Below are 72,089 nucleotides of genomic sequence, written 5' to 3' on the forward strand. Positions count from 1 at the left end.
GAGCCCTTAGCAAATATTAGGGATATCGACTCCAAGAAGTTTATATGGAAGAATATTATCACTAGATTTGGGGTACCTCACACACTTATTTCTGACAATGGCGTTCAATTTGATAGGAGAGCTTTCAGGAAGTATTGTAGTGACATGGGCATCACAAACAGATACTCCACCCCAGCTTATCCTCAGGGAAATCGGCAGGCCGAGGCCGTTAAAAAAGTCATAGTAAGTGGACTCAAGAAGAGGCTAGATGACGTGAAGGGTAAATGGGTAGAGAAGCTACCACATGTTTTATGGACATATCGGACTACGCCGCGCAGATCCACTAGAAAAACACCATTCTCTATGACCTATGGAGCCGAGGTGATGATACCTTTAGAATCTGGTTTCCCCACGCTAAGGACGAGTTCTTTTAGCCTAGAAAATAACGATGGTCTCCTAGAGAAAAGCCTGGATCTATTTGAGGAGCAGTGAGAGGCCGCTATGATCCAAAAGGCTTATTATTAGTAGAAGCTTAAACGAGGGTATAATGCCCATGTGAAGCTAAGGCCACTAGCACCTAGGGAGCTGGTGTTGAGAAGAGTTGTGGGTACTGCCAAAAACCCAGCATGGGGAAAGCTATGACCAAATTGGGGAGGACCCTATCGGATCATCTCTGTAGCAGGTATAGGATCATACCGATTAGCTGATCTAGATGAAAAAGTTGTACAGCGCCCCTGGAATGTAAACAACCTACGAAGGTATTATTATTAATAAAAAACACTTTTATCGTTCGTTGTTCAAATTATCAATATGTACTTGGGTTTATCTCTTACAATTTCTAAGTATCAAACAGAAACTTAGTCATGGATGGTCCTCGGACCACATACCTTGTGGAAATTGATATCTTATCAAGTGTCAAATAGAAACTTGGTCATGCATGATCCTCGGACCACATACCTTGTGGAAATTGATATCTTATTATATGTTAAACAGAACCTTAGTTATGTCGGGTCCACAGACCTTCTACTTTGGGAAAATTAACATTTCAAGTTACAATTTCTAAGTATCAAACAGAAACTTGGTCATGGGTGGTCCATGGACCACATACCTTGTGGAAATTGATATCTTATCAAGTGTCAAACAGAAACTTGGTCGTGGATGGTCCTCGGACCACATACCTTGTGAAAATTGATATCTTTTCAAGTGTCAAACAGAAACTTGGTCATGCATGGTCTTCGGACCACATACCTTGTGAAAATTGATATCTTATCATGTGTTAAACAGAACTTTAGTTATGTCGGGTCCATAGACCTTCTACTTTGGAAAAATTAACATTTCAAGTTACAATTTCTAAGTATCAAATAGAACCTTGGTCATGGGTGGTCCTCGGACCACATACCTTGTGGAAATTGATATCTTATCAAGTGTCAAACAGAAACTTGGTTATGGATGGTCCTCGGACCACATACCTTGTGGAAATTGATATCTTATCAAGTGTCAAACAGAAACTTGGTCATGCATGGTCCTCGGACCACATACCTTGTGGAAATTGATATCTTATCATGTGTTAAACAGAACCTTAGTTATGTCGGGTCCGCAGACCTTCTACTTCGGGAAAATTAACATTTCAAGTTACAATTTCTAAGTACCAAGTAGAAACTTGGTCATGGGTGGTCCTCGGATCACATACCTTGTGAAAATTGATATCTTATCAAGTGTCAAACAGAAACTTGGTCATGGATGGTCCTCGACATACCTTATGGAAATTGATATCTTATTAAGTGTCAAACAGAAACTTGGTCATGCATGGTCCTCGGACCACATACCTTGTGGAAATTGATATCTTATCATGTGTTAAACAGAACCTTAGTTATGTCGGGTCCACAGACCTTCTACTTCGGGAAAATTAACATTTCAAGTTACAATTTCTAAGTACCAAATAGAAACTTGGTCATGGGTGGTCCTCGGACCACATACCTTGTGAAAATTGATATCTTATCAAGTGTCAAACAGAAACTTGGTCATGGATGGTCCTCGGACCACATACCTTGTGAAAATTGATATCTTATCAAGTGTCAAACAGAAACTTGGTCATGCATGGTCCTCGGACCACATATCTTGTAGAAATTGATATCTTATCATGTGTTAAACAAAACCTTAGTTATATCGGGTCCACAGACCTTCTACTTTGAAAAAAATTAACATTTCAAGTTACAATTTCTAAGTATCAAACAGAAACTTGGTCATGGGTGGTCCTCGGACCACATACCTTGTGGAAATTGATATCTTATCAAGTGTCAAACAGAAACTTGGTCATGGGTGGTCCTCGGACCACATACGTTGTGAAAATTGATATCTTATCAAGTGTCAAATAGAAACTTGGTCATGGATGGTCCTCGGACTACATACCTTGTGAAAATTGATATCTTATCAAGTGTCAAACAGAAACTTGGTCATGCATGGTCCTCGAACCACATACCTTGTAGAAATTGATATCTTATCATGTGTTAAACAGAACCTTAGTTATGTCAGGTTCACAGACCTTCTACTTTGGGGAAATTAACATTTCAAGTTACAATTTCTAAGTATCAAATAGAAACTTGGTCATGGATGGTCCTCGGACCACATACCTTGTGAAAATTAATATCTTATCAAGTGTCAAACAAAAACTTGGTCATGCATGGTCCTCAGACCACATACCTTGGGAAAATTGATATCTTATCACGTGTTAAACAGAACCTTAGTTATGTCGGGTCCACAGACCTTCTACTTTGGGAAAATTAACACTTCAAGTTACAATTTCTAAGTATTAGATAAAAACTTGGACATGCATGGTCCTCGGACCACATGCCTTGTAAAAATTGACATCCTACTTGTTCTAGGAAGGAAGTTTGGTTATGTCGGGTCTTTGAACCCTTTACTTTGAGAACATTAGCAAAAAAATCATATCACATTAGTGTTGAGGAGTTGATGAAACACTTGGATTGCTTTATGCCCCAAGTTAAATTCTAAGTTAAGTTTTTTATTGTATATTGCTATGTCACATATGTTATGTTCTTGAGGCATGATTTGCAAAGTATAAGCTAAGTATATGTGCTTCTATTTAAAGTCATGACAAGTTAAAATATTGCAAGTGGTGTTAATTATTCCATTCATTCATCTTTGTGCTGATGAGCATTGTTATACTAAGAAATTGGAAGGCAAATGAAAATTAAACCGAACAGTTTGTCATTAATTTCTGTCAATGTACATTCACAGCAAAAATTCAAAAATTTGTTACATGACAAAAAGAGAAGTCCTAACTAGCCTAAACCCTAAGCCTTAGAAGGGAGGTTCTGCTTGGAAGTGCTTGCAGCTTCTGTGCTCTTTAGCTCCATTTCGAATGAGGACTGGACTTGTTTTCCCTTGTCTGTTGCCACTGGTGAAGGGACATTAGGCTCGGCGCTTTGGCTCGTAGTCTTCTCGGCACCTTCACCCTATTCCTTCTCTTTATTGGAACTCGTAAGCTCTGTAAGAGTAGGAATGGGCTCTGGTATCATAGGAGGGAGCATGGAAGATGTTGTCTTAAAGGCAGGAGCGACAGGAGGAAGTTCTTCTATCACCTGGATGTCTAGGGGAAGCCAAATGTTTTCGGGCTTCCTCAGCTCGGAAGTTGAGGGAATCCCTGCCACATTTAAGGCTTCCTCCCACACCTGTTGGCAATACTCTCGGCACGGCCCGGCGAACTCCTTAGTTAGCTGGTTTTCTGTCGCCATCACCCCTTCCTCGTAAGTAGTCTTCTTCGCGGCCTCCATGGAGTCCTTGAAGGTACGAGCCTTGTCCTTCATCCTAGCAAGCTCCTTCTTCAAGTCGGAGTTTTCCTGTTGAGCTTTGGATAACTCTTCATCCTTTTGACGAAGAAGCTTGCGTTGCCCCTCCACCTGGGTCCTCATTGTCTTCAGGCTGGCCTCGGCACCATCCTTTTCCCTTTTTAGCTCCACCAGCTGTGTGGTTAGCTTCTCGTTTTGCGCGAGAGCTTGGCCTAAGGACTTCTCGGTCTCCTGCCTAAGCTCCAGTTCAAGTCCAGCCTTCTTCCGAGAATCCTCCACCCACTTCTCGGCAGCAAAGACTTCCTGGATGGCTTGTGGCGAAATATCAAAATATCAAGTACATAAGAATGCTTCTTACAATAAGGTGTAATGAAAAAATAAGGTGAGGATAAGACTCAAATATTCACCAGGGCCAAGTCCTTTTTTAGCGAAAGGAACAGATGGGGCTGGTTCATCTTGTCTAGGGCTTCCATGTCCTTGGGCAAAAGAAGGGGACGTTCCAAGGCGTCGGCCAGGTGGAGAGCATGGCCTTGTTGGAACGCCCTAATGCTAGACTGGCAAGAGATTGGTGCCCCGTCCAGCTTAAGCTTAGGAGACTAGTTAGCCGGTGCACGGCGCACCTTGGCAAGGTCCCTGTTCTCTCCGCTTTCTACTGAAGAGGCACGTCCCTTGCCCTTACTAGGTTTTTGTTGTTGAGGTTGTTGTTGTTCTTGTTGCTGCTGCTTCAGCTTCTTCTGCCTCTCCCCATTTGCCTCCTTGACCTCACCCTTCCTCTTCTTCTTAGGCTTAGAAGCGGGAGGCTTAGTATCGGAGGGAGGAGGAGGTGGTGGCAAGGATGGAGGGACCTGTGACCCACCCGTTCCCTTTTTAGAGACTCTAGCACCCCTCTTGTGCATCAGCTCTTGTAAAGCGTCCATGTTTTCTTCTTCGGAGTTGGAGTCAAGCTGGGCAATCACCAGACCTTGTATCCCCGAAGTCTCGGCGGGCGCATGTTCCTCGTCCGAGAGAATGACAAGTGGATCTCCTCGAGGCCTTTCAACGTCCTCGAGTCGAAATTGGTATATCTCCTCGTCCAACGATCGTTGCGAGGACGCTTGCTCTTTTCGGACGGATGTTGTCTGGGAGTGTGCTGAGAGAGGAATTACGGCGATAGGGCGTGTGTACAGAATGATGGAGGGATCTTCAGGGAGTTCACGGTTGGAAAGGAAGTTGGGCCGTGCCACGTCTATCCTTCTACGTCGTTTATCTCCCGCGATGATCGCGTTGTCGATTTCTTGGAAGTTTACTGATATAGGGTCGTATCCTTGTATCAGGTGGGCAGCTCTCACTTGTAGGTCTTCACTCACGAAGACTTCGGAGCGAAGGACACGGTTCAAGTCAGCAACATTGTAGAGGCTGAGACGTGGGCGTACGTCTTGTTTATCTGTGAGAAGAAACATCCGAGAAGAAGAACATGGTCAGACTAGTGATAAACATCAAGACAAAAAGCAATAATGTGCAATGAAGGTTAAAAATGGTAAAGGCAACGGGATTGAATCATGGGTTAGGAAATCTAATTCCTAAGGAGTCACACCTGGCTCTCCCCATTCGACTGGGCAGTGAGGACCGTCAGACCAGTTGCCTAAGGCGATGAGGTAGTCGTCTTTCATGCCTTTGTTGGACTTGGGAAGACAGGAAATCAGCCTAACAATGCTAGACCTGGACTTAATGTAATGTCCTACATTCTTAAATTTATGGCACTCGTACATATAGACAATGTCGTGCCAAGTGAGGTTTCGACCCATTTGCTCGTTCAGAGCATCGACACAACCTAAGACCCTAAACATGTTTGGTGTACATTGGTCTGGACATAACCTATGGTTACGAAGATATTCACTGGTCATGTTTTTCATGGGGAGGGTCATCCCACCTTTTATGAAGGCGATCATGAGAATGAGGACTTCTCCCTCTCTTCATGCCTTTGTTGGACTTGGGAAGACAGGAAATCAGCCTAACGATGCTAGACCTGGACTTAATGTAATATCCTACGTTCTTAAATTTATGGCACTCGTACATATAGACAACGTTGTACCAAGTGAGGTTCCGACCCATTTGCTCGTTCAGAGCATCGACACAACCTAAGACCCTAAAGATGTTTGGTGTACATTGGTCTGGACATAACCTATGGTTACGAAGATATTCACTGGTCATGTTTTTCATGGGGAGGGTCATCCCACCTTTTATGAAGGCGATCATGGGAATGAGGACTTCTCCCTCTCTTCTAGCGTTGCCTACGGCTTCTACTGGGCAGTATCTTAAGCCTACGTCATCAGGAATTTGGTATTTGACCCTAAAACCTTCCATACCAGCGTCAGTATCAACTAGACACTTAAATCTACCCATTTGGTGAGAGTGAAAGTGAAAGTTAAAAGATGGAAATGAGTTTAAATGGTGGCCGAGGACAGAAGCCGAGAAGGAATGAATAAAGAAAAGTGAAAACTTATAGGAGTTGGTTATGTGATTCTTCACGAGCTTCTAGAGAGAAAAGGTGATGATTGACACTTAGATGCGATAGATTTCTGAAAGAATGAATGAAGGTACGGGTTCCCAGGCATTTTGACGTGCGGGAGGCGGCCTCGAAATTAAAATTCTCCCGCTCAAATTTTCAAAGCCAACCTGGACCATTGGATGTGCATCTCACCGTTGAACGTGGAGAACAGGATGTAACTTACGGTCATAAATTCGTGCGTTCCGGGTTTCGAAGCGTCAGAGGCGTTTTCAGGGAACGAAAGGACCCATACACGCGTGGCAGTTTACAAAGCGTGTGGGAGGTATGCTGGTCGGATCAAAACTCTATTTCTCTCCTCGGATGGGAGGGGCAAAATAAAGTTTTGAGGGGCTATTGTGGGGGGTAAAGCTATTGAATAAACGTTTAGGTTTTGAGCCTGATCGGTTGGTACCAGTTTATTTTTATCAGGGCCTCTAAGCCCACAAGTCGGTCTACACTGCAAAGGTCCAAGGAGTTGTCCGAGGAGGAATGTCTCCTCGGACAGGCTCGGCAATGACCCTGAGACTTGCTAAAGGGGTTAGAGGCAAGATTCTAGAAAAACTGATGGGTAAGAGGGTGATCCAAGCACCCTTTAGAAGCGGAGACATGTGAGAAATATCTAAAGAAAAAGCTGCTACCACCATATTAAAGACCCTGCATCTACCTCCTTGGCCGCATTAATGGTGAAATGACCTCTAAACAGTAGAATTCAGCCTTTCTGCTATTGTTTGAAGACTTCAAGAAGGTGGCGGATGGGATAAGTATCTAAGGGGAAGATTTGTATGACACGTGGATGAACCAGTGAAGAAGAAGAAGTATATAAGGAGACGAGAGAGGAAAGAGAGAGGGATCTGCACTTTCTGTCAAGAAAAAATAGGAACTAAGAATTGTAAACTTTGGCATAGAAAGAAAATATATATACAAATCGTCATCGGCTTACGTCCGAGGAGGTCTCTCTGTCATATTCGTTTATCATTTGCACAGATTGTGGCACTCTAGCCTGTTAATCAAACTTCCAACATCTCGAACCTAGATTTCCAAATCCATACTCTACAAATTTTATTGTATAAGGCTCATTGGGCCTGAGCCCAACACTTGTTTTTGGGTCCGGGTACAATTGTGCACTTACAATATCAATTCATTGTTTCATTATAATAATAATAATAATAATAATAATAATAATAATAATAATAATAATAATAATTACAACAACAACAATGTAATATCTCTATTTGAGGAGACATCATATACAATGCATTTTTTTCCTTTGATAAAAGTGGATGGTAGCACTGCAGAAGATGTTTATCACTGCATTAGAGTAAGGAATCTTTAAAAAAAAAAAAAAAAGGATTTCCAATTTAGTTAGTGATTCTAATGAGATTAGAGTCCTTAACAATTGACCTTGTGTTCCATTAAAGGACGCATGAAGATAAGCTATTCATTATAAATAATTTTTTCCCAAAAAAAAAATGCAGAGGTTCACAATATGGAAAACTAGCATAATGACCCAAAAAAATTGTCATTTTAAAATAACAAAGTCATTATCATATATTTTACATCTCCAAATTAGCTTATAGTTTTTTGCACTTTTTATCCACGTTCATTCTTGAGAAAAGAATGAAGAAACTCAATTTGCTTTGGTTTTTGGTTCCGTGCATGCCTGAATCAAAGAACTGTGGTTTAAAATGGGATTTTGAGTTGCTTTATATAAGATATTGTTTTAGCTACATTCTTATGACTTATTTATCTCATATATAGGACCCATGTGGCATATTTAAATTTGATCTTTGTTTATATAGTTTCTTACCAAAATATATTTAACTATTTACCAGCCCAAAATAAGTTGAAAGATAAGTTTAAAGCCGAACACAGAGTTTGGATTAATATATCTCTCTCGTCTCTTATTCAACTACTAACTGTTAAACTATATATATATATATATATATGTGTGTGTGTGTGTGTATTTATATATATGTATATATATATGTATATATATGTATGTGTGTGTATTTATATATAGAATAACATTATCTATATATAATAATAGGTAAAGCTGAGAAACAATTCAATTAGATTTTAAATTGAAATTCAATTAGAGTCTAATTTTGCGCAACGTGTCCCATCTAATTTAAGTTTTTAAATTTTTGTGCTAAGTGAATTAATTCAATGTAAAAATTAGATTTCAATTAAAATTTAACTTTGCGACATGTATCCCATCTAATCTAAGTTTTTTTAATTTTTGTACCAAATGAGTTAATTTTGTGTAAAAAACGAGGAGTCTAATATAAGTGAACCATTAAAAAAAACATAATTTTTGAATGATTTTATATTTATGAGTCTTTTTTTTTGTAGAACTCAAAATAATTCAAGTTTATAAGTTTTATATATATATATATATATATATAAGGTAAAGTTGAGAGAAAATCCAATTAGATTTTATATTAGAATTCAATTAGAGTCTAATTTTGAGCCACGTGTCCCATCGAATCAAAAATTTTAAACTTTTGAACCAAGTTAGTTAGTTTGGTGTAAAAATTATATTTCAATTAGAGTTTAATTTTATGGTATGTGTTCCATCTAATCAAAAATTTTAAATTTTTGTGCCATATGAGTTAATTTAGAGTAGAAAACGACAAGTCCAATATAAATAAATCCTACATAATTATATATCTAACACTATATATAAAATTAGAGGAAGAAAGAGTTTGAATAATTTTATATTTATGAGCCTTTTTTTATAACTAAAAAAATTCATTTGGCACAAAAATTATCTATATATTAATAGGTAAAATTTAGAGAAAATCCAATTAGATTCTACAATTGAAGTCTAATTTTGCACCATGTGTCCTAAATTATTTATTTTTAGAAAGAGTCTTATTTCTTAATCTTGAAATCAAATGTGGGACCATATCATAAATATCCATTTAAGTGAGTTATTGTGTACAAAAACAAAAGAGTCTAGAATTAATAAACATAAAAATATTTTAAAAAATTGGCAATTTACATTTTCTACCTAACAACATTCTTACAAGACTTTTTAAAGAGTTAAAAAAATATATATAAGAATGACTATCAATAATATTTAAATTATATATGTAAGATTATTATACTATACATCTTAATGTATATCTTTTAAGTATATCCATGCATATGCATGAGGTTACAAGCTAGTTAAAAATAATGCATTTAAAGTCACTTAAAACACAAGTTGCTTGAAGCTAAAGTGCTACTTTGTGACCAAACTTGCTACGGAGCAACTGCTACTTTTTAAAAGATAAAGCACAAATGAAGAAGCCACAAGAAACTTTTCTTCCGCCTAACTAATAAAACTTTGTTCTATTTCTTTCAATATTAATTTGTTCTTCAATTTCATACATTTTTGCTTACTACTCCAATTAAAAAACAATGTTTTTTTTTTATGAAACTCATCCAGTAGCTATTTTCATGCATCGCACAGGTTAGTGACTAGTGTGTGTGTCTCTATATATATATATATATATGGGTTCAAGTTATACATGTTGTAACTTAACAAGAGTTACACATTTTTTTAACCATTGATTTCAATTAATAACACACAAGCTACCATGTCATCAACATTCTAAAAATACCACCACTTCCCCTTAGTGCAGTGGTCACTCTACAAGTATAAATGCTTGTAGGGTGTGAGAGGGCAAGAGTCGGGGTTTAAGTCTCCAGAAGGGAGCTTCACACACATATACACTTAAATTCGGCTAGAGTAAAAATTCTATTAAAAAAAAACATTCTAAAAATCAATAATGTGAATGCATTTAAAGTCATTAAATTCTCTCATTCAAGAATAATATGTCATGAATAATGCTATAGATACAAATTGTTTTACAAAAATTTTACAAACTGCTAATGTAGTAATATTTACAAACTGCTAATGTAGTAATATTAATGATGGGCCTAGATGAAAACCAATAAGAGGTTGATCACATCAACATTTTGTAAAAATGTTGTAAAATAGTTTGTGCTTATAACATTACTCATAAGTCATTCTCTCTCCACCCAACCCGTCTTCTTCTTCTTCTTCTTTAAAGTTATTAAATGCATCATTAAATATTATTACTTTTGAATGAGAGAATTTAACTACTTTAAATCCATTCACATTATTGACTTTTAGAATATTGATGACATGGTAGCTTGTGCGTTATTAACCACTACCTTGTAATTCCATCCATATGCATGGATATACTTAAATATATATAATAAGATGTATAATATAATTCCTATATATAATTTAAATATTATTGATAATCATTTTTATATTTTGTTAACTCCTTAGAAAATTTTGTAAGGATATTATTAGATATAAAATGTAAATTGTCCATTTTTTTTATTAAAAAAAATTATTGTGAATCACTTTATTATTTTTACAAGTCATTTATTCTAAACTCTTTGGTTTTTGTACTTAATAACTCACTTAGATGAATATTTATGATATGACCCCACATTTTATTCTAAAATTAAGAAATAAAACTCTTTCAAAATAAATAATTTAGGACACATAGCGCAAAATTGGAACTCTAATTTAGAATTCTAATATGAGTTTCTTTCAGTTTCACCTATTATTATATACTAGTATGTAACCCATGCTACCGCACAGAAATAGATATAATTTAATAAAATAATGGAAATAAATATATTACATTTTATTATTTAAGTGATTCTATTGGTTTTTTTTTTAATTTATTAATCACGAGTTTAGTCATGTTTAAAAGACTTAGTTTATTCATGTTTAATAAAACTTAGCATTATGTAATTTTTTAACAAATATTTTTATCATACAAAATTCTAATGAAAGAATGCTACATAGACATATATATTCAAGGTTGATTCATACACGGTACATATAACTATGATTTAGTAACTTTATCACAAACCATTTTCAACAAAATATTTTAATAAATTAAATATGAATCTCATAATGTGCATCTCATAACAATATATAACAATAGAATAACGTGAATCTCATAAATTTTTTTTAATCAATTAAAAATCTCTAAAATTATAAGCATACAACGTAAAGACAAACAAATAGGATAAGTACTAATTCTTTAAAAGAAAACTTACAGTGAGTTGAGAAAACTACACAAATAATCTTTGATGTTTGAAGAAGAATGGGATTACAACTTCATTTCGAAATTGGGTAGAGACTCGTGCTGATAACGTGTTAAGAAAAAGAAAAAAAAAACATGCAACATTAATGATAGGAAAACAAAACAATTTTATAATTAAACAATAAAAATTATTGACAAAAAGGAAAGAAAGTATAGGCAAATGAAAGAAAATAAACATGCAACATCAATCATAGGAAAACCACAAAATTATATAATTAAACAATAAAAAATTTACACAAAACGGAACGACAGTATAGGCAGATTAAAGAAAGCAGTAATCAAACCTTAGGAATGGTATTCGTTTTGCAGAACATAAACTAGGACCATGAAAAGTGTAAAGACAAATACAATTGGAATATCTAGAGAACTTCTTCTTATATAAGATAAAAAAATACCTAAATACATGCATCACTGATACCGTGAGATTCTTTTGAAATTCCATAGCATTGATTGAAGAAGAGGGGAGTTGTATATTAAGGTGCTTGAATTAATGTGGAAAAGGGAGGTGAACTTGAAAATACCTGAGTGTGGAAAATGGAGGTGAACTTGAAAATACACGGGTGTGGGAAAAAAAAGAAAAAAAAAAGAAGCACATCAAAATTACAACAAATGGAGGAAAATTATACTCCAATTTCATATTTACAATGACACGTGACACGATATAGATTAGAATTCTAATTTGGAATTGCAATTGGAGTTTCTCTCTGCTTCACCTATTATATATAGACTAGTCGCTAACCCATGCAATGCATGGGAATAGCTACTGGATGAGTTTTAGGAAAAAAAAATCATTTTTTTTTAGTTGGAGTAGTAAGAAAAAATGCATGATATTAAAAATATATATATATTGAAAAAAATAACACAAATTTTTATTAGTAAGACAAAAGAAAGCAATATTGTTTTATTTATTAATTTTTTGTGAGAAGGAATTAAAAACAAATTGTTGCATCTTTAGTTTAGTTTGTGTTGTATATATAGGTATAATGTACAAAATATGTTGTAATATATATACCAAAAGGTGCCTATTGAAATTTCATAACCTTTCAAATTGGATATACCAAAAGGTGCCTATTGAAACCTTTATATTTGATATATATTAAAAGCACATATTAAATGAAAATGTGCTACTTAAAATGGGTCTATTGACTAAAAAAGGTGCATATTAAATGAAAAGATATATATTGACCGAAAATGTGCCTATTGAATGAAAATGTATCTATTGACCGAAAATATATATATTAAATGGAAAGGTGTCTATTGAAGGGTCATGATCCTTTGGGTATAAATAGTGGTTCATATTCATATGGTAACTTCTCAACTTATTTCTTTCATTTTTCTTGGAAATACAAGAAACCTATGGATCTTCTTCAAAATTACTATTTGTAAAACTCAATAAACTTAGTTGTATCGTAGGAACAAATTTGTAGTAACCCTTTAACAACTCTTGTGTAGAGACAAATATTGTTTAAGAATAACATTCAGTTCTGTCTCAAAGTCAATCAAATTTTCTATTTGTCTACTAAATCATTTTGTTATTTTAGGGTTTTTAATTGCATTTATGCTGACTTCATCTTGCCATATGTGTAAGGTTTCTAGCTTTGTAGAATTTGTTGCTATTAGACAACTTGGGAACCAGCATAGTTTGCTATAGCAGTAACCAGGACTAATACTAAGTCCTAAACATATTATATAAAATTTTGTATAGACAACTATTTTGCAACATGAGTAGAGCACATTGGTTTAGTTATAGGGGCTTTTTGTGAAGTATATAATTTCTTATTTTCCTATGTAATGATTGTATTCTTTGTGTAGAATCGTGATACCAATGTACTTGTGAGATTACGACTGGCGTGGGAGGATTTGAGGAGTTATTTAACTGCAAAAGGAAGGAAGTGGTTTGAAGTTTACGTGTTCACTATGGCATAAAGAGATTTTGAATTAGAAATATGGAGGCTTCTTGACCCAAGGTCACACCTTACAAGTTCAAAGCAACTCTTGGACCGTGTTGTTTGTGTCAAATTAGGCAAGAATTCTACAATTTTGAGAATACTTCGACCTTAATTACACAAATAATTTACTCTTGTGATTTTGTGAATAAGATCAATAAACAATATATGTATAAATCTGTGTGAATATATAAGAGAAATAAAGTAAAACTTACAGACCAAATGAATACAGAATGGTTGATATAAAACTGATCAAGATAAAATGATGAACAACATGTAGAAGAAACACTTCAATCTCCATGCACAACGAATAAAACTGTGTGAATGTCTCTCTCTCTCTCTCTCTCTCTCTAAAGACTTTTATGAATGAATGAAAAAACTAACTTTTTATAATGAAATGAGGGATGCCTATTTATAAGCACACTGGCACCAGTTCAGAAGAGGTGTAATTATGAATAAACAAATTGAAAAGGCACAATTGTTTAGCGTTTTAAAATGTAAATGTTGCTGCAATTTATGTAGCCATGTGGCGTAATGAGAAGTGGTCAACAAAAAGTTAAACGTTTTGGTTATTTGTGAATAAACATATTGAAAAGGCACAACTGTTTAGTGTTTTAAAATGTAAATGTGGTTGCAATTTATGTAGCCACGTGGCGTAATGAGAAGTGGTCAATAAAAAGTCAAACGTTTCGGCTATTAGTTATTATATATATATATATATATATATATATATATATATATATATATTTATTAGATCTAATTGAAATCAATAGTTAAAAAAGGATAAATTGCAAATTACACCCCCTAAAGTTTGGAGATGATTGAGTTTTACACATTAAAGTTTCGAAATTTGGATTTTAACCCCTAAAATTTGGAGGTGTTTGTATTTTACACCCTGACATTTCAGAATTTGAATTTTACCCCATATATTTTAAGAGTATTTGGATTTTACTCCCTAAAGTTTTGAGGTATTTGGATTTTATACCCTAAGTTTTAGAATTTGGGGGTATGAAATCCCAACACTCCCAAACTTTAAGAAATAAAATCCAAATTTTAAAATGTCATGGTGTAAAATTCAAACACCTCAAACTCCAAAGGGTAAAATTCAAATTCTGAAACTTTAGAGTGTAAAATCCATTCACTCCCAAACTTTAGGAGTGTAATTTGCAATTTTCTCTTTAAAAAATGTGCAATTCTTGTCAAGTTATACCAAACGTAACTTGAACCCATCTTATATATATATATATATATATATATATGAAGATTTTTTTTTCTTATATAACATGTGATATTTTCTTATATAAAGTAAATCTTTACATCTTAGCCCAAAAAAAAAGGGTAACGCTTGTCATATCTAAAAATATACTCAATTTAATAAATATAAAACATAATTACCACCACGCACCCTTGGTGCGGTGGTCATTCCACAAGTATAAATATTTGTGGGGGGTAAGGACTGGGGTTCAAGTCTCCAAGAAGAAACTTCACACACATATACACTTATATTAAGTTAGAGTAAAAATTTTATCTTGTATAAAAAAAATATAAAAAATAATTAAATTACATATGACATACATTAAATACACTTTGATTTAATGAGTTACGTATGACATAAGAGTAATTAGAGGAAACAAAAAAATGCATTAGTCAACAATATATAAATGAATTACATGTTTTTAGTAAAAATCTAGGGGATCAATTATTTAAATCTATGTCCAATTCTTTCTTCTTCTTTTTTTTTTTTTTTTGAAAATAAAAATATAAGAGAGAGGAAGGATTTTTGAAAAGTCAATAAAGGGCTCTGCCACTCCCTAATGATAACTCTTTTTCTTCGTTAGCACAAGTGTTTACTCCATCTATAACAAAATCTTGCAAAATAGTCAGCACAACATATAGAATCAGTGATCATCAACATGCACCACCGTGTACCATTGGCACAATGGTCACTCTACAAGTATAAGTGTTTGTGGAATGTGGGAAGGGGGGGTAAAGGCCAAGGTTCAAGTCTCTAAGAGTAAACTTCACGCACATATACACTTAGATTAAGTTAGAGTAGAATTTCTATCTTGTATAAAAAAAAGTAAATAAATAAATAAGTTCATCAACATGCAAAATAAAATTTGACATGTTTCGTGCCCCTTTTTAAATTTGTATTATTTTAACTTGGATTATCAAAGATATTAGTTTTCTACTTGTGGGGACCTGAGGACTGAAGATTGGAAGCACCATTGTAGCCTTCAATTGTTCCTCACGAAGAAGTATCCATAGCCAGAGGAGTGAGGTTGCCCGATGAGAGAATGGGAAGTGACAAAGTGTCCTTGGGGAGTATAAGAGGTGAAGGCGGACGCCTTAGGGGATAAACAAGATATTTGTGGGAGGTTGCTTGTAAAGTCTCACCTACTCCTCCGCATTAAATGGAAGGCAACAACTTTATCAACTGCATTAATGAGAAAATGATTTGAACAGTAGATCCACAGCCCAACAGCTCCTTCCACCACCTTCACCAGAAGTCTAATAGGACAAGTGTCTTAAGGAGATTTAGGAGGATTGAAGATGAAGGGTTAGAATGCAAGAACCCATGGAGTATATAAAGGAAAGGGACTCTCAGATAAAAGGGATCTGAAAGGAAAAAGGAAGGGGATTAGAGCCAGAATAGTAACTGAGAGAAAGAGAGTGAACAGTGTTTGTAACAGCCCAAGAACATTGTTCTCAAGTAAGCTTGTAAAGATCCATCTACACATTTAAATCTTGGACTTTTGCCTCTTCCTTCTCTATTTTTGTCCTCAAGCAAAGCTCAACTTATTCATTCCACTCTCTTTACAACTAATTATTGATTTGGGCCCGGTTTGGAAAATCAATCTCACTATTCTAAGTGGGATTGAACCACCAAGATTTCATGCCCTTACACTACTTATTTCCATGATCCTCAATTTGCTAAACTAAATTTGATAAGTCAGTTTTATTTTAATTTTTAACTTGGTCTACCAAAATATATGACTAGTTAGTTTTAGATAAGAAGATAAAATATAATGGGCAAAACTTAGATACAGTTTTTAGGCGCTACTTCTTGGGTTTCTCCTCTTAAAATTCAGTTATAAGGCTGTATTTAACTAAAATACATTTTCATCCAATGAAAATAAAGTCACATAATTTAATATTAAGAGAAGAACCTAAAAAATAACACCTAATTACTCTACCAAAGTTTTATTCAAATATAATAGGGTAAATTGCATAATGCACCAGTAAATTTTGAAATTGTTTAAATTTTACGCTCCAAATTTTGAAAAATTGAATTTTTACGAAATTTTATTTTGTTAGCAAAATCTCAGCCTCCATTAGCTTAAGCTGTTAAGTAACACGTTGGCGTGATGACATGTTTTCTGCCTTCGTCAAGAAATCCTCCAGCTAGTTTCACATCCTAGTCTCGCCTGGCACCTAGTATAACATCCTCCTCCCTCACCGCCTCAGCCTTTGTTAAGCAATCCTACAAATTCATCTCCTCTGCCATATTATGTCTATTGTTGTTGTTGTTGTTGTTGTTGTTGTTAATCTCCTTGGCCTTGTTGTGATTGTCAGTGGCGACGACCTCTTCCTAGACCTCATCGATAATCTTGTCTCCTCTGGCTCCGAGGTCTCGAGAGGTGGTTCCTTCAGGGAATTGGTCAGACAAGGTAGAGTAGAGATTCTTCAAGAGATCAGCCAGCATAGTAAAGAGTGAACAAATAGAAGACTGTCGTGGCAAATCCAGATTCTCTGCCGCCGCCTTCGTCTTGGACCTAATCTGGTCAAGTTGGGTGGGTTCACGGTGAGTCGATGGCTGGGTTGGGTTTTGAGCTGCATGGGTTCGTTGGGTCCTTCAGCAAGTAAGGGTTCGTGGGTTTCATTCTTGGGGTTTTGCCGTTTTGTTGAATGATTTGGGAATTGAGTTGCTTCCAAAATGGTGTCGTCATAAAACCTGGAATTTGGGTGGGTTCACAGTGCTTTTTGCTTTGAAACCACGTCGTTTTGTAGAGCTGATTTGGGAAAAAAAAAACAATAGAGTTAATTTGGCACCAAAAAAAAAAAAAGTGTTAGCACACCAATGTCTCACTTAATAGCTCAAACAAACGGAGGGTGGGGTTTTGTTAACGAAACCAAACTTATCATGCAATTTTATTCATTAAATTCGTTGATTTACTAAATTTATTTATCTGGGTTATGGTCCGAAACAGAAGCTTTGCTTCTAGCAATTTCTGAAGCTAGCTTGCAATATGTACTTGTCCCGTGTTATATTTTGAAGGAAATGCGAAGAGTCTCATTTTATCTAATCCTAGTATATGCTGTGGTATATTTGCTTTATCGGTTGTGTGTTTAGAGTTTTTTTTTTTTTTTTTTTTAAGAAATTCTTTCATTCAGGGAAAAAACAAATGAACATGAAAAGGTATATCTTTTTTTGATGATTTTTTTTTTTTTTTTGATGAATATGAAAAGGTATATCTTGAAAGTGTGTAATGAATGCAATGTCCTGGGTCTATTATTGAAAAATAGAATACTGATTCTTCTCAGCATTTTGTAAATTGACAAAACTGGTTTAGAATAATTAAACGTGACCGTTTTAAATACCTCCACTTCTATTGTAATTTTTTTTTTAAAGTTAAAAGAATTAAACGTCACCGTTTTAAAAGTACTAAATTAAACATGACATGAGATTTTTTTTTTTTGATACAACATGACATGAGATTTTAAAAAGTAATAAATTAAGAGAAATAACATAGAGTAATGTTAAAGATACAAACTTTTTTACAAACGGTTGATGTGATAATCAGTGGTTATTGGTAATGAAAAAGTGATGTAAATGGTGGGCCTAGATGAAATCCAATAAGAAGCTAGTTACATCAATAGTTTATAAAAATATTGTAAAATAGTTTTGACTATAGCATTACTCATTAACATTTTCATAAAAAATCTTAAGAGAAAAAATGTTACTAGTTGTTATTGATTGACAAAAAAGTAATTTCAAGGATGGAAACATATTAAAATTGTAACAACCTACCAAATAAGATTTGTTATGAAAATATTGTGAATCAGACATATAACATTATTCATATATATATATATATATATATATATATATATATATATATATATATATATATATTAAAAGCCAAATCTCAGAAAAAATCCAATTAGATTTCAATTGGATTCTCAATTTTGAGCTATGTGTCCATCTAATTTTTAATTTTTATGCCAAGTGAATTATTGAGTATAAAAATCAAAGAGTCCAAATCTAATTAAATTTTAAATTGGATTTCAAATAAGGTCCAATTTTGTACCATGTGTCCATCTAATTTTTTAATTTTTGTGACAAGTGAATTATTGGTGCAAAAATCGAAGAGTCTAAATCCAATTAATTCTAAATTATATATATTAAATAATGAGAAACCATTATATACTTTAAAAATATATGATTTAAAAAATGTATTAATATCAGGTATAATTTGGACACATTCTTAAAAAAATATATATAATTTAAACCATATAATTATAATTATATTGAATTATAACCGTGCATATACACGAGATTACATACTAGTTAAATACTAAACCAGAACTCGTATTAATTCTACTCTAAATACAATATACATTCATCTCTACTCTAAAATACATTATACATGCACCTCAAATTATTAATTTGCTCCTTTTAAAACTATAAAATTTAATTTATGACTTTTTGACCCTTAGAGCACTTGCAGCAATGAAGCTTAATAGTTATATAGTTATTTTAACTCCACCAAAACACAAAAATCATCCATACAACAGTGGAGCTAAAGATTTTTTTTTTAGCTTCATTGCTACAGTGCACATCTATTTATAGATATGCATTGTAACTGAGAGCTAAAAAAAAAAAATTTATTCCCAACCCGATTAAAATATTATTTTTTCTTTTTTTTTCTTCTCTTCTCAGAACTCTCACAATCTCTCAACTCTCTCTCTCTCAACTTTCAGACCTCTTACGCCGCCATAAACCCAGCTCCGACCACGGCAATCCCCACCACATCTTCTCCCATCTCTCTCTTTCCTCTCTTCTTTGTCTCTATCTCTCCAACAACCACTACATGAGAAAGAGGAGCTCAGCCACCCACCACCTCACCACCACACACACCCCAACAAATCACAAAAAAAAAAAAAAAAAAATCAACAATGTCTACATGGACCTAGACCCATTCCATGAACCAAATCCAGAACCCAAACCACAGCACCTCTACAGACCCACCATGCTCAGCCACCGCCAATCTACGCGAAGCAAGGTCACCTCCACGGACCCACCATGCTCAGCCATTACTGATCTACACAGAGCAAGGTTTGAGAGAGTTGATATGAGAGAGGGAGAAAGAAAGAGCTGATCTAAGAGAGGGAGAAAGGTTGAGAGTTGAAATCGGTGACTAAAGAGAGAGAGAGAGAGATGATAGAGACTAAGGAAGAGAATAGGGTTTTTTTATATTTATTTGGAGAGAGAGAGAGTGAGAATAAAATATTAATTTTTTGTTCTGTATCCTCGGACTCACTATCCACAATTGGTAAATTTTTTGGGTAGCGATTGTGGCGGTGGAAGAGTTGGCGGCGGCAATGATGGTGGTGACGGTAGTGGTAGTGGTAGTGGTTGCGGTTGTGGGTGGTTGTAATTGTTATTTATTATAATGGATATATTATTTTATTGTAATAGATATATTATTTTATTGTGATATTTATATTATTTTATTGTGTTGAAAGCTAAAATAGATCCACTGCTGCAGCTGTTTTGTAAAGTAAATAGATAAAATAGAGAAAATAACTTTTTATGGAGCTAAAAAGTTAAATTTTTAATCCTGTGGATGCTCTTAAAAACAACTTTTTAAAATCTCATAATTTAATCGACTATTTTTAAAGAAATAAATTTTAATTTATCTTAAAATATAATTTTTCCAAAGCTCTGACTTCTTTTTATTTTATATATTTTTAGTTGTTAAAAAGACAAAGACCCAGGTAGAAGTGAAAACCTGAATCTTAGGAGCCGTCAGCGTGTTCACACTTCGCACTTCGCACTTCGCACACGTTCACGCGTAGTCAACCGGGCCTACTAGTTTGAGAAATTTCCGAGTCAAAATATAAAATAAAAATAAAAAAACAAAGAAAGTTTTTTTTTTAAAATTTTTTTTAAGGAAAAAAGTAAAGAAGGTAAGTAATTAGTGAATATAAATATAAATATAAATATAAATATAAAATATAGCAAAAGTGAAAAACGTGCAACAAATGGATTTAGATCCTCTAGATTTATTAGAGTACTCTGTTAATAAATTTCCTTAAATCCTAACCACACTTTAATGATTTAATAATCTAGATTCTGTTATATCAGCATTCCACTAACAATATTTTTAAAATAATAAAATAATTTTGCAAACAAAACAATTAATATTATTGTTAGTGAAATGCTGATATGACAAAATCTATATAAGAATTGTTAAGATTTAAGGAAGTCTATTTGGTAGAGTACCCTAAAAAATCTAGAAGATCTGAATCCGTAACAAAAATATTGGGTGTTTAAAATGATTTTTTCTGCCTTAAAAAAAATAAAATCGAAATATTTTTACAATAATTTTATAATAAAATGTAAGTTACAAACTGTAAATTATAGGTAAAAAAAAAAATGGTAGATTTAGATGAGAATCACCAACTTATTACTTAAAATTTATTGTAAAAATTATTATAAAAGTACAATATCATTGCTCAAATAACAAAGAAAGCTTTTTTTATTTTTATTTTTTATTTTTTTTAAAGAATCAAATAACAAAGAAGCCCGGGGTGTGAGCCACCCTAGAAGCAAGTGGCTCTTCTATTATTGGTCCTGTATTTTTGGTAGTGTTTTAGTGAGAGTTAAAGATGTATTTTTACTGTATTATCTTTTAATTTTGTCTCTTCTTAAACCTTGGATTGTAAGGGTATTTTTGAACCATAAAATTGAGGATCCCAAATAAAGAAAGTCTTTTAAATAGTATAATAGATACTTATCTAATAAATAAGTAAGTAAATAAACATAAATTAAAAAAGTGAAAAAACATGCAACAAAAACATTGGGCATTCAAAGTGCTTATTTCTATCTAAAGAAATAAAATCAAAATATAAAAGGAAAAATAACAAAAATAGAAATTTAGACACAATATTTTTAAAGTAAAAAGTTATGTCAGACTTTCAGTAGTAGATTTAGATGAAACCACTGTATAACTTATTACTTAAATTTTGTTGTAAAATTATTGTAAAATTATCTAACCACCGCTCAAAAAACAAAAATAGGTAAGAAAATAGAAGAGTCTCTGAGAACATATTCAGAGGCTCTTCTATTTTTTTTTAAGTAAAGATTAATAATTTGCATAATTTTTAATCAGAATAGCAGATGTATTTTACAAACAAATGAATGTTTGTTTTAATTTAATTTTTTTTATAAATAAATAAAACAATTTGAAAACCATAAGTACAATAGTCCCATTTTGTAGTTAATGTTTTAGTAAAAATTAAAAATGTATTTTTATTAAAATACTTTTTAGTTTTGTCATTATTTAAACCTAAGAATGTAAGTGTATTTTAAAATAAAATAAAAAATCGGGTCAAAACAGGGATGCCTGATGCCGTAGTATAGATACTTATCTCAAAAATAAGTAAGTAAATAATATAAATTAACCTATCAAAAAAAAAAAAAAAATATATATATATATAAATTAAAAACAATGTGGAAAAACATGCAACAAAAAACAATGGGCGTTCAAAGTGCTTTCTTTCTGTTTCTCCAAACGTAAATTCTCGGTTCCCCACCGTAGCCGTTTCACTCTCTCTCTCTCTTTGAAGTCCAAAGTCCAAACAGTATATTTGTCTCTTCCACCTAAGAAAAAAAAACGAAGACCAAAGAAAGATAGCAAAAGAAAGAAAGAAAGAAAGACAGACATGGGTGGGGGAGCGATGAAGATCGTGTTTGGGCTGTTAACACTCGTCACTGTTGGAATGATTATAGGTACTCAATTTCAATTCTTTTCTTTTATTATTCTTCACTATCTACTTATATATATATATAATGATTCTAATACTACTCTATAATTTTCATGCTCTGTTTCATTTTCTCTTCTTCACTGTACTACTTCAAATCTTCTGGTTCATTCATTTTTCCATCTTTATCCAATATACCCATCTGCCATTTTCTTTATTATTATTATTTTCTAATAATTCAGTGAGTGTGTACTATTTTGGATCTAATTTTCATCTAATTTTTCTTTTGTTTGTTTGTTTTTGTTTTTCGTTATTTTTTATTTTTAGCTTCAATTATCTTACATGTTTTTGCTTGGCTGAGTTGGAACCAAACGTGGCTTATATTTCTTGCCAAAAAAAAAAAAAAAGTCCCACATCTGGGTTTTTTTTTTTTTTGGGGGGGGGGGGGGGGCCATTAATCATTTGAGAGATACAGGGTTTGCCTTTTATATTATGTTCATTGGTGGAATTTTATTATTTTTTTCTTCTGGAATTTTTTTTTTTGAATATGATTTTTTTATTGGTTCTAAGTATTTTTTAGTCAAAACATAGTCTTTATGTGATGGGATGTTATTTAGATGTGTGTAAGAGTGATTTTGCTTTGAAATTAAGTTCTTTGAAGCCTTTTAAGATTGCTCCCAAAGTTGTAAAATGAAAATTGAAAGTCTTGTATCAATAAAAATTCAGTCTTTGTTTTCTTTGTGTTGGATTCCAGATCTCTTTCTTGAGTATATAATAAAAATTTTACCTTGACAATTTAAACCGTTAAGTGCCTGTTTGGTAATGCTTTGACAGCTTTTTTATATTTCACATTTTTTTGGGTACAACCTTTTCAAACAATCCCATTTTTAAAAACTGAGAAATGAGATGTACCAAACAAGCACACAAATTTTAGGGTTTTACATGTGTAGGTGGATAATTTGTGGTAGATACAAATCATATGGTAGATGGGTTCCTTTGATGATGTTGTTTAAAAAAACTCATAATTTGAGCCAAAGAGCCTTGAAACTCAATTAGCACCTTCTAGTGTTTCCAATAGACACGTTTAGGGTTCAAATTCCTCCCTTCATTGTAACTATCAAAGAAAAAATTACTTGATTCGTGCAATTGTGGATGCATGCTTCCCTGGTTGATTTAATTGTTTTACTGCTTACTTGTTCTAGAAAGAAGATGTAAATTTCAAGATCACATAATGTCGAATTGGTGCTTTGATACCAAATGTAAATGATGGTTGATGAGGGATGCTTAGGAGAACGTAGGGTTTCGTGCAGTAACTTTTTAAATTAGGGAATTTCATGAGTTTCAGGTCTAGTGGAAATTTTCATACTGAGAGTAGATTATATTATTTTTTGTTTCTTACTTTTCCTAAAGAGAACAAGTATTTTGTACTTTCTTTCTTTCTTGCTTTCCTTGGATTCAAAAAGTGATTACATAACTAAAATTACAATGTTGTACATTGAAGTGCATCCAATGCTTTATATAGAGAGCTAGTTTTTAGTATAACTCTAATGCTGCATTTTTGTTTGGGAATCGCAGGTGCTTTGTTTCAATTAGCATTTATACGAAGGTTGGAAGCCTCCTATGGTACATTTCTTGGACTTTTTCATCTCAACTGCTATAAATTCTGACTGAATATTGAGAGCTCTTATATTGCTTTGCCTTTTCTTGCATGTCTTGCTTATATTATGTGTTTAGATATTATATATATGGCAATTGAATATCTTATGCTTGCTTGTTGTATTTGTTTTCATTTCCTTCTGTATCTTTTGACTCTTAAGTTGCTGTGTAACATTTGGTTTTATTCTAAAATTATATACTAAAATGAAGAGTTGACACCCAATGTACATTGGTGCTGTGCTTGAAACATATACTTTAGTTTTGCTGGCAGTTACCAGGTATTAGGGTTTGTGGTGAAATTTTAACTTTTGAAATTACTTTAATGATCTTTTCATGAAGTGAATGAACACGTTTGGGGCATATTTTGGAAGATGGTATCTTCTGAAAATTTTAGGAGTAGGAGGGTAACTTTATCCAGGCTTAGAAACTTAGTGGAAGGAAGAGTCAGAGTTGCTGAAATTTGCAGAAGATTTGATGATATCTGCAGACTAATTATTTTTCTGATCTCTTTACTTCAGAGAAGTGAGGAACCATTTTATGGTAGAAGTTTGTGGTTTTGAAATTGATTGATGTCAATAATATGGTAGTAACAAATGAAATTTAACAAGTGTTGTTTCATCAATAAACTCATTAGAGCATGTCAGTCAAATCTAGAACACATTTTTTAAGGAACTTAGTGTCAGCATTATGATATTCTTCTATCTACAAGATTTATATTGTGGATTGACATTGTTCATACTTTAAAAAATGTTTTGTTGCTCATATATATGCTTGCTAAGTTATATTTTGTTTTATCATTAATTTAACAAATGAAATTTAAAAGCACCATTCTTTATGGGCACAGAGTTTCCATCATCTAGAAGATTGCAGGGAAATGAGAATGATGTCTATCTTCAACTTCCCAGAGGTCAGTTTGCTTCCTAACTATTATTATGTTTTCTCCCAAAGTTGATTTTGCATAAGAAAATTCTATTCTGCTGTATTCTGCCAACCATAAAGTGGACCCATGCTACAAGTTACTTGTTTTTAACTTTCAAAGCATGGACCCATGTTTATGCATTCAGAGTTTGAATCATTCACTGAACTTTGAAATGCTATTTGCAATGATTTATTAGTATTATGGCCAGCATGGGTTTTTTTTTTAGGTCCCCCATAAATTAGTAATTATGTTTTTGTGATTACATATTTAACTGTTTCTAACAAGAAGCTTGATATAGCATCATTTTGTGAAATAGTGATCTTTATTTTTTACTTTTTAAAAATTTTTGCTGCCATAGAATTAGTGGAGTGTAGTAGTGCTTTCTCTCTGATCTATTATTTTTACCATTTATCAATTTTCAGGTATTCCCGACTGGAATAATGACCAAGATGCAAGAATTTTACGTCTTGGATATGTATGTTCACGATTTTGTTATCTAATATTATGTTTAATTTAAGGTTGCTATATCTCAACCCCCTGTCTCGCCCGCCCATCTGGGAGTGCCGGGGTGGGGGTGGTGGGGTAAAGGTGAAAAAACGCATTTTATTGTTAATGATTTACATTTTGAAAATTTTAATGCATACTTTTTGTTCACTGTTGGAACACCAACTGGTCATTTACTTCCATACTCTGTGTCAATAACCCTTCTTCAAAGACATACCCCATAACGAAATTCTCCCAATTTTGATGAATGCTTGATGATTGGGAAGTTTGTTTTGGGTTAATTCACATACATATTAATATATTATTTATAAGTGGTAATACAATACACACACACACACACACATTTAAAATGGTTTGGACTTGTATAGGTGAATTTGGCCAAAATCTACTTTCCTGTGCTTGTAGTGGGGTATTTTTGTACATTCTGATTAGGACAAGTAAAATATGTGTTATTTGCTAGTATTGTGGTTATTCATTTTGTGACTTTGTGTTTATGTTTGGTTGTTTACTTTTGTTTTTTTCATTCGTTCTTTGTTTCTTTATTTATTTTTTGGTTTTGTTATTTAGAACACGCCGTGTGCTGGGGTCAGGAAAATTATAAAGGGTGTTGGTGGTTTATTGGATGTTGTCCAAAACTTTGAATTTCTCTTAAATTACTGTTATGCATAGGCAATGAGTAGTGCATAACAGGTGTACTCTCTCTCTCCCTCTCTCTCTCTCTCTCTCCCTCTCTCTCATGGATATAAATGTTAAATAGCCTTTCTCTCATTTTTTGTTTAACTGGAATAAATTTGGTTTTAATGTGAAATCTTCTGTCTACATATAATTGAATTTTTTTTCTTCTAGAAACAATTGTTATGTTTCCTTATGAAGTTTTTTTGGGTCAATTTTTATGCTTAAGGCTCTCATTCTCTCTCTTTGTCTCTCTTAAATCTAGGTCAAACCCGAAATACTCAGCTGGTCACCTCGAATCATTGTACTTCATAATTTTCTGAGCATGGAGGTAAGTGTATGTGCTATTTTATAATACCTTCTTTTGTTGGCATGATAACCCTGGCTCATTATACATTCAATGAAGGCTCAGGTTTGGGGAAGCTCAGGTAGTTTTGAGTAAACATAAAATCTAGAGCTGAATTTTTATTTATTGAATCTGTAGAGCTGAAAACTATATGCATCTTCCATAATCCAAGAATTTAAAAAATATGATAGGTACAAATGCCAAAGTTTGAAAACTCTGTAGTTTATGATATTATCCTCACGCTCATGGCATGGCATTTTTTATTACTGAGTTGATAATACTTCCACCAATGAGCAGAGGTCAAATGGCACACCTTCCTCGTGTAAGAGTAAGATGTAGGGTGGGGTTATTGGTTCAATATCCATTGCATGCATGTGTGACTTACCAATCATAATAATAGTAATAATAATAAAAATAACAGATTCTACTTCCCCGGTGTCTGTAACCAGTATCTTATATTATATATAGCTGCAAGAACTACAACTAGGATTTAATTTTTGTTAAAAATAAATTTAAACTAAAAAAAAAAGAAATTAGCGTAAAATGTAGATCATGTAAAGACTTCTTCTATTTCATATGCTTTTAAATGTTGTAGCCAGCATTGTTATAATCTAAGTTCTTTGTTATGTAATACTTGATTACATGTTAATCCTTGGTACCTTCCGGTCTAGGCTTATGCAAAATTTCTTTTTCAAAACTTGAATAATAAATGTTTATCGGCATAAGTTGTGGTAGAATCTCCCCCATGTAGGATGATTGCTCTCAACCGCTGGGCTGAATGCACCAATGTGTTTTTTGCCAAAATGTTGAATTTCAAAACTTGGTGGAAGTCGAAGATTCTCTGCTTAATTCTTGCAGAGTTAAAAAATAGTCTTTTGCAGATGAAGCTACAAAATAGTGTTTCAAGTGAAGTTGTTGGTTTTTACAGGAATGCGACTACCTTAGAGCAATGGCCCTCCCCCGTCTTGAAATTTCAACTGTAGTGGATACTGCAACTGGGAAGGTAGGCAAAATGGCCGTTCTTTTCCCTCTATAATTTTTCTTGTTCTTTACATTAATTAATACTCTTATCTCTCTGTAAAAAATGTAGTAGATTGTCTGTTGCATGAATTCATCTTATTTTAATTTTTTTCTTATGCTTTTTTCTAATATTAATTTTATTTTAAATTCTTCTTTTTAAGGACTTTGTTAAACCTTCCAGTTTTGATGTGAATGTAGGACAAAAGGATCCGATACTAAATCTGACATATGACAGAAAAAAGGGAATTTTTGGCTAGTTTCTTGAGATATATATATGAGAAGTAATTAAGATTTATTGATATCAGAAAAGAGACAGCCAAGTACATAGGAGTATACATGGGGTATACAAATCAAATACATAAATTACATAAATCAAGTAAATCAATAGTTGAAGATAAGGATTGGTTTCTCCACACTGACAACTAGTCCAATAAGGTTCTAAAAAAGAATAACTTGATACACCACATCAAACTATTGTTTTTATTTTTTTGCCTCCAGATACACCACATCAAACAATGGAGAGCAACTATCCATATATGTCCATTACGATGGTGACCAAACTGACCTTGCCAGCAAGCAAGAAGCTCAACAACAAACTTTGACATAATCTAACTTACTCCAAATAACCCAAAACCATAGCCCACAGATCTGTAGCAACCGAATAATGAAGAAAGAGATGGTCAACAGATTCACCATTACACTTGCACGTGTAACACCAATCCATAATACAAACTTTTTTTTCCCTTAAATTGTCAATTATCAGACTTTTCACCAAGGCAGTAGTCCAAACAAAGAAAGCCACTCTAGAAGGAATCTTTTGCTTCCATCTGCTCTTCCAAGGGAAAATTGATCACTAGGGCCAACTATTAGATGGTAATAAACGCTAACCATAAACCTATTACTCCAATCTAGTATCCATTACATCTTATCCACCCCAATCCCCTTACAGGAGTGCCATAAATGGTTTCTTGAGAGTTTTAGGTGACCAAAAGTTGGGAAAGAAGTGAGGCTAGAGGCAGAAAAGATTGATTTGGGTTGGATAAGATGGAAACTTGATGGATTTTTGTCGCTGGAAAATAGGATAAAATGTTGCAGGATTTAACCGTGGCAGTAAGTTATGGTAGGGTTTAGGAAGAGCTAGAGTTAGAGTTTAGTGAGGTGAGGTGAACTTTAGCATTGCAGACTCCCAGCTCAAGCCTCACTGGCCCTTTGAGATATCTTTAGCAATCACCAGTATCAAGCCAAGATCTGCTTAGATGGCACACTGCTTTGTAATGAATCTCCATAGCCCCTCTGATTACAAAGGCTCACTATGGCTGAAAGAAAATTTGATGTTTTAGTTTGTGGTGATTTTTGCAGTTTTCATGTTCTGAATGGCAATCATTGGTCATGATCATATTCAGGCAGTGGAGCAAGAGATGGAGGTCCCTCTTGTAGGGCTTTAGTTTTTGGCATCACATTGTTTTTTGTGCTGCCCATGGTTTTTTTCTCATCTTTCTTTCCGCTTGTTTAGGCCTTTGTTTGGTGTTAGAGAAAGGGTTGGTAAAGTTATAGAAGTTTGAAGCAGAGGTAACCAAACCATTTCTAACCAATAACTAGCATCGGTTTTGGTTTGGTTGCTTAGGATGCATGGTCGTTGTTGGTTCCACCATTTCCCAAAATTAGCACTTTGGTTCAGTTATCTCCATGACAACCAAATTCTGTGTCATCATCCATTTACAATCAAACAAAGAGTACTTGATTTTTCTATTTTTTTGTATAAATTATACTCTCTTCATAAAACATTACACATTCTATTTAGTTTTTATTTTCTTAACTTGTAATGGCTGAAGTATGTGGGCCTATTTTCAGGGAATTAAAAGTAGTGTAAGGACTAGTTCAGGAATGTTCTTAAATCATGAAGAAAAGAAGTATCCAATGATACAGGTTGGTTTGCTGTCAGAGTTACTCTTCAACCCTTTTTGACTATTATATCAATTCTCATCACTTTTTAGCTTCTCTAGAAGATACTGAAAGCTTGTTTATTTCCTATGAGGTGCCATGCCTGTTATTAGTAGCCGTGGTTGTGGTCCTGTTGATGTAGAGCTTATTTGTTTACTGTCCATTGTCGTTTTCATTGTTTGTCTGTGCTCATTTCTAACAAACAATTGGACTATAGATATATATTTTTTCTTAATATGTTCGGACTGTTTTGACTCTAGATTGAGGAATGGTGTATGGGTGATTTGCAAACCTTTATTGGAGAAGGCATATGCTTGAACAAATGGGGTTTTGGAGCATGTACGAATGGTTATTTATTTTATGGAAAAACATTTTTTTTCCTATTAAAATCTTCTGTTCGCTTTTGAAAACTTGTTCAACAGGGACCAACTAACAACTTGTTGGCCATGGACAATAAGCCCTTTTGGAAGAATGTTTTATGAAGATTTGCCACCTCTGCAGGAATATACTGCCAACTTGAGATGTCTTCTCAAGGAACTTGTATTATATCTATGCAAGCAACAACTGAGGAGCGTTATTTCTAACATTTTGAAAAGACATCTCAAGTTGTTTCTGAGGGGATCTCATCCACAAGTTTTGGACCATCACCTGATGTGATCTAGCTTAAATAGCACCTTCTCCTCCTGTAAGAATAGGATGGGGGGTGAAGTATTACTTATTAGCACCAAAACCTAAATCTTTTGTCACAGCTATTTTGCGTAATCATACAGCAAGAAGTGGAGTAATACATTTTTAGAGTCACACCTTTGCATTTTATATTTGGGACTTAACCCATCAAGGAGTGTTGCCTCCTCCTAGTGGCAGTTAGAAGGGATTTAAGGATAATGAATATCAAAGTATGGTTAAGATTAGGACCCCAATTTCCAACTTTCTGCAAAGTGCGTCACACATAGACAAGCTTCAGTATGCAGTTGATATGTACACTTCTATTTCCATTCTGTATTAATTGAGGCAGGCCTTACTTTTTGTTGGCTGGTAGTAACTGATTTTGTGCTGTAATATTCTTTTTTGCATGATCAGGCAATTGAAAAAAGAATTTCTGTCTATTCTCAAGTGCCAGTTGAAAATGGGGAACTCATACAAGTATTAAGGTAGGGATCTAATTTGCATACTAGTGAAGCATTCTTTCTGAATAGGAAGGCTGATATGTGTCAGTATCAAGGCTAACATTTGCAGCAGCGCAGGTATGAGAAGAGTCAGTATTACCAACCGCATCATGACTACTTCTCTGATTCTGTAAGTTATTTAGCCTTCTTAAATATTGGGATAATTTTCTTTACAGATATTGCTTATCAGTTGTCTTAAAATCTTTTACTCTTCTGTTGTGAAAAAAATCAAAATCATTTTCCCCCTTGTTTCATGTCAGTTCAATGTGAAGTATGGCGGTCAGCGCATAGCAACAGTCCTCATGTATTTGAGTGATAACGTTGAAGGAGGAGAAACATATTTCCCTTTGGTAATTAACTTATAAAATTTGATGCTTAATTTCTATGTTGTTTCTTTAGATAAAGGAATGATAGAACTAATCTTGCTTTAGGTTATTGAGAACTTTAATGTTTTCTTTTTCAGAGAAAATGACAATCATCTTATCATAATTGTCACATTTGAGCCGTTTTCCAACTTATGTTGACAATTTTTTATTTCCCAGTAACCTTTGCCTCAGGTTTCTGGCAAAGAAAAAGAAAATAGAAAATGAGCAATTTAAATAACCAAACATGCCCTGAACTTTTCCTCAAATGAATATATGCATAACATATGTATCTTTTGATGGGTCTGTTTGGAAGTTCCTTGACCTAAAGACAATGCCTAGGAAAAAGTTGTTGGACTGTGGGTAAACTCTAGTGCCAAGTTGGTCCTGCAGGTGGTTGACACACAAGGCACCCTCTGATTAATTTTCTTCCTTCCAACTTGCAGATTTTTATTTATTTGTTTGTTTGTTTTTTTTTTTTTTTTTTAAGTGATCCATGGTCCCAATGACCTTCAAACATAGGTACCTCTAATATCACCATCATGCACTAGAATAATAAATTTCAACAAAATATTCTAACAGGATCTTGGGCTTGATGACCTGGGTTGTTGAATGGTCTGTTGCTGGGCACCAGCCTAAAATTGGGTCACTAGCTGACCTGAGTATTAAACAAGACTATTGGATTGCAGGCTAGATGGGCTTGCTCAAGTACAAAAGAAATAGTCATACCATCAAATAGAACAAGTGGGGTTGGGTCACTTTTGAAGTTAAAACTTTCATCTATCAGATTGTTGATTTTCTCTCCATTTTTGTCTAGGAAAGTATTATATCTTCTTGAAGTTTTGTTGCGTAATATGCTTAAATTTTTGACTGATTAATTCTCAGGCTGGTTCGGGTGAATGTAGCTGTGGTGGGAAGAAGCTCAAGGGGATGTCTGTAAAACCAAATAAAGGAGATGCTGTGCTTTTTTGGAGCATGGTTTGTTTCCTTAATGTTTCTTATTAAGTTTGAGCATTTTTTTATGGTTCTTTATTGAAATATGGTCTGCAACCCCTTAATTGTTTAACAATGTAATGCTTGTCAGAAATAAAAGAAGGCAAAAGAGAACTAGGAAAAAAAAAAAAAGAGGTGGGGGGGGGGGGGGGTCTAAGCTAATATTTGAAATATTAGATAATGAATATTAAACCTAGACATAAAACTGTAAAAGAATGCCCCGATATGATTTTCCCCCCTTTCGCAATAGTTCTGTGATGATTAATAAAATAAAAAAAATAAAAAAAAGATGCTACATATAATCAATTATAATTTTCTTTACTAAATATCATGATGCTCCAATTATTATTATTTTTTTAAATTAAGCTTTCTATTTAATCGTCGGGCCTAATCATGTCTATATTTGATTATTTTACTTGTCTTGATTCTTTCAGGGACTAGATGGACAGTCGGATATAAATAGCATACATGGAGGATGTGAGGTGCTCTCAGGTGAAAAGTGGTCGGCTACGAAATGGATGAGGCAGAGAGGTCTCTCGCCACCATAGCTTACCAATACAATCTCTTAAAAATGACACTAAAGGGGTCCCTTTTCATGGGTTTTTTCTTTTCCCCTGATAGATTTGACAGATGTTTAAATGGTCAGTGAATGTGAATAATGTCAGATGTAAGTTATAAATTAAGCCTAAATTCCAGAGGAGTTGGTGAAAATACCAAATAATTAAAGTCAATATGATTAGCCAGAGCGAGTTAAGGACTTTATGTTGTCACATTTTGTGGCTCCAGTGTAGATACGGGGCCTCCTCACGGGAGATTCTAAAAGCACAAAAATTACATGTTAGAAATAAGTGGCTTTTTAAGTGAAGAACATAATTTTTTTTTTCACTGGTTAGAAATACTACATAAATACCCCACCCATTCCCCCCGGTGCTCGAATTTAGGTCCCTGTGCCCCATGCACGACTTGGGAGGACAACATACCTTGTGGTGAGGAGTATAATGTTGTTCAAATAAAAAGAAGTAAAAGAGTGAGATGCTTTTAATGCACTGTATTTAAAGTTTTTGATTATTGAATAAGAGATTTGGAGTTCAATCTCCGCTTATATCAAAAATTAATTGGTGTTTTGGTCTGATGATAAAAAGTTATTATTAGGAGTTGACGTTATTAATTGAAACTATCTCACAAAAAAAAAAATACTGTGCCTATAAGAAGGAATACAAATTTGAGACAGTAGGTTACGAATTACCCCTTTTCTCGTCTTTGCCTCGTGAATTTCACTTATATAAACATATTCATTTTATATATTTTCTCCTTAAAGACATGCACTAATCAGTCCAATGTGTGTGTTCCTTCTATTTAAGAAATTTCTCACATTCAGAAATTGTTAATTCAAATGGAAATAGAAATTTTTGATGAAGCCAAAAGGAAAATATAAACCCAATTTGGTATTCTATGTCAATATAGGATATAATAGCAATTCTTGTCGAACTTCGTTTATATGGGGAGCAGGGGGTTCAGAAAATTTAGTGGTTTATGAACCTGAGACGAGAGAATAATGTGTTTAGGATATTTACATTACATAATGTAGTTTGGAAAAGGAAATTAATTATTGAAAATTCCGACCTGAAGGAGATTTATGAGGCAACAACAAAACTCAGAGTCAAACTTTTTTTTTATTTATAAGTTTTGAGTGCATTGAATTTGGAGTGTAACTTTCTCGTTTGGGACAATCCATCTTTGCATGACCATACCTTTCGATTGAATTGTACTAAATCCAGATTGAATTGTACTAAATCTAGATGGGTCAATAAGAGTTAAGCAATTTCAAGGATAGGTTAGATATATATTACAAACTAGATGTAACATGCCGAAAGTTTTTTAACACAGGTTATAATCTATGAGCAATGGAGCTTTTTAGCAAACAAAACAAACGAAGACACCACCCCAAAGGCAAAAGAAGAAAAAGAGAGAGGAATCTTTTAGGAAAATTACCACAAAAAAAAGAAAGAAAAACGTATTTCATATTTTTTTGGAGAGACAAACACAAAGATACACCACATACTCCACTCAAAAATAGAGAGAAGATTTTTTTTTTTGGTTAGAAACAAGCATCAATTCTACACTTATAATAAAGCCTTTTGGATATAAATTTATTACAATAACCTACAAGAAGTAAAAATTAAAATACCAAGACCCAAAGTTAAATGGGGCACCACAAAAAATGTCATTATCACTAAGCTATTACTTAAATCTTGCTTGCCTTCGCTCGGCTTCGTATCTTCAACGAGTAAGGACGGTATATTTTTGTACATAATGAATCAATTTTGATTGGGATATGAGATATCTTGGCCCAATCCTCTCCTCTTTCTTTGTGGCAGCATTGTCTCAAGTATAGGACACTCTCTGATGGTTAATTCTTGTATAGGTGCAGTCTGAATGAGGTGTGGCAGTGCCTTTAGCTTGGGGCAGCATTCAATTGTCAAGCAACTGAGTCTCGGCATTATCAAACAACCTTCTCCCCAGCTTGTCCAGTCATACCAGTCTTCCCACTCTGTCAAGCCAAAAAACCCAAGTCTCTTCAGTTTTGGGAATGCAATTTTTGTAGATGTGGTTAGTGCATCATCTGTGTTTGGAATGCTATCATGTGCATCCACCCCTAAAAATCTATGGCCCATGGTCTTTACATGATACATATACCATATTTCTAGTAACTCAAGGGAAGGGAGATTTCCCAAAGGAGGCAAATTCTCACAGTTTTCACAATTTTTGAGTATAAGCTCTCTCATGTTGGTTAACATCATTATCCAACTTGGCAACCTAGTGCCTTGGTAGTAGAGTATATGTAAGGATGCCAGATTTGGATTTGGCTGCAATTCTTCAATTACATCATCATCATCGTCATCATTGTGAATCCCTCCCTCTCTTTTCTGACCATAGAAATCCAGCCTCAAACCCAAAAGGTTTTTCTTGTTCTTCAATTCTGCTTTCTTAGACTCACCCCCACTTATCAAATTTTCTAGCCCATCCAAGTAAAGAATCCCTTGGAGGTGTTTCATATTTTTTAACAGTACTATATTACATGCCTTTTTAACACCATCGCCTCTCACAATGAACTTGCTCAATGTTCGAAGAGAACTTAATTTTCCAATTCCTTTTGGAAACTTTCTTAGATTTGAGGTCTCTTCAAGCTCAAGATGCCTCAAGTTGATAAGTTTCCCAATCCCTTGAGGTAGTCTCTTGAGGCTTTGACACCAATTAAGGATCAGGGATTCCAAATTACACAAATCACACACTGCTTCAGGCAATTCAGACAATCTAGTGTTTTTACTCAAGTTAAGGTATCTTAAATGCATCAAGTTGCGTACCTTGACAGGAACTTCTTTAATTGCAGCAGCATTCAAATCTAATGCCCTAAGCCGTGTCAAATTATCGAATAAATGAGGTAGAGCAATGTCTTCGGCCAGATTCAAGAGAGTTCGTGAATTCACTGCATTGTAATTGAAGACGGGCATTTGGGCATCTGATGCACACGTCAAGGTTATGTGACGAACCTTTTTGTGGAATGCATCCATGCTTGGCTTTTTTTTACTGTCAACCTCCATGATAACACATTCGTTTCTTGTAAGAAATTGTGCAAAGTCGTGAACTATGTCATGCATCTTGCACTGTATTATGCTACCATCATCATCTTTTATGAAATCCTGGAACAAAGAGTGTGCAGCTAGGCTTTCAAAGTACTCCTGACCTGTTACTTCCATCTCTCTACTTTGCGAGGAGCTGAGATAACCTTGTGCCATCCACAATTTGATCAAAACATCCTTCTTTATTTCATAATCTTTGGGAAAGACAGCACAAAATAAGAAACACCGTCTTATTGCAGAGGGCAAATCATATAAGCTAAACAATAGAGGAGGTAGAAGGCCCTTTTCAGCCTCTTCCAATTCCCAAATCTCACTATCCAGAACATTCTGCCACTCTGCTTTAGTTCTTCTAAAACGCATGAGTGACCCTAGAGTTTTTGCAGCAAGAGGCAGACCCTTACACTTGGAAACAATCTTCTTGCCAATTTCTTCTAATGTTGCACACTCTTCGCTAGCCCTTCCAAGAAATGCCAACTGACTAAACAACCACCAACTGTCCCCCTCAGACAAATTCTGCAGCTGAAACATACATGAGCTTCCCATCATCTGTGCTACTCTCTTCTTACGAGTGGTCACCAAAATTGTGCTTCCTTGAGCACCATGCTGAAGACAATGTTTCAAAGGCTCCCACTTTTTGTAATCCTCAACCCACACATCATCTAGAACAATAAGGAGCTTCCTTTCCTTAATGGATTTACACATGTTTTGCAGGACACTTTCCAGTTCAACTAAACTTGGACCCGATTGTCCAACTTGTTCAACTATTGCTTTGGCAATCCTAATCTCATCAAAAGGGTCAGAGACACAAACCCATATTCTCATGTCAAAATGGGCTTTCACCTCTTCATCGTTGTAGGCTAGCTGGGCCAGGGTTGTCTTGCCAATTCCTCCCATGCCTACTATAGAGACTATATGGAGCTTGTTATTAAAATTTCCTTCTTGTTGACCTTGAGTTTGACCACTCTCGGATAATATTAATAACTTTCTCACTAGGGTTTCCTTGTCTTGGTCTCTACCTCGTATCTCTGATACATCTAGGAATGAACAAGTTTGTTGTCTGTCCCAGTCAGGTTGTTGAGGAGCTCTAATGGAGTTAAAGTCATACCTATCTTTCTCTTTTGCAATCACATCTAGTTTTCCATTTATTTCCTTTATCTTCTTAGCAATGCCAGGACGATGAGTAGCCCAACTAAGTTGACTAACTGGATTCAAAGACAAGAAAGAGATAGGAAAGAAGGAGCTCACCTTCTTGGGAACTAGAAGAAGATCATTATTGTCAACATTTTCGACTTTGTCTTTGTTTTTGTCAATCTGTAATTTCAGAATCGCAGTGCTCCATTCATCCAATAAGTCTTCCATCTCATAGGACATGTCTTTGAGCTTATCTAGCCAACGTTTCACACTGGCTTCTCTGACTTGTCTCTTCTCTGCATCCTCAAGGACAGTTTGCATGGCTTGTAGATTGCTTGTGAGCTTTTCAACTTGTTTTTCAACACTCACCACCGATTTCACATTCTCTGATATTTGTTGGCTAGTGACTGAGATCAGTTGTGCCAGGATCTGGGAAATAAGTGCTTCAGCCATACTTAAGTTATAACTTGCAGAGACGTATAGGAAAAAGAAACTGAGATGAGTTTGGTGCTGACCAGTGGTGATTGTTTCTTTTATGACGGGTTCTATACTTCTATTATCGAATAAAGTCCCACCGTAGAATATTAGCCACTCCTTCACTACGTGCACTATCCCCTCATCAATGATTGCCACGTTCTTTTTTAGAAGATTAAACAATTTTTATTTTAAAATAAAAGTTACTTAATAAATTTCACAACTGATACGGTTATAATCTGTAATTATTGGATAATAAAAGTGAAGTCAGTAATGATTTTTTTGAACACGATGTTACATTAATCACAATCTATAACCTTATGCTGTGAAAAAAATTTGAGAAATTTATTGAATTTATAACATGGTTGTTTTGATTACTGGTCGCTACCTATTTGTGAGATAGACTAAAATAATTTTATAAAAATCTTAAATTGATTAAGAAACTACACCATTGTATGCGTTGCTCTTGTATGATTTCAATTAATTTGTGTTACAATTTGATGAATAAGTAATTACTTGAATGTGCAATAACTTACAAAAAATTTGTAAATAGAAATTTTAATATATTGTATGAATTTACATTAACTATTCAAGAATACCGTATAAAAATGCACATTTAAACAATATAGAAAAGAAATATTCTAAATTTTACTCGCATAAATTATATCCGTATTCAGGAATACTATTCTAATGTTGATACTGCAAATTAAATTACAATTGATTATTCACTCACTAAAGAAATGTGCTGTTCGGTTTAAAGCATAAAGAAATGCCCTAAATTTTACGGTGTTCTTCTCTGTTATTATGTTAACAAAATGATTTGTCTCTGTAAATTTTTAATATTATATAACATTAACTTTTATTTTAATGTTTGCATGGATTTTGTTATTTTCAAGAATGAAATTTCAGATATTAAAACTTCTTGAAGACCAAAAAATATTAAAGAATCATATAATTCATAACTTAGAAATTATTAACAAAACAAAATATATATGACTAAATAATAGAGAAATATAAGAAAAAGATAGGTTAAATTCAAAAGAATAATTCATGGCTACAACTATTGAAAGGAATCCAAAGATTCAGAACCTACAAATTATAGATAATATATATATATATATATATATATATATAATCAAAAGAATAATGGAATAATTCAGAAAAATATAAGAGAAAGATGTGTTATAATCAAAAGAATAATTCAAATGTTAAAACTTTTAAAAGGCCAAAAAATATTGAAGAATCATAAGATTTACTTCCTATAAATTTTTGAAACAAAACAAAATGTGTATCATTACACAATAGAGAAATGTAAAAGAAAAATTGATTTCTTTCAGAAGAATAATACATGGTATTGTCATTAAAATCTGCTAAACATGTTCAAATATTGCAAAAACTAACACAGATCAGATGTTAAAACTTCCAAAATGCCAAAAAAGATATATAATTAAAGAATGAGTTATTAAAACAATTCAAAAAATATATGACTATTCAAAAGAGAAATATAAGAAAAAGAAAAAAAGTACAAGAACCCATAAAGCAATAAGTTTTAAATTTTAATGAGTCTAAACTTTGAAAAAAAATCATATACAGTCACAGGCGTATGGTTTGGTAGTTCATATACGAAAATCACTTTTTGAAAAATACATGAAAAACCATAAAATAATTTTTTTTAACAAAGTAGAAGAGAAGAAAATAACAGGAGAAGAGCTCAAACTTCTACTTAGCTTCAAAAAAAAAATATTGGGGTTTGCACTGCTTTTATAATGTTCATGATTAACCTTGCAAATTTGGAAATAAATTATCTATGTTTGAGTTTGAATTTGAGTTTAAGTTGGACTTGTTAGAAAGTTAGAGTTTCACTTCTTGTTAAGTTTGGACTTTGGCTGTTAATGTCAAAGATTAGTCCTCCTCGGGTTGAAGTTGATATTGTTAATTAAAAAATGTTAAATAATTTTGTTTTTAAAAAATAATAATGATGTGGCAAACTCTATAGAGGTCAACAAAAAGTTAAAGGCTTTGGTTATATATATATATATAATAGCTTACAAATCATTATTAGACTTTTTCTTTAAATTTTTTTATAAAAAAAAAAAACAAAGCTTCAGCTAAAAAAAATTATCAATTGTCAAGCAATCAAGAATCGGCATTATCAAACAACCTTCTCTTCAGCTTGTCCAATTTACCAGTCTTCCCATTTTGTTAGACCCCTAAAAAAAAAAAAAAAAAAACAACAGACCCTCAGTTTTGGGAATGCAATTTTTGTAGATGTGGTTAGTACTACATCTGTATTTGGAATGCCATCATGTACATCCATTCCCAAGAATCTAAGGCCCATGGTTTTTACATGCTACATAATTACATTAACCATATTTCTAGTAACTCAGGGGAAGGGAGATTTCCCAAAGAAGGCAAATTCTCACAGTTTTCACAATTTTTGAGCATAAGCTCTCCCATGTTGATTAACATCATCAATTATCTAACATGGCATCCTAATTCCTATGTGTGAGTTGGGGAAGCACGTTTTGCGCGTTAAAGTGCGGCTGCGTTTCTTTAGTGGGTCCATGGGCATTGTTCACGGGACTCACAAGTACGGAAAAATGCAAATCTAACTTTAAAATTGGGTCCCACGACACTATTCATACTTTTAAGAATTATTTTGTTACAGTGTTTTCAGTAATAAGCAGTATCCAAACAAACCCTAAGAGCACTAGTATTGGGGGTGTAAACACCCCAATTGCTATTTTACAACCAAAATCTCAAAAAGCATGCTCCACCTGAGTATGAGTTTCAATAATATTTTACAACCTGTGAACAATGGTTCTTATATATAAAACCAACTGCTTACTTAAATGCAAAACAAATACTATTATTTTAAATGAAAGTATTTGATGTTCTCTCTCTCCTCCCATGCTATGCAGCACTCCTCATCTCACTTTCAATCACTCTTCTCTCTCTCACTCTCCCCAAATTGCATAAGCTCCATCACTCTCCCCATGCTGCTCAATCACTCTCTTTCCTTCTACCTTTTTTTTTTTTCCTCTGCACTGTATTGCTCTCTCCCTAGACTGAAGATTCAAGGGTTTGTTGGTTGGTTTAAATTTGGGTTTCGTTTGGAATTTTTGGGATTCTCGGGGGTTGTTTGTTGGTCGTTTCTGGGTTTGTGGTTTCTCGATGGTTGCTGTTGGTGTTTGTTTGAATCGGTGTTGAATTGGTGGTTGTGTTTGTCTGTTTGAATTGGTTTGAATTGGGGTTTGTTTTGATGGTTGCTGTTTGGAGTTTTGGTATTGAATGGTTTGAGTTTCGGTGTTGAATTGATGGGTTGCTTATCAGTTTAGGTGTGGGTTTTTTTTTTGGGTTTGGTGAGTGGTGTGGGTTATGTAAAGGCACTTACACAAGCTGAGGTAAAGGTTCAAGCACAAGATAGTAATGCTGATGACAAAGCTGCTGAAGCTGGTGATAAAGCAGCTGGTAAACGACCTGTAGTATAGTTATAATAGGCAAAGTTGCAGGTAGTATAAGTTAGATAAGAAAGAGTGGAGTCTGTACACGTGTCAGTGATCTAGAATGGCTGAATTAGAGTTTGTTATTCCACTCCACATTATACGGAAGGAGTTAGGGTAGCTCCTGATTCTTTCTTGAAAAATAGCTCTAGAAATTTCACTAGAGAACCTAATCCAGAGTATATCAATTGGAGAAGCAGAGAGTATATCAATTTCACCTTTATCAATAGGTTAGAAATCTGCGAAGGGATTCTGGACTGTACTTGAAAAGAGGGTTGCTTTTGTATTTCGTTCTCATGTTTTAAGTCTGAGGAATGAATTATTGAGCATTAAGAAAGGTTCTAAAAGCATGGGTAATTTCTTTCACAGAATCAAAGAAGCTAGGGATAGATTGAGTTTTGTTGTTGTGTTTGTTGATGAGGAAAAGCTTATACATTTAGTCTTAGAAGCTTTACCAAATGAATATAGTGCATTTTGTTTTGCCATAAGGACCAATAATGATGTAGTTACTATAGTGGAGTTGAATACATAGTTGAATGCAGAAGAGAGAGCTATTACGAAGAAGTCTGAGACTAGGGATACAACTATGGCTATGCTTCTTCAGAGTGGTTTTAATCAGAATACCAATAAAGGAAGAGGTAGAAATGGAAATTAGAGGGGCCGTGGTAGAGGATTTAATAATTTTGGTCCTAATTTTGGGTTAATCATGGTCAATCCTCTGGTAATGCAAATGGTATTCTTAAACTTCCTACTTTTCAGCACAAGAATGGTTCTGGTTTTCCCTCTTTTCAGTCTCAAGGTTCATCTCAGTCTTTAAGACCTACTTGTCAAATTTGTGGCAAGAATGGTCACATTGCCTTGGATTGTTACCATCGCATGAATTTTGCCTATCGAGGCAGTCATGCTCCATCCAAGTTGGCATCTATGGCTGCTAGTTTTATGACAACAACAACTAACTCTACTTCAACACATCCATCAAGCTGGCTTATTGATACAGGGTGTTCTGACCATGTTACCCTTGACCTTTCTCAGCTCTCTCTAAACTCACAAGCTACCAATGGCCATGAATCTGTTACTGTTGAAAATGGGCAAGAGTTGTTTATAACTCATGTTGGTAATGGTAAGCTTCAAACCCCCTCTCATTGTTTTCGTTTAGACAATATTCTTAGGGTTCTTGATTTGGCTTCCAATCTTTTATCTGTTCACAAACTGTGTTTACAAAACAATGCCTTTTGCTATTTTGATGCCCATTAGTTCTTAATTGTGGATTCGGCTACAGAAAATGTTCTTTATCAAGGCTTGAGTAAGGATGTTGTATATCCAATTCCATTCCCCTCACACCTCTCTGCTAATTCAGCTTTTCCTTCATCTCTTGCTTTCAAGTCATCTGTCCATACTCCAATCTCCAATGAGGCTATGCTGTGGCATCAAAGACTTGGTCACCCTTGCTCTAAGCTTCTTCATTCTGCTTTATCTTCTTTCAATAATACTGTTGCAATTTTTGTCCATAGTGACATTTGCTCTCAATGTAAATCTTGTATAACTGCTAAGATGCATAAACTTCCATTTCCACAGCATGTTAAGTCTAGTTCTTGTCCTTTACAACTTGTGCACAGTGATGTTTGGGGCCTTGCTCCTGTTCCTTCTGTTCTTGGATATAAATACTATGTCATTTTTGTTGATGATTTTAGTAGATTTACTTGGTTGTTTCTTCTTAAACAAAAGTCTGAGGTGTTTACTGTTTTCTTGCATTTTAAAACTCTTGTGGAGAATCAATTTGGGGTTAAAATCAAAACCCTTAGGACTAATGGTGGGGGTGAATATGTTAATCATTCCTTTAAATCTTTTTGCTTAGATCATGGCATCCACCATCAGCTTTCTTGTCCTTATACTCCTCAGCAAAATGGTGTTGCTGAAAGGAAGCATAAGCACATAGTTGAAAATGGTTTGTCCATGTTGTATGCCTTTATCAGTCCAACCTTCCTTCTTCCTACTGGTGTTATGCCTTTAGCACTGCCATTTATCTGTTAAATAGACTTCCTTCTTCTGTATTAGATTTTAAGTCTCCCTGGGAAATGTTATTTCACTCTCCTCCTTCTTTAACTGCTCTAAAAACCTTCGGTTGTGCTTGCTTTCCACTTTTGAAACCTTATACTGCCCACAAGCTTCAGCCTAGGTCTTCTAAATGTATTTTCTTAGGGTATCCTCCATTATCCAAGGGGTATATCTGCTTTGATCCTTGTGGTGGGTTTCTTTGTGATTTTGGGCTGGACTGCCTCCTGCTGTATTGGACCCAAGTGTTCTGGATAAGAGAGTCGGGACCGGCCTAACTACAACTCACTTTGGTCCGACTTGTGCATAAATTATGCCTCCATTTGCCGAAACTTTTGTCACATGCCCATGGAAGGCGAAGTTGCCGTAGAAAAAAGTTATGGCAGAATGGGTGCAACAAGACAATGATAAGCGAGATACACTATTGTTAGGCAAACTAAGTAAGCAATCTTTCATTAAAGTAAAGAAAAGAACAAGTTGTAAGTGTAATAATAATGCTGTAGGAGAAAACGATAGCAATAATCAGTAAAGTCAAAGAAAAAGATGATTAGTTTGCCATATTCAGTTTTGTCATGGGGCTATGGCCATGGCCAAGGAGGAAACCATTTCCTCAATGTGGGTAACCACACAAGAGGATCCTGCCACGGAAATTACACACTTAGAGGGAGCGGGCCTGAATGGCTTTTACCCAAATAGATTCTTTTTCTTTAGCAGAGAGTAGGCTTTAAGAGGGAGAGAAGGAAAGAAAAACCTATTGGCGCATGCCTGCCATTCTACCATCTCTCTCTCTTTTTCTAACTCTCTGTTTCTTTTCCCCTATTTTACTATTTCAATTTTTCCTTTTGTTTTCTTTCTTTTCTTTTGTGTTTTCTTATGCGATGTGATGGTGATCACTCTTGTGGTGATTGCTACTATTTTCCCCTTCCTCTGTGCATGACAAAGACCCTTTACATACTGCTTGCCATGACTGTTTTTTTACCATTTTACCCCTTAACAACCTTTGTCTGGTCTGGGCGTCATTGCCGACCACCACTGGTTTATTAGCGCCCCAACCACCACTACTTACCTGTGCTGGTTGTGCCACTCCCCATTACCACACAAATAAGGTTATTTTGTTTGTTTGTTCACCATGGCATTCTCATCTGCCACGGTATGGGTGTTCTCTCTTGCTATCCCTCATGGCATGCACCAAGTGGTTCTAGCTCATCCTCCTTCTTTTGGGTGATACATCATCCCAGTAGGAAATTTTCCCCAAAAGAACTTGAGTGGGAACCCCAGAATAGGCTTCCCCTTCTCCCCACCGCCAGACCATACCCTCTCTTACCTTTGACCCATGCCCCACCACTCTTGTATTGGTTGGGTACATGCTGGTAGTGCCTAGGTCTTGCACATGCTCACTTCCTGTATACGTTTAAAGACTTGTGCGCTGCTCATGCGTTTGCCATGGTCTGGGGCTCGCCTGTGCACTCTGCCGCCCATCCTTGATCTCTTATGGCGTGAACTGTCTATTGGTCTTTCATTCTTTATGGGCCTACTTCTTTTCAAGGGTTAGGCTTTGCTTGAGTTTTTCATCCTTTTAATCCATTCCTTACTCTACCCGTAGTCTTGTTGCCATTCCTGCCATACCATTCTGCTATTCTTGCCACGGTGTTATTTAACCCGTATTTGCTGGGCCTTTTTGGGCCTGCTGCTCATCCTTCTTTCAATGACTTCGTATGGTCATTCATTCTTTGTGCTTTTTCTCAGCCTGTTTGTTTATGGGCTCTTTTGTCCCATTTCTTTCTCTTTGGGCATCTTTAGCCCATTTGCTTTCCGTGGACATCCTCGGCCCATTACTTGATTCTACATTCCCATAGGCACTTTGCTAACTCTTTTGGGCTTCTTTGACCCAATTGCTTTATCCTTCATCCTTGGGGCTCATGGGCTTTTCTATCAACCCATTTCTTTCTTACTTCGTTACTTTGGGCCTGCTGTGGCTCATTCTTGCTTTTCTTCATTACATAATGCCCATGGGTTTACTACTTCCTCCTTTGGGCTCCTCTGGGCCCATTTGCTTTTTCCCAAGACCTATTTATTTATTTTATGGGCCTATGATCCATTATTCCTCCCATTAATGATTCTTTCCTATCAACCTACCATCTCTCTTTTTTGCCCATATTGTTGGGCTTCTTCCTGCTGCTGAGCTTTTCAAAAACATGAGCGTTAACATTTAGCCCCCTGAGCATTTGAAATGCTCCTGCAGTTCGTATGCGAATAAAAGGCTTTCTTGCCCTTCCTGTCTTTTCTTCTTCTTTTCCTTTGCAGGCTTTTTCAAACAGTGGACCCTAACTTATATATATATATATATATATATATATATATATATATATATATATATATATATATATATATATATATTCTTTTTCTTTTTCCTGCCATGAACAATGTTGTCTCTTTGAATTTCCCAGTTTAGCAGTTATTCTGAAACATGGCCTCTGCTTCATTAATTCCACCCCTTATCTGATGACTGACCCATCACATCCTTTCACATTTTAAGCACAAACATTCTCTCCTTTCCCTTTTCTTCACCGTTGTCTTCCCTTTCAAATACCACTAAACATCTGCTTCGATCAACCAGTCCCTCATGACACCGGCAAAAAGCCAAGGTTCTTCCCGCTGTAAGGGAAAAGAGGTTATCTCTGATGATCCTACTGTGCGAGAGATAGGCGAAGAGGCCACCTATTCGGAGTCGGACCACTCCGACGAGGAAGAGGAACGGCATGATCCCGATAGTGAGTGCGCTCCTCTCATAGACCCTTTGTACGATACTTATGCTCACTTCGTAAAAGTTCCCAATGATTATGTGCTGTCGCCGCCGGGCCATGTGTGGCTCGCCCTTCGCCTTTGCAATTCAGACGTGTCTTGGGCCCCATTGGCTTCTTCAATTCCGGACCTTGCCATCTGTCTGGGTACTTCACTCCCCGTGCCTATTCTCTTCAAGTCTGGATCGGGCACTACTTTGGGTTGGAGGGAATGGGTAGATAAGGAGTTGTCTAATATGGGCTTTACGGTGTCGCTACAGCAGGCCGGTGTATTGAAGGCTATTGTTTCATCCCGCTGTTTATCTAACTATAGGGATCTCTTCAACCTTTTCCATTTGGTCTGCCGGTGGTGCACTGCCACCCACACTTTCTTTCTCTCCTGCAGTGATATCACCGTGACTTTAGAAGACGTGGCGAATCAATTGCTTTTGCCCATTCTTGGTGACACTGACCTCGATGCTTTGGAGCTTTCCCCGGAGGAAGAGGCCGTCGAGGCCGAGTTGAGGAAGAGGATGAGTGGCAACGCGAAATTGTCTTATTGGGTCCATTCCTCCTTTAAGATCTCCGTTGCTGCTCATCATATGGCATTGGTCACGTTCTGGCTCTGTAAATTTATCTTTGGCTCTCATCCCCATTATGTTGTGAAGCCCTTGTATTTTCGATTAGCCATTAAGATTTCTGCTGGGGTGAGTTTGCCATTAGCATCCATGTTCCTGGGACATCTGTATGTTCAGTTGGATATCCTGCGGAGTGATGAAGATCAGGCGGGTTCTTGCCACATAGTCACTACCTCCGTTCACAGCACTATTCTGCAGCATTTGTTGTACAAATGCTGTGCTAAGCATTTGACAAAGTGTAGATCTGTCCAGTTTGCTAAGGAGAAGTACCAGTCGTGCCCGAGAGTTATCACCGATTTCTGCGATAGGTTTGAGTCTGACTTTCCATTAGCTTTTCGTTGGGTTGGTTTGAAGCCGATTGATCATCCTACTGTTGAGTTCTTCGATATAGGAGTTGGGTTTTCATGGAGAGCATATAGGAGCTTAGGCATGGGTTAGACATGTGCTGATTATGTGATGGGTCCGTTTGTTGATACTGCTGGGACCACTACCCCGTTGACTGGTTTTGAGGAGAGGGGTATCACTTACTTGGTAGCCACCAATGTCGGGTGGTTGCCTTACTTGGCTAATGAGGGTGTTAGATTTGTGCATTACCCTACTAACAAAGTGAGGAGGCAGTTTGGGTTGGATCAGGATATTCCTGATAACCTTTCTTCTCTTATGGAGTCCTCTACTTCTGTTCGGCCAATCTTGGGCACACAACCTTTGAGTTTTGGAGTAAACGCTTTACTGCAATTACTATTCCGAGTTCACAAAGGGAGGGTGTTTGTATTGCTACCATGCACGGATATTGGCAGGCTGTGATGACTTCATTTTAGAAAAAGTTGTTGGGTAGCTGTGGGTTTTCTCTTATTCCTCCTAATTGGCTTGGTGCAGTTATTTCCGCTAATCCTCGATTAATCTTGCCTTCTAAGTCTGTGTTGGCGCATACCAGGAAGCAGAGTTGGTCTGCCATATTTGAGTGGATTGAGGAAGAGAGAGGGTGGTTCTAGCATGCCGGTGATTATCCCGCGGGTTGGGAGAAGAGGGTGAAGGTGACCAACATTTCTATACCCGTGAAGAAGAGTTCTGTCAAGTCTAAGTTTGCGAAGAAGAAGAAGAAGAAGGGTGATGATTTTTCTAAGACTTGTTCGGACATCATTCCTTTTGAGAGTGACCTTCCTCTTATGGGTAATACAGTTTTAGAGAGCTCTCCTTTTCCTTCTGCTCGTACCTATTCCAGTAGGCGCCCTACTACAGGCAAGTCTAGACCTACTATTCTACGACCATCTACTGACACTCCTCCTTCTACCAGGACCCAACACAACAAAAGGAAGACGTCTCCTCCTCTTACGCTCACCACTACTAAGCAGAGAGTATGTTATCTCTAACTTTTCTTTACCTTTATTATTTTTTGTATAAGGCTCTTCTTGCGACTAACTCCATATACTTATTGACTCGTTTCCTTCCTCTTGTCCCTTTTTTTTTTTTTTTTTTTTTTTTTTTTTTTTTTTTTTTTTTTTTTTTGCAGTCTAAGCACAAGGAGGATTCTTCTACCACCCATCCTATTTCACTTGATGAGCCCGAGTTGGAGGTATGTCTCCTTCCTTTCTTTCTTCTTTTTTTCTTCCTTTTTTTTTTGTTTGCATCATTAACCCTTATGTATTCCTCTCTTCCTCACTTTTCTTTTTGTTTCCCAGGTCGAGCCCGAGCCTATCTCCGTATATCACCCCATAGCTGAAGAGATTTCTGCCTCCATGGGCACACCCATGGAAAGTTTCTTTGATGGGGCTGATGTGGTATTTTCGGCCATGATTTCTGCCGCTCCTACTTCTGCACAGGGTGTTTCTGCTGAGGCTCTTACCCCTCCTACTAAACTGGTATCCATAGATAAGGGTACTCATATTGAGAAGGTTAGTGAGACTGCTCTTATTCCTACCAAGACACTTACTTCCCAAAAGAAGGTCGACCCTCCTGATGATGCCCAGACCGAGGTTGCCTCTCCTGTCACACCTCTTGTTATCTCTACCAGTGATCCTTTCGCGGCTCTATCTCAAGCTATGAAGGATGACTCTTCCTTGGTAGTTCCCCCTTCTTCCATCCCTAGCTCTGTTACATGTGGGCCTGACGTAGACTTGTCCTCTAAGGTATCTGAGGATGTTCTTAAGGATCCTGATGACGAGCCTGCCATGAAGAAAAGGATTTTTGAATTTGAAGAAGAGGAAAGTGTTGACCATGAGGTTGAGTTCATGGGTATGTTTCTCCCTTATTTCATTAAGTTCCCTTTTCCCTTTTTTTTTAAAAAAAAAAAATTTATCCTTGCCCTCTTTTTTCTCCTTATATGTATATATATTTGTATATCCCTCTGATGTGGTCTCCCTTTACTTTGCATGTCTGTTCCTCTGATTGCAGAGACTTTTGAGGACCTAGGGGTTGCAGCAGACACAGCGATGCCTACTTCCACTTCTCCTGCTGCACCTACAGTGCCTGTCTTTGTCGTTCCTACAACACCAGCTTCTGCCATTCCCACAGCCCTCATTCTCACAGGTCCTGGTGAGTTTTCTTCCTTTCATTTTCTCCTTTGTTCTTTCATCATAAATTCACTCTACTTATTTCATGATTTCTTATACCACACTTCATATCTCTTACTAGGTCCGTTTCCCACTACTCCTTCTTAGTTTGAGGTGGGCAGTAGTTCTGCCACAATTTTGGATCCTGTGAGTGAGGCCACAACCTTCTTTACTAGTTTCGACCAGCCTGAGGTCAATAACCTCGATCCTGCAGACTTCTGGGGTTCTGAGCCTCCCTATATTGACTTCCATGGCTTTAGGGTACCTGAGGATTGTGCTTCTCATCTGGAGGCGGTTTATAGCAGTTGTGGTGACTTCATGCAGGGATTCCGCCTTAGCCATTCTGCTAGGGAACACTTTTTGAAGCTGCTGGGGAGCATGATGAATGACATCGGGCATAACTTTGTTGACACTGTTTCTACCGAGAGAATCTTGTAGTGGAAGGCTGCAGTACAAGAGCTTGTTAGCGTGGGCTTTGCTGTGGAGTTCATTTTGGACCATCTTCGTGAGGCTGCCTAAGCCTTTTTCATGAAGAAGGTTCAGCCTGCTATCAATGCCACTGATACTTGTATTGAGGCTTTGAGAAAGGAGGTGGCAGCCTTGGAGGGTCGCCGTGAGCATCTTCTTTCTAGCATTGGAGGATCCAATTGCTTTAGAGATCAACTCCTTATTTCTAGGCTTCGTTGATGATGTAGCTTCCCCTTTATTTTACTTATTATCTCTTTTTTTTAGCACACTTTATGTTCCCTTTAGCACTTATTTGGCAAGTCCGACATGACTGCCATAGTTTGGGTTTGTAACTATGATGCTACACTTTATTACTCTTTTGCTATTACTATGACATGGTATGCTTTTATAATACTTCATACTTTTTCATTACACACTATTAAAAAGCATGTTATAATCTTGTTTCGTGACATAGTCAATTAAAGGAAAAGGAAACATAAAATAAACTTAAGTAAAAGGGATGACTACATAACTTTTTCTCTTAAGTGTAATAACGCTTCAGCCACTTGCCATTGATGGGATCCATTAGGTCCTTGCCGTCCATCTAGGCCAAACGGTAATACCCACTTGCATGTGCTTCTCTTATCACAAAGGGTCCTTTCCATTTTGGTGAAAACTTAGAAGTCCTGCCATACCTCGCTTGACGTGGTCCACTGCCTTTAACACGAGTTGTCCTTCTGCAAACACCCTTTCTTTGGTCATTCTATCATAGGTTTCAGTCATCCTTTGTCTATATCTATGGCTGCGCTCTTGGGCCTCTTCCTTTTTTTTATCAAGCCCCTCTAGGTCTTCACATCTTTCTGCCGTAAATACTCATTTTTCTTTTTCTTTCTCCCGCATTTGCATGACTTTTAAAGATGGAGTCATCACTTTTGCCGAGCTTATTACCTTTGTCCCATAGACCAAGGAAAAGGGTGAAAGCCTTGTGGCTGATTTCAGTGAATTCTGTAAGCCCAAAGAGCGTCTGGCAAGTGCATTGCCCATCATCCTGTATATTCTTGGCTCATTTTGCTGATGATCTTTATGAGGGTCTTGTTTGTCGCCTCTGCCTGCCCATTTCCTTGAGGGTAATAGGGCGATGAACGATGGTGTTTGACTTGGTAGAATTTCAGCATCTTCCTTACATCACTGTTGACAAACGGCATGCCATTGTCGCTGATAATCCTATGAGGTACCCCAAACCTCACAATTATGTTTTCTTTGATGAAGTTTGCTACTGCTCCTCACATGGCTTTATGAAGTGGCACTGCCTCTGCCCATTTGGTGAAGTACTTTTTAGCCACTAGGATCCATATGTATCCACGTGATGGTGGGTTAACTGGCCCCACCAAATCAAGCCCTTAAGTATGGATGGGCCATGGGGTAACCATATTGTGTAAGTTCTGTGGATGAGTGTGGATCAAGTTGGCTTGTACTTGGCAGCTATCGCATCTTTTCAGGAATTCTGCTGTAACCTTCTTCATGGTGGGCCAGTAGTAACCCATTTGTAGCAGGCATCCGTACAACTTTTTCCTCCTTTGGTGTTCCCCACATTCTCCTGCGTGCACTTCTTTTATCATATCTCTTGGTTCCTCGAGACCTAAACATCGTAATGGGTCCCCATCATACCCTTTTTTGAAGAGGACCCCGTTGTGTAGAAAGTAACGTGTTGCCAACCTTTTAAGCTTGTATCTTTCACTATGCTTTTGTGGTAGAATTCCTTCTGTCAAGTATTGTGTGAATGGGCTTCTCCAGTCTTCGCAGATGAATACATCGTAACTTTCCTTTTTGTTTGCTACAAGTTGGCAGGTCTCGCATTGGGTTTGGACTTGATCTGCGTCCTTACCCATACTTGGCCAATAGAAACCTGCCCTTTGAAGTCTACGGTAAAGATTGACTTCTCCGCAGGATCCGCAGGTCTTGTCATGCACTTCCTTCAACTTTCTTTGGGCTTCCACTCGTCCCACACATCTAGACAAGACTCCACCTGGCATTCTGCGGTATAACTCTCCTTTTACCAAGGCATAGTCTTTTAACACCTTCAATTCTGCTGTGTCTTCCTCTTTCATCAAAACCTCCTTTATAGGGATTCTCCAGTCTTCTTCACATTGTTCCTTTTAGAACCTTTCCTTCAGCATCTCGATGATAGATTCCATTCTCTTGCTTACTTCTATCTTGGTGCTGTTTCCTTCAAAAATTATTTGTGAGCCCAACGCGGCCAACGCATCCGCATACCGATTCTCATTTCTTAGAGCATGCTCTATTTCAAAAGTTGAAAACCTTTCCTCCATCTTATGGGCCAATGTTCTATACGGGGCTAAGCTGGGTTCCTTCAGGGAGAAGCTTCCCTTGGCCTAGTAGACTACCAAGTTCAAATCACCCATTACTTTTAAATGCTTTATCCCCATTTCAAGGGCTGTGGCTAACCCAGTTAGGTAGGCCTCATATTCCACTGTGTCGTTTGAACAAGGGAATTCTAATTTGAGTGAGAGTGCCACAACTTTGTCTTCTTCATGATACAAGACTACTCCCACTCCTCTTGATTGGGTGGTATCAAACTTCATCACCCATTGCTCTCTGACTTCTTCTGCCATAGCTACTTCTTTTGGGACCTCATCATTTAGCGGGAATTTTTCTTCTCCCGGGAATTGTGACAATAAGTCGGCTATAGCTTGGCTCTTTACTGCTTTGGGCGTTCCCAGTTTCAAGTGGTATTGTGACAGTTGTAGCAATCACTGGGATATTCTACTAGAGAGAATCGGCTGCCACAACAAAGCTTTGATTGCATAAGACTTAGTCATCAGCCATACCTCGTTGGCCAAGAAGTAGTGGTGCAGCCTTTGTGAAGCGTACACTATGGCCAAGCATGCTCTTTCAGCCCTTAGATAACAAGTTTCTGTATCCTTTAGGGCACGACTGATGTAGTAAACCGGTTGCTCAATGCCACCTCCATCTTCTTGGGCAATCAATGCACCTATAGCATACGAGTTGGTGGCTAGGTAGAGCAACAATGACTTCTTACAAATTGGGGCTTGCACAGTGGGAAGGTTCATCATAATCTGCTGTAGCCTTTTGAAGGCCACCTGTTGTGCCTCTCCCCACTAAAAGCTTTGCCCCTTCTTGAGCAATTTGGTGAAAGTAGAAGTAATTGATGCCAACCCAAGGATGAATCTTCGGATCTATGAGACTTTTCCCAAGAAACTTTTCAACTCTTTCACTGTGGCTGGAGGTTTCATGGTAGCTATGGCCATAGTTTTGGCCGGGTCTACGTTTATTCCTTTGCAATGAATTAAGAAACCTAGGAATTTCTTAGAGGACACTCCAAATGCACACTTAAGAGGGTTCATTCTCAGTTTGAAAGCTCTACACCTCTCAAATGCCCTTCTCAAAACTAGGCATGCTCTTCTCGCTTCTTTAATTTCACCACTATGCCATCCACATAGTCCTCTAGTTCTTGATGCATCATGTCGTGGAATATAGCCATCATTATCCGTTGATACGGTGCACCTGCATTTTTTAACTTAAAAGGCATTATAGTGTAGTAGAAGTTGCCTATGGGTGTTTTGAAAGCAGTTTTCTTTGCATCCTTTGGTGCCATCCTGATTTGATTGTACCCATTGAATCCTTCCATGAATCAAAACATGACGCTTCCCGCCGCAGAATCTATCAGTAGATCCAGTTTGGCAACGAGAATTCATCTTTTAGGCAAACTGTGTTGAGGTTTCTAAAATCTACGCAATACCTTATCTGCCCGTTCTTCTTTTTCACTGATATCATGTTGGACAACTAGCGCTAGTGTTAAATAGGCTTAATGAATCCTGCGGCCAGCAATTTCTACACCTCCTTGACTATTTGCCCTTCTATTTTGGTGTGGAATATCCTAGCAGGCTGGGCCATTGGCTTGGCCTCAGGATCCACATTCAGTGTATGCACCACTAGCCTGGGGTCTAATCCTGGAATTTCACTGTATTCCCATATGAAAACATCTTTGAATTCCTTCAGTAACAGTATCAATTCTGATTTCTCCTTTTCTGATAGACGTGAACTGATTGAGATGGGTTTTGGTTTCTACGGGTTAGATCCCAATAATCAGTAAAGTCAAAGAAGAAGATGATTAGTTTGCCATATTCAGTTTTGTTACGAGGCTATGGCCAAGGAGGGAACCATTTCCTCAATGTGGGTAACCTCACAGGAGGATCCTGCCGCGAAAATTACACACTTTAAGGGAGCAAGCCTGAATGACTTGTACCTAAACAGATTCTTTTTCTTTAGCAGAGAGTAGGCTTTAAGAGGGAGAGAAGGAAAGAAAAACCTACTGATGCATGCTTGCCATTCTACCCTCTCTCGTTCTTTTTCTAACTCTCTGTTTCTTTTCCCCTGTTTTACTATTTCAATTTTTCCTTTTGTTTTCTTTCTTTTCTTTTATGTTTTCTTATGCGATGTGATGGTGATCACTCTTGTGGTGATTGCTACTATTTTTTCCTTCCTCTGTGCATGGCAAAGACCCTTTATATACTGCCTGCCACGACTATTTTTTTTACCATTTTACCCCTTAACAACCTTTGTCTAGTCTATGCGACTTTGCCAACCACGACTGGTTTGTTAGCGCCCTAGCCACCACCACTTACCTGTGCTGGCTGTGTCACTCCCTATTACCAGACAAAGAAGGTTATTTTGTTTGTTTGCTCACTGTGGCATTCTCATCTATCACAGTGTGGGTGTTCTCTCTTCCTATCCCTCATGACATGTACCTAGTGGTTCCAGCTTATCCTCCCTTTTTTGGGTGATACATCATCCCAATAGGACATTTCCCCCAAAAGAGCTTGAGCAGGAACCCTAGAATAGGCTTCCCTTTCTCCACACTGCCAGACCATACCCCCTTTTACCTCTGACTCATGCCCCACCACTCCTCTATTGGCTAGGTACAAGCTAGTAGTGCCTGGGTCTCACACGTGCTCTACTTCCTGTGTACATCCAAAGACTTGTCTACTGCTCATGCGTTTCTCGTGGTCATGGGCTCGCCTATGCACTTTACCGCCCATCCTTGACCTCTTACGGCATGAACTGTCTGTTGGCCTTTCATTCTTTATGGGCGTGCTTCTTTTCAAGGGCTGGGCTTTGCTTGGGTTTTTCTTCCTTTTAATCTATTCCTTGCTCCACTCATAGTCTTGTTGTCATTCCTACCATACCACTCTGCTATTCATGCCATGGTGTTATTTGACACGTATTCGCTGGGCCTTTTTGGGTCTGCTACTCATCCTTCTTTCAATGACTTCGTATGGTCATTCATTCTGCTTTTGGGCTTTTTCTCAGCCCATTTGCTTGTGGACTCTTTTGTCCCATTTCTTTGTTAGCCCATTTGCTTTCCGTGGGCATCCTCGACCCATTTGCTTTTTCGTGGGCATCCTCGGCCCATTACCTGATTCTACATTCCCATGGGTACTTTGCTAACTCTTTTGGGCTTCCTTGGCCCAATTGCTTTATCCTTTATCCTTCATCCTTGGGGCTCATGGGCTTTTCTATCAACCCTTCCTTTCTTACTTCATTACTTCGGGCTTGCTATGGCCCATTCTTGCTTTTCTTCATTACATAATGCCCATGGGTTTACTACTTCCTCCTTTGGGCTCCTCTGGGCCCATTTGCTTTTTTTCAAGACCCATTTATTTATTTTATGGGCCTATGATTCATTATTCCTGCCATTAATGGTTCTTTCCTATCAACCCACCATCTTTCTTTTTTGCCCATATTGTTGGGCTTCTTCTTGCTGCTAGGCTTTTCAAAAAATGAGCATCAACAATCCTCACACTCAAAAGGTCTATATTACTCCACATGTCTTTTCCATGAGTTTGACATTCCTATTCTCCCTACATCTTCTTTTGATTCTTTTATCCACATCTCTTCTGTTAAGCCTTCTTTGGACCTTTGGATTTCTACCCTATTACCCAGCTCCAATTCTCCCTTGTCTGTTGTTTCTGATGTTTTTCCTTCTGTCCTTTCATCTTTTTCTGTGACTGATGAGGTCTGTCTTGTCCTTGCTGCCCCTACTGATGTTAGTTTACCTGCTGCACCTACTAACGTTACCTAACCCCATTCTGATATTATATCTTCCTCGGGTCTTACTGAGTCTTCTTCTCTTGATATTTCAAATTCTATGGTTGTGGCATCCACCTCAGTTGTCCCATCTGCTCCTCCTTCCTTTCTAATTACTCATCCCATGCTTACCAGATCCAGACATGGCATATTCAAGCCCAAAGCTTATGCTATTGTGAGGAATTATGTTCAAGAGGAACCTCCTACTTTTCACATTGCTTCTAGATTTCCACACTGGATTGAAGCTATGGATTCTGAGTACAATTCACTTTTGAAGCTGAATACTTGGTCCTTAGTCCCTCTTCCTTTTGATAAGAATGTGGTTCATTGTAAGTGGGTGTACAAAATTAAAAGGGGCAGTGATGGTTCCATTGCTAGGTATAAAGAAAGGTTGGTTGCTAAGGGATTTTTGCAACAATATGGCTTGGACTATGAAAAAACCTTTAGTCCAGTTGTTAAGCTTGCTACTGTCAGGATTGTCTTAGCCTTAGCTGTTCAGCATAATTGGTCCTTGAAGTAGCTAGATGTTTCTAATGCCTTCCTACATGGTGTGCTTCAAGAAGAGGTTTTCATGTCTCAGCCTTAAGGTTATGTGGATCCTGTTCATCCTGGCTATGTATTCAAGCTTCACAAAGCCATTTATGGTCTTAAACAGGCTCCTAGGGCCTGGTTTGATAGCTTTACCTCTGATATTTTTCACCTTGGTTTCCATTCCTCCTCAGCAGACTCTAATTTGTTTATCTTGCATCATGATACCTTTGTGGTTTACCTACTTCTATATGTGGATGATATTATTGTCATTGGGAATAGTCTTCCTTTCGTTGATCATCTAGTCTCAAGGTTTGCCACTATTTTTGACTTGAAAGATCTTGGTCCTCTTGCTTACTTCCTTGGCCTTCAGATTGAGTCTACTTCTCAAGGGCTATTTGTGCATCAATCCAAGTATGCCTTGGATTTACTGACCAAGTTTAATATGTTGGATTGCAAGCCTTGTGTTACTCCCTGCTCTCCCGTAGTTCATGTCAACTCTCAGTCTAGCCCTTTGCTTCTTGATCCTACAGTCTTTAGAAGCATGGTTGGTGGGTTGCAATACTTGACCTTCACCAAGCCTGATTTGGCCTTCTCTATCCAACAAGTGTGTCAATTTATGAGCAAGCCTACTCACCATCACCTTGTGGCAGCCAAGAGGATTCTTAGATATCTTTAGGGTACTTTACATCATGGTATTCATTATCAGCCTAGTACTTTGGTTCTTTCAGCTTATTGTGATTCTGATTGGGTTGGTGATCCCCTTGATAGGAAGTCTGTTACTAGTATGGTGGTGTTTTTGGGTAGCTTTCCTATCACTTGGTCTGCTATGAAGCAACTGATTGTGGCTAGGTCCTCTACTGAGGCTGAATATAGGGCTACTGCTGCTGAGGTGAGTTGGCTTAGGATGATTCTTAAAGATTTGGGTATTTTCTTGTCCTTGCCTCCTATGCTTTAGTGTGATAATGTGTTTGCCTTGGCTTTGGCATCCAATCCCATCTTTCATGCTCGTACTAAGCATATTAAGGTGGGTTACCATTATATTCGTGAGAAAGATCTTGCTAAGGAGTTGAACCTTAACTTTATTTCTACTCTTGATTAGCTAGCTAATATCTTTACCAAAGATCTTCCTACTCCTCGGTTTCTTGATCTTGCTTACAAACTGATGGGTGTTCCTCCCCTCAGTTTGAGAGGGGATGTAAAGGCACTTACACAAACTGAGGTAAAGGTTCAAGTACAAGATAGTAAGGTTGATGACAGAGCTGTTGAAGCTGGTGATAAAGCAGCTGGTAAACGACTTGTAGTTAGCTAAGAAAGAGTGGAGTCTATACATGTGTCAGTGATCTAGAATGGCTGAATTAGAGTTTGTTATTCCACTCCACATTATACGAAAGGAGTTAGGGTATATATATTTGGGGATTGTATCAGATCATGTAATGCAATAACAAAATTTCTCATTTCTTTTGGAATCAATTCTATTCTCTAAATTTCCTCTATTTTCTTCTTCATTATTCTATCTTTCCTTACTTTACTTTTCAGGTTGCTCAGTGTGGATTTGGTAAGTGGTGGTGGTCAGCAGTGGAGGGCTTTTTCTGGGATTTGGTGTTTGTGGTGGATGGTGATGGTGAGTACTTTTTTGTGGTGGTGAGTACAGTGGTGGTGGGTAGAAGTTCCATTTGGGTTTTGTATTTATATTTGTTTTTTTTCTTTGGGTTTGTCATTTGTGGGTATGGATATGTGATTTTGGTGGTTGTTGATGGTGGTGGTTACTTGGTTTTATTGTTGTGGTTTGGGTTTTCAGTGGTGGTGGGTGGTGGTGGCAATCTTTTTGGGTAATTTTGGTGGTGACACGGGCTAAATTTTGGTGGAAGTTGGTTGTGTGGGTTTTCAAGAGAGAGAAAAAGGAAGAGAGGGAAAATAAATGAAAGAGAAGAGAGAAACATGATTTTTTAAATTATTTGATGCTATAGTTTATATTATTTTAACGAGTTGTATAAAAAAAATAGAAACTAGAATGTTAGGTGAGTTGTAAAATGAGATGGTAAAATAGATAAAGTAGGTTTTAAGGATGTAAAATAGGTGTTTTTTAACAAACCTAGATGCTAGTGCTCTAATACCTTGGTAGTAGCATTCGTGTAAGGATGCTAAATTTGGATTTGGCTACAATGCTTCAATTACATCATCATCATTGTGAATCCCTCCCTCTTTCCTGACCATAGAGTCTTATACCCAAAAGGCTTTTCTTGTGCTTCAATTCTGTTTTCTTAGCCTCACCCCCACTAATCAAAATTTCAAGCCCATCCAAGTAAAGAATCCTTGGTGTATTATATTCTTAAACATTACTATATTACATGCTTTATTAAGTTTTAGCATTATCATTGAAGAGGGTATATTTAGGGTAGACGGTCAGAATTTGCAAAGACCTACTAGGACGACGGATAAAAACATGAGGCGACGAAGCTCTTTAAGTATGGACGGATGATCTAAGGTGAATAGATCACCTTCAATAGATGGATGGTCTAAGCTGGACAGATCGTTTATCAGTGGACGGGTGATCTGAAGTAAACGGATAGCGCTCCGGACGGGTACTAATTACGACGGTGTCAAAATAGGCCACGTGGCAGTGACACAGCTTACTTGGTCTCCAAGGGAATTTCAAATAGCAACAACTTGAGCTCCACGATTAACCAAACCCTTATATGGAAAGGGTCCCTTAAGTTGCGCGCATTTATGATGATCTTCTCTACAAGGAAATATTCCTCTTGCCCAAGGCACCAAGGTCGGTTCTCTACTACTATAAAAAGGCCAAAACCTTCAGAAAACAAGGTACACATAACTCATCCAAGTTTTGGCACTCTAGAGCTATAACAATCTCTGACTTAACTTTCGGAGGGTATTAGGCTGGTACCACACCAGTATTCTCTTAAGGTCTTTTTCTTTTTGGTGTTGTGTAGGTGTTGCTCCGGGTATGTGAGGACCATGTAACCTACCGATGATTTTTAGCATCATCAATCACTACTCACATAGAACTTGTTCAATGTTCAAAGAGAACTTAATTTTCCAATTCCTTTTGGTAGCGGTCTTAGATTTCAAGCTCAAGATGCCTCAAGTTGATAGGTTTCCGAATCCCTTGAGGTAGTCACTTGAGACTTTGACACCAATTAAGGATCTGGGATTTCAAATTGTACAAACATTATTAATTTTTGTTTAATTTAAGTTTCTTAATGATTCTCCTAAAAAAATTCTTGGAGCTGCCATTTCATGTTCATAATTATGGGACCACACAAGAGGATTGCTATGCTCATTTGGACTAGAGGTTCAGGTTTTGCATTGAGTGACCAAGTTAATGGTGTTTTGGGCAAAACTTATGCGAGCAATTATGTGAGTAAGGTGAAGGTGGGAGTTGTCATGTCATACCTGTTTTGGGTGGTGATAAAGAATTCTCATCTTCAAGTCTCTTTGCCATGGATTGTGCCGTAGCATGATTAATTAGTTCACGGAAAGCCATTCTTTGGAGAACTTGGAGTATGGCAATCTACATTGTTCTAGTGGGATGAACAGCCATGGAATAGTTTTTAAGAGATAATTAATCATTTTTTGCTCTTTAGTACTCCGTCTAGCTACCTAATGAGCTATATATGTTTAGAGCGGAAAAATCTTGTATGTGCCGGTCTCATGAGACTCTCTCCATTGGAGCACTCTTTTGTCATAAAATTTTAATAAGGTCAGAGTCATCATCAATGGGAAAATTCTTAGGTAGTCTCGGAGTATAATGAAATGGTGCTCCCTCCTCTTACATTCATGGTAGACCCCACCATGAATTTAATGAGCAGACCCCACCATGAATGTGAGAGGAGGGAGCACCATTCTCTGTGCTCCGGGAGTACTTAAGAATTACCCACATATGTCTCGCCATTTCATTAATGTCTTTGTTCAATTAGTTCATATATTACTACACGATGGTAAGTTATAAATACTATGTTCCTTTCTTTTGCATTGAAAAAGAAAAAAAAAACCATTAAATAACAGCAAAATGTGCATTTAGTTCGAGTATAAAAAATAACTCTTAGTTACAGCGAGCAAATTCAAAATTAACTAAACTTTAAGAGAAAAAACTGTGTTAAATTATGAGAGATCCCCACTTGTTAAAAAAAGATGCCAAGCTCTACATGTAAGAAACAAAACTTCACTTGTTTCAATCTTTTGGCTAGAAAAACCTAAAAAAGTGAAGGGGAGAAACAAAAGAAGTAAAAAAGCAAAACACCTGCAATATTAGACATTAGGCCTAAAAAATCGATGGTGGCAGATAAATAAGGATGGGGCTCTTAACTCTGTGTTTAGCGTCACTCCATTCCAGTTATGCTGATAAACTGGTAATATTGTTCAATGGTGGCCCTTTTATCACAACTGTGAAAGATTTGCTCTCGTGCAAGTGACTAAAAGCTAGTTCTTTTGGAACAACAGTGACCTTGAGATTTGCTGGCGCCTTGACAGTTGCCTTGTATATAGCTTTTCTAGATCCCACATTTGTAATTGTCCTATGAAAGATGGCTGATATACTAGACTTAGAGTTATTAAGCTGCAGAGACACGGATGGGTAATTTAGGGCATCTTGTCCTCCATTAATGTTAGGGACACTTGAGCAATTGGTGTACTCAGAAGTGAACAAGCCTAAAGATATCCCGGTGTAACCCTCATTACATAGGAAGCAGATGTAGTCAGACTTTGGCAAGTTATAGATCAAACTAGGCTGCAGTGCACTAAGAGCATCCACAGTGGTTTTTTGTATCCTATCCTATTTTACCATCTCAAAAAGTCACTTTATCAATTATATAATACAATTTTACAATACTTTCAGCCTCCCAACTTTTATTTTTCTATTCTACTCATTAAAATAATATTTTTACACAATAAAATAATATATCCCACAATCACAATCATTTACAATACAAAACATTATTTATTCTTTCTCTCTGTTTCTTTTTGTTCAAGAACCACAATCACCACCACTGCTGCACTACACACACTTGACACCACCACCACCACCACCAGCAACCCATAATCTACTGTCAACACCAAAATAAAAAAAATAAAAAAAAACACAGCAACCCACGGTCACAACCCATCTATTGAAATCAACTCACCGCCACCCACCGACCCAAAACCCACTCTCACACAGATCACAGCCCACCTGACCCACACAACCCATGCGACCCAATACTAACCCACCGCGATCTCCATCGCTAACCAAACCCAGCCCAGCCCGTCGAGACGCCGATCCAACCTCCAAAATCCAAAACCCAGCACTGGTGCAACCTCCAAAATCCAAAACCTAGCGCCGATCCAACCTCCAGAATCCAAAACCCACCGCCACACACCCCCGACCCAGACCCACGCCGCCACAACCGCCACATCAACGAAACTTTTATGCCACGCCTACCTCTGCCGCTACCACCACCACACGGGATTTTGGGTTTGAGAAAAGGGTGTATCTAGTTTGAGGAGTAGAAAGGGCTGAACAAGAACAAGGGAGAGAGAAGAGATGGAAGATGGAGAGAGAAAGAAAGAGAAGGATAAATTTATATGAAGGAATAAAATATATTAAATTTTATACAATCTGAGCTACAATGTGGTTCTACATTTAGAACCGCACTGTAGCACAATTGTATTTTTTTTTTAACAATAGTTGTAGTTTGCAATTTCTAATGGAGCAAGCAATTTGGGCTAAATGGCAAAACAGGCTTACAATTTGGGATTTCCATTGTCCACTGCTGATGCTCTAAGCGTTAGTATTAGTGGTGTTAAAAAGTTAAATTGTTATTTTTAGCACCATCATATACAAAAAAGGTGCAACATTGGTGGTGGTATAGGTAAAAAAAAAAAAGATTTTTTATTCCCACCTCACATTAAAATATTAACTCTTTCTTTCTTTTGTTTTTCTATTTCTTTTTTCCTCTACCCGTTTCACTCATTCCCTTTCTCAAATCAAACTCTCACCTCTGCCACTGATTCATCATCCTCTCATCGCCGCCACCGAAGCTCACCATCGCCGCCACCGAAGCTCACCATCGCCACCAAAGCTCACCATTGCACCATCGCCGATTCATCATCCTTCTCCCTTTGATTTTTATTTTCTTCCTTCCTCCACTCCTTACTGGCCCAACTCCCTTGCCCCATGTTGCCGACCCACGCTGACCTATCTTGCCCTTGTCGCCGACCCAAGCCCCAAGCCCTAAGCCCTAAGTCTCAAGTTGACCTACGCCAACTCATCTCGCCCTCTCTTTTGTCTGACCCATCTTGCCTAGGGGTATGCGCGAAGATGCCGTCACCGATCCAACCAACTGGCGCCGATTTTCCAGCATCGCCGCTGCAACCGACCGACAGAGCCGGTGCCAGCGATTGGAGCGCGAATGGACTTCTGATGCCAGTGTGGTGTAGTCATCGGATCAAAGAGCCCAAAACCAATTCTGGCCGAATCGAACCGATAACTACATATATGATATAACTTTGAGAGGTTTGGATATGACATTGTCTCACCGAGAATCTATTTTAATTTTTTTTAACAAAATGTTGTCGTATTGGGTGTTATTAAAAAAAAACAAAAAGATGTCGTATTTTGCTAGGTTTTTAGATTTCTCCCTGGGTATAAATTCTTTCTTACACTCTCAGAAGGACCTTAACTCTCTCTCACTCTCGCCTCTTGCCGGCTTGAGTCCATGACGACTCGCCTCGACTGGCCTCTATAGCAGCCAACAAGTGCTCACCAGTCATTGACTCACCGCAACAAACCACTGATAAGCCATTAAGGACTAAGCCCCTCTTTTCTCTCACCTCTCGGCAAAAACAAAAAAGTTTAAACTCCAAACTAAGCTTATACTGTTACCTATTTGGTTTATACTGTTTTTTTTTTATCATGTTTTTTATCATTTATTCAGCACCTGTTTGAGTTGTTTCAATTGTTTGGACTCAATGGTAATAGTAACACTATTACCTATTTGGTTTATACTATATTACTATTACCTATTTGGTTTATACTGTTACTAAGTGTAAATGCTCTGTTTTTTATTTAATTCTTGTTTACCCAAAAAAAAAGTTTATGTTGTTATTATACACTTACTAAAGTATTTATTACTAAGTTTATAGTTTATGTGAGTTCAAATAATATGGAGGTGTGCTGGTTTCGTCATGTACCTTGAACCTGGTTGAATGTGTTTGGTCGTTCTACTTCTATATGTGTGATGTTTCTGAAACAGACTTAGCTGTAAAAAGATAGAAAGATATGATATTGGCAAAATTTTTAATGTTTCAAACCGACCAAACCGCACCACTATAGGTCGGAAAACCAACCCTAATTGGTATGTATCAGTTTTAATTATGAGAAAACTGATCCCTATCGTTTCGGTAACAAATTTGAGAAAAAACCGAGTTGACTGATCCGCGCACACCCCTAATCTCGCCCTCTCTGACCCATCTCGGCTTCTCTTCTCTATTTGGGTAACCAATTTCTTCAAAGCTTGGTTACTAATTTACAGGTGAGTTGTCTCTGCCTTCTTTATCATGTAATGCTTAGGGTTTTTGATTTGGGGCTTTTAGTTTTTGCTTCTAGTCTACTAGAATTGAATGATAATTTTCCATGTTAGTTGAGAATTTTCTGTTTGTAGGAAATTTATATTTTTTGATTCTAGTGATAAATTTACAGGGAATTGGAATGATAAATTTTATTGTAGTAAATAATTATTTTATTGTGTTGTTTATATTATTTTATTGTGTTGAAAGCTAAAATAAAACCATTGATGTTGGGTGGCTTGTAAAGTGAAAAGGTAAAATAGATAAAGTAGTTTTTGGTCTACCAAATAACTAAAATTATGGCTACATCGATGTGGATGCTAACTGGGTCAATTTGGCCAGCACCATAGGCTAACTCAGCTTGGTCGTCCTTGAGTTTCATTTCAGATGCTGATAATCAATCAAGGAAAAAAATTATAAAACACTCAAAAAGCCTAATTTTTCATATAATTTTATTTATATTTTTTATGAGATGATATCTTGAATGTATCATACAAGGTAGACAAATTTTAAACCTATTTAAAACTTTACTATACGTACTAGAGGCTTACAAAAGCTAAGGTGAGAATATAAATTTGGTTGGTGCAACTAATTAATAGTTATCTAACGCTCTGTTTGTTTCAGCATTAACGTTTTCTGGAAAATGGTTTATTTTCCAGAAAGCATTTTCTAGAAAACTATCTCATTTTCCAGTGTTTGATAACGACCTTGAAAATGAGCTTGAGAATGTATTCAGGTGTTTGGTATGCAATTTTTTTAAAATATTTTTTGTATAATTTAAAACATGTATATTATGTAAACTAACTAATGTAATCATTATGAATAAAAAATCAAGAATGAATTTGGTTTTTATACTAAAATTTTGAAAATATACAATCAAAATTAATTAGTCATCAAATTTTCATGATCTCTACCACTCATCTTATTCATATATATAGATAGTAACGTACGTACGTACACACACACATATCAACCATTTGCCTATATATATAAATTTGACAGGAGAATATATTTTCAATAAGTATAAATAACAATAACTTTTAATAATCTACTCTTTTTGTTGGTATACTAATTTTTTATTATGATCAATCACAAGTCTTCAATATTACTCTAAATTATGTATTTACATAATGTACTGCATAATATATCATCACTGCATAGTATTTGCCAACAAAAAAAATATTTACCAACAAATGCAATTTTCCTAAATAATTATCATTCATTATATAAAAATATTATTAGTCCACGGTAAATATTGTCCCATGTAAAAGCAATTTAGAACAATATAGGTACTATGTTTAAAATTTTTATCTTTTACTTCATTCATTCTTTCTTCTTCTTTTTTTTTTTTTTTTTTTTTGCATTTTATGTATGAAAAAGAAGTAACTTCTGCCTGGAGAAATAGTTAGAGAGAGAGATCTATGGAAAGAGGAGAAACTAGAGTTAGTGACAGTGAGGGTGTGAGGAGAGAAAAAGCAAAGGGAAGAGAGAAAAAGTGAGAAAACTTACTATGAGAGAGAGAAAATGCCAAAAAATTATGTTTCCCACAGCTATAGACAAATATAATATTTATAGAAGATGCACCGTGTGAGAGAGAGATTGTTTTCCAAAAAAATTTTTGGAAAACAACTTATAGAAAATAAGCCTTATTTTTATTAGGGTTTTCTGTTGACCAAAGATAGTTTTCCGTTGACCAGGTTTTTTTTGTGCTACCAAACACTGGAAAATGTGGAAAACTATCTTTACAGAAGGTTTTCCAGTGAAACAAACAGAGCGTAAATTAATTTTTTGTGAACGGTGTCACTCGTATATAAGGATTATGTAATGAAACTTGTAGCATCTCTAACATTACCCATGAATTGAATATTATACATTTCTTATTACAAAAAGATGCTCTCTATTTCACTAGTTATGGAGAAAGTTTGTTTCACCGTTAATATTTTATTTTTGGATCAAATAGTATACAGATTGTCGTGGGATGCTGGATTCATTTTTGCATGTGTAATGTTATTCTAAACCAATTAGGATAATAACCACATTGCTGGTAAACATTGAGCGATATAACTGCATTTGGAAATTTGGAATAAACACTGACAATCACTAATTGACACCATCAAGTGGTGGTTCTTGTAAAATGACACTAATCTTTAATAAAGCACGAGTGAAAATGGGAGAATTTTAGGAGACTAACTGGTTGTCATTAGGGCTGATTTGATTGCAGCAGGAGACCAATCAAGGTGGAAAGTTTTGACATAGGCAGCAGCAGTAGTGACATGAGGGCAAGCCATTGATGTTCTAGAGACTATATTATAGGCATTAAATCGGTCATCAGAAGGATCCCCAGTCGTTGATGAAAGTTTAGAGTAAGCAGCTAGTATATCTATGCCAGGTGCCATATCTGGCTGGAAATGAAACATAATTTAAAACTCTCATACTGGTATATATGCTAACAACAACATACACAAAGTTATGCCTAGAACGGTAATCATTGCAAAGGGTTACCTTAAGTATGGTGGGAAAGACATTGGGTGGACCTCGGGATGATAAGGAAGCCACAAAGGGTGCAGCCGCATTGCATACTGTTTGGACTTGAATATGACAGCTCGAGGGTTTTTGAAAGTTTTACCGATAAAATAAAATCGTTAAAAATTGTTAAAATATCAATAAGAAAATAAAAAGATGTAGAATGAGAATAAATATAATTAAAGTGGTTTGAAAAAAAAAAAAAAACCCCTTCGCTGTTATATATATATTTTGTATTTGAACAAAGTTTAGCTATAAATTTACTTAATATCTTTTTATTGGCAGTGAATTTTGGCAAATTCACCATTGGATTACATCTTCTTCTTATATCATCTATGCTTGCAAAATTTCAAGAAAATTAAAAATCAGTAGTTATGTCATCAATAAATTTTTTAATTGCAAGTTTTTGTAATTTAAAATTATGCACAAAATATAAGTTTATAGATCATGTAGTAAATAATATCCGATTAACACAAAATTTAAGATGTGTATTAAGAGCGTAAAGAACATGCAATTCAACGGTTAAATTTTCAAAATATATTGTAATATTTATTTTATTGAGTGAGTTTATAACCTTTAACTACAATAAATTTTGTAGCTAAATTTAGTCATTTGTATTTAGAATTATATGTTACAGTGAACCCTAAGTAAGTACGGTAGGTATATATAAGAGTTAAAGTTAGGCTAACTCTATATTAGTATGAGGGTACAGTATACTTTTGGTAACAACATTTTTAACTATAAAAAATTTGATTCCTCATACTAACTTTGTTGAGTTGATATATGTATCAATTTTGACAGCGGCATTAGCATCAACATTGGCAGCGGGGATGAAAAATGTAAAGCCCGTATCTAAGTGCTTTTGGCTAGATATAATCATCCCGATTCCACCTATTTCCTTAATTAATGTATTCTGGAGTTGCTGGTTTGCATAGCACAATCTTTCCCTTCACTTTATTCTCGTCCAAACCCCCATAATCACAAGACCTGACCAATTCTTCCATTGATTAGCGCTACTAATATCAACAGTCTAAATATAATAAGTTAGTTGATCTTCCGTTACAGTACTATAAATCATGAAATAGAAAATGTTTTCTAATTACCAGGGAGATGAATCTGGAGTTATATATACTACTAATGGCTACTTCAGCAGCGCTGGTTAGAGGGTAAATCCTCCTTTTTGGTGAAAATGTGTTGACGGAAAATCCCTGTTATTCAATGGAAATGCACCAGTAAATGTTTGATTTCAAGTGAAATGAAAAAAAGGATCATCCCCATTATAATTCTTGTGACAAAAGTTGTGTAAGGATCATCCCCACTTTGAAATCTTTTCATTTTTTTGGGTTCAAATTAAATATTATATCATTTAAAAATTTTAAAGGTAGCAAGAGTGTCATTTGTATAAGCTATTAAAAAATTGTGTTTTGAGTTTAAAATGAGTGTTTGTGTTAAAAACAATAAGTTGTAGTTGCAAAACAAAATTTTAGGTTTTAAAAACGATATTTTAATCTCCCAAAACATCTAACTAAACGGACCCCAAAACTTTGTACACTTTACCAAATAGAAAGAATGGACTTACATCAGTTTCTATGCCATTTCCAAGTTTAACTGAATTACTAAACCGCCTATACACGCCAGAAGCACCGACAGTCATTATCCAAGGAGCTGCGTTCTCTACAATATTTGCATATGGGCCATCGTTTCCCCCTTGAACGTGTTGTCCAAATCCCCTTCATCATTGCGTGGAAGGCACTGATCGCAATGGGATCGTCAAAGTAGCTAGTTGTGTACCTTCTGAAAGATATTGACATCAAGTCAACTCCGTCATTAATGGCTTCATCCATTTTAGCCAGAAGGTCATTGATGGAACTGACTTTGGGTATTGGAGGATGCAAATAGAAGATTATCTTTATGAGAAGAAGTTGCATTTGCCTCTTATGGGGATGAAACCTGATACTATGAAAGATAAAGAATGGAATCTTCTGGATAGACAGGTACCGGGAGTTATTCGATTAATTTTGTCAAGATCAGTTGCACACAATGTTGTGAAGGAAAAGACCACAGTGGATCTAATGAAGGCTTTGTCTGGCATGTATGAAAAGATGTCGGCTAACAACAAGGTGCATATGATTAAGAAGTTATTAAGAATACGTTTGGATTGGGCTGAATCTCCTCGCGTCTGCATTTTAGCCTTTTTTTTTTTTTGCTAGGACGCGCACCATTCACTGTTCAATGGCCATGAACAGTGAATTTAGGCCAATGAATAGTGATTTTAGGTGTGAACAGTGTTTTTTACACATTAAAAAATTATTTTGCTATAGTGTTTTTCAATTTTCAGTTTCAGTTTGCAGCTGTATCCAAATGGACCCTAAATCTAAAGAAGGCAAAAGGCACTGCTGTAGTGCAACATCTGAATGAGTTCAATACAATCACAAATCAATTATCCTCAATAGAAATTGAATTTGATGATGAGGTTTGTGCATTGATTCTTTTGGCTTTTTTACCAAATAGTTGGGAAGCCATAAGAATGGTAGTGAGTAATTTTGTAGGGAAAAGCAAACTCAAATATGATAATATTTGAGATTTGATTTTAAGTGAAAAGGTTCGCAGGACAGATGAAAATATAGACAATGCACAAGATCAAGTTTTTGTCATGGAGAACAAGAGCAGAGGTAGAAGCAGAAGACCTAATAATCAAAAATTCAATGGTAGGTCACGATCAAGAGATAGATCTCAGTTCAAGGAAATTAGAGAATGCGTCTATTATGGGAAAAAATGGCCATTTAAGAAAAGATTGGAATAAAAAATAAATTGAAGGTAAAGATGAAAAGAATGAAATACTACAGCTGTTGTGATTGCTGAGGATGTTGTGGTGCTCTCTGTTGAAGAGCAAAAGTGTGGGCATGTTGCTAATAATGATGTTGAGTGGGTTGTTGATTCCGCAGCCTCCCACCATGTTATCCCTAGGAAAAGGTTGTTTTCCACGTACAAAGCGAGGGACTTTGGTACCGTGATGATGAGTAGTTCTAGTTATTCAAAAATTGTGGAAATTGGTGATGTGTGCATTGAAACCAATGTTGGTAGCATTGTGATGGTGAAGGATGTGCAACTTGTTCCAGATTTAAGGATGAATGTGTTTTCTACATTGGTTATGGACCAAGCGGGTTATTGTAACTACCTTGGTAATGGAAGATGGAAACTTACTAAGGGATCATTGGTTGTTGCCAGAGGACAAGCATGTTCCGGTAAATACAGGACTCATGTGAAGACCCATTAGAAGAAGTTCAATGAGATTAAAGATTTTGAGAAAAATCCAAAGATGAGAGTTGTGATTAATGGTGTTGATACCAAAAGGGTGAAATTCTCATTACCTGATAGTGTTTCAGAAGAGGAAGTGGTAGGTGATGAAGAATATGAAAATGTTAAGGCTGCATAGGATGATGATGAAGTAGAAGACCTTGGAGGTCTTGAGTAGGGGGAGTACTACTTTCCACTAGAAATTGAAGAACCTCACGAGAAGAGGACTACTGGAGAACATCGAATTGTTAGCTTCAAGAATAATTGAGCTTCAGATGAGGGAGAACCACGAGATTGGAAGAGATATGAAAGGTATTGACGTTCATGAGGTGTTCTCAGTGCTGGTGATGATAATGAAGAAGTTCAAGCCTAGAGTCAGCTTGACTGACATGGAATCAAATTAAAGAGATAGATTGATGATCTCCTTCCATTGGTGGGCTAGACGGAGAGATTGTTAGGTGCATGGCACCAAAGTCCAGCCCACATTACATTAGAGCCCAACTAAGTGAGCCGTGTGGGATATGCCAAGAAGCTACTCCTATTGTAATTTGGAGTTAGTGTGTTGAATAATTAATGCTTGAAGAATCCTAGTTTAGAATAATTAATGCTTGAAGAATCCTAGTTTAACTATAATTAAAGTTTGTGTTAGGAATCCTAGTATTACTAGGAGTGTAAGGTGGCTGAAGTTTTTTTTTTTTTAATATAAAAAACATATGTGTGTCACATAAGATGGTGTGATAGCAGCAACAAGGATTGCTGCACAAGAAAAAAGAGAGAACAACCAAGAGGGAGCCACTTAGAGAAAAAGAAGACAATCTAGAGAGAGTTGTGCGTGGAGAAGAAAATAAAAAGGAGAGAGCAAAGTGTTGCTGCCTTTAAAAGAGATAATTAGTGTGTGTGTGTGAGCAAAGAAGAACAAGAGAGATTTTTCTTTAACCGTGAGACATACACAAGAATTATTGTAATTGATTTGATAATAATGAAATTATTCGAAATTTGTTCCGTGGTTTTTCCCTTCAAGAAGAAAGGGTTTTCTACGTAAATATTTGTATTCTTGTGTGTGATTGTTATTTTGGATTGCTAATATTTGTGATAATATTATTTGAAATATTTGTGTTCTTATGTGTGATTGTTATTTTGGATTGCTAATATTGGTGATAATATTATTTGGGATCCAATAGTGTGAGTGCCATGGCCTTCCTCATTTGCTGGGGATAGAATTGATGGGGGCAATGGCTTTGTCTAGGTGGAAGATCTGTGCACCTATTACGTTGCTGCATAAAAGGGCAAAGAGCTTGAAAATTAAATGAGAGATCCATGCATGAACAAAAGTATTATTTTAAAATTCATTTTCAGGTTAAGTAATGCTAAAAAAATTACATTGCTTCTTTTTTTAGAATTGTTGATATGATCTGTTATGATTAGAATAATATCATTTTCATTTGGATTCACTCAATATAATTTTTATTGCGCCCCACCGCATTAACTTTTGTGAAAAAAGTAAGAAATTCAAATTGTGTTACTAGACATAATGTTTTGTGGTTGGTCACAATTGAGGAGAGAAATTGAGATTGTTTACTTGTTGCAGCCAGTGAAGTTGACTCCTACTTGGCATGAACCCTTTTATTTTGATGGAGGAGGTCCAAATCCTTTGTCGTCAAAACTTGGGGCATCCATATAAATTCCTAACAAATTAGGGGAGGAAATGAAAAAAGTGATCAAAATTCCTCCATAATGACATGTAAAAAGGAGAAAATGAAAGCTCTATGAGAAGAAGTCTTAATTTATTAATTACGTGTATCTAAAACACCAACAATAATATTACTTTCAATTTGATGACTTCTCTTCACTGAGGGAGACATTCTTAAGAAATCCCTTGATCTTGTTGTGTAACATGATGTTTTTAGTGTACACCTTGTAGTCTTTGAACTTCATGTGGCAATAGGATTGCTGCAAATGCATTAAAACTCTTCATGTAGCAATGTAGTTTGGACTGTTGTGCAATACAAGCGTTTAAAAATGACAATACTCGATAGTTTAATTGTCTACCCAAATGTTACAATTTGTTGCAAACTAGATGTCATGTCATATATATGGATTACTCTAAAAACTAATTTTAATTATATAGGACAAATTTTAGCTAAAAAATTGATTGTAGCCTAAGGTTACAACCTTACTCAATATCTTTTTTATTGGAGGTGAATTTTGACAAATTCACCATTGGATTATATTTTCTTCTTATATCCTTCATGCTTGCAAAATTTCTAAAAAACTTATAGCTGGTTCTTACACCTGGCATAGTATTTTGAGGGGTAGAGATGTACTTAGAGAAGGCTTATAGTGGAGGGTGGGGAATGGGTATTCAATCCAGATTTGGTCTAAACCTTGTTTACCTTCACTTGATCAACCCTTGATCTCCTCATCGGTTGTTCCTAAATTTTCCAAAGCTAAGGTCTGTATTCTCATTGATCCTTCTACTAATCACTAGGATCCTCGTATGGTGCAGAGTTTATTCTTACCCCAAGATATAAAGACTATCCAATCCATCCCTTTATGCCAAAGACCAATGGAGGACACCTTAATATGGCATTTGTAAAGTTGAATTTATTCAACTATGTGTTGGTTTTATTTCGTGTCAAATTTGCTTGTAGTTCAACATTTAGAAACCATGTATTTAGGTGGGAATAATGTAAAGGTTGTGTGTGCGAGAGTGTGAAGATTTGATCAAGAGTGTGCAACAAGAAGTGACTCGCGATTGACTCGCAAGTGGTGACTCGTCAAAATGAAGCACATATGTGAAGCATGCAGGAAGTTGAAAAGTCAGGACAGCTGAATCACTACAGGACAAAAGTACAATTT

General features: G+C 36.2%; 3 protein-coding genes across 3 annotated transcripts; 1 reads left to right on the forward strand and 2 right to left on the reverse strand.

Moving 5' to 3' along the window:
- The first annotated feature begins 22,128 nt into the window (after positions 1-22,128).
- Positions 22,129-32,729, forward strand: LOC142631836 (prolyl 4-hydroxylase 1). Its single transcript, XM_075806160.1, has 12 exons — positions 22,129-22,421; positions 23,969-24,016; positions 24,894-24,956; positions 25,391-25,443; positions 26,410-26,475; positions 27,419-27,493; positions 29,362-29,436; positions 30,532-30,602; positions 30,696-30,747; positions 30,878-30,967; positions 31,865-31,957; positions 32,407-32,729. The coding sequence occupies exons 1-12, from the start codon at positions 22,355-22,357 to the stop codon at positions 32,518-32,520; spliced, it is 867 nt and encodes a 288-aa protein (XP_075662275.1). The 5' UTR covers positions 22,129-22,354; the 3' UTR covers positions 32,521-32,729.
- A 1,561-nt stretch (positions 32,730-34,290) lies between these two features.
- LOC142632461 (putative disease resistance RPP13-like protein 1) lies at positions 34,291-37,197 on the reverse strand. Its single transcript, XM_075806857.1, has one exon. The coding sequence runs from the start codon at positions 37,195-37,197 to the stop codon at positions 34,291-34,293; it is 2,907 nt and encodes a 968-aa protein (XP_075662972.1).
- Positions 37,198-60,201: 23,004 nt separating this feature from the next.
- LOC142632462 (subtilisin-like protease SBT4.15) lies at positions 60,202-67,587 on the reverse strand. The gene is made up of 5 exons (XM_075806858.1): positions 67,513-67,587; positions 67,037-67,141; positions 65,602-65,812; positions 63,736-63,800; positions 60,202-60,639 (listed from the first exon to the last, which is right to left on the reverse strand). The coding sequence occupies exons 1-5, from the start codon at positions 67,585-67,587 to the stop codon at positions 60,202-60,204; spliced, it is 894 nt and encodes a 297-aa protein (XP_075662973.1).
- Positions 67,588-72,089: the final 4,502 nt, after the last annotated feature.

Source organism: Castanea sativa, chromosome 4 (genome assembly GCF_040712315.1).
Source record: "Castanea sativa cultivar Marrone di Chiusa Pesio chromosome 4, ASM4071231v1".
NCBI lineage: Eukaryota > Viridiplantae > Streptophyta > Magnoliopsida > Fagales > Fagaceae > Castanea > Castanea sativa.

Bases quoted from the DNA above. Each gene is read 5' to 3' on its own strand.
- LOC142632462 (XM_075806858.1), bottom strand. From the start codon at position 67,587: ATGACTGTCGGTGCTTCTGGCGTGTATAGGCGGTTTAGTAATTCAGTT. The intron at 67,142-67,512 runs GTAAGTCCATTC...ATTGAATAACAG, and splicing joins GAAATGGCATAGAAACTGAT to GGATTTTCCGTCAACACATT. The intron at 63,801-65,601 runs GTTAGTCTCCTA...ATTGATTATCAG, and splicing joins ATCAGCCCTAATGACAACCA to CATCTGAAATGAAACTCAAG.
- LOC142632461 (XM_075806857.1), bottom strand. From the start codon at position 37,197: ATGGCTGAAGCACTTATTTCCCAGATCCTGGCACAACTGATCTCAGTC.
- LOC142631836 (XM_075806160.1), top strand. From the start codon at position 22,355: ATGGGTGGGGGAGCGATGAAGATCGTGTTTGGGCTGTTAACACTCGTC. The intron at 26,476-27,418 runs GTAAGTGTATGT...TGGTTTTTACAG, and splicing joins ATAATTTTCTGAGCATGGAG to GAATGCGACTACCTTAGAGC. The intron at 31,958-32,406 runs GTTTGTTTCCTT...TGATTCTTTCAG, and splicing joins CTGTGCTTTTTTGGAGCATG to GGACTAGATGGACAGTCGGA.